The sequence below is a fragment of the Zea mays genome, chromosome 4, assembly GCF_902167145.1.
Source record: "Zea mays cultivar B73 chromosome 4, Zm-B73-REFERENCE-NAM-5.0, whole genome shotgun sequence".
NCBI lineage: Eukaryota > Viridiplantae > Streptophyta > Magnoliopsida > Poales > Poaceae > Zea > Zea mays.
This window is the reverse complement of record NC_050099.1, coordinates 137,518,597-137,590,685: the sequence shown is the minus strand read 5'-3', so window position 1 is coordinate 137,590,685 and position 72,089 is coordinate 137,518,597. Positions and strand designations below refer to the sequence as shown.

At 43.2% G+C, this 72,089-nt stretch overlaps 2 protein-coding genes and 1 long non-coding RNA gene across 3 annotated transcripts; 2 read left to right on the top strand and 1 right to left on the bottom strand.

Annotated features, from left to right (window-relative positions):
* The first annotated feature begins 18,367 nt into the window (after positions 1-18,367).
* Positions 18,368-18,840, top strand: LOC103653728 (uncharacterized). Its single transcript, XR_565674.1, has 3 exons — positions 18,368-18,404; positions 18,493-18,597; positions 18,682-18,840. It is a non-coding gene; the product is annotated as an uncharacterized lncRNA (long non-coding RNA).
* A 1,847-nt stretch (positions 18,841-20,687) lies between these two features.
* Positions 20,688-30,569, top strand: LOC103653725 (uncharacterized). Its single transcript, XM_020551876.2, has 5 exons — positions 20,688-20,817; positions 28,761-28,880; positions 28,970-29,186; positions 29,579-29,752; positions 29,835-30,569. The coding sequence occupies exons 3-5, from the start codon at positions 29,148-29,150 to the stop codon at positions 30,237-30,239; spliced, it is 618 nt and encodes a 205-aa protein (XP_020407465.1). The 5' UTR covers positions 20,688-20,817; positions 28,761-28,880; positions 28,970-29,147; the 3' UTR covers positions 30,240-30,569.
* An 18,090-nt stretch (positions 30,570-48,659) lies between these two features.
* Positions 48,660-50,281, bottom strand: LOC100501619 (Ubiquitin-like superfamily protein). The gene is made up of 2 exons (NM_001196302.1): positions 49,983-50,281; positions 48,660-49,301 (listed from the first exon to the last, which is right to left on the bottom strand). Exons 1-2 carry the CDS (start codon positions 50,230-50,232, stop codon positions 49,111-49,113), a joined length of 441 nt encoding a protein of 146 aa, NP_001183231.1. The 5' UTR covers positions 50,233-50,281; the 3' UTR covers positions 48,660-49,110.
* Between the last annotated feature and the right edge of the window lie 21,808 nt (positions 50,282-72,089).

Genomic DNA, 72,089 nt, shown 5'->3' with positions numbered 1-72,089 from the left:
AGACACTCCAAAGAGATCAAATCCTCTCCCAAGTCCGGAATCACTCCAAATCAAATAGTGACTAGAGAGAGTGACATTTGTGTTCATTTGAGCTCTTGCGCTTGGATCGCTTCTTTTCTTTCTCATTCTTCTTGTGACCAAACTCAATTGTAACCAAGGCAAGAGACACCAATTGTGTGGTGGTCCTTGTGGGAACTTTGTGTTCCGTTTGATTGAGTAGAGAATCTCACTCGGTCTAGGTGACCGTTTCAGAGAGGGAAAGGGTTGAAAGAGACCCAGTCTTTGTGACCACCTCAACGGGGAGTAGGTTTGCAAGAACCGAACCTCGGTAAAACAAATCCTCGTGTCTCACTCTTTATTTGCTTGCGATTTGTTTTCACCCTCTCTCACGGACTCGTTTATATTTCTAACGCTAACCCGGCTTGTAGTTGTGCTTAAGTTCATTAATTTCAGATTCGCCCTATTCACCCCCTCTAGACGACTTTAACTGGTATCAGAGTCCGGTGCTTCATTAGAGCTTAACCGCTCGAAGTGATGTCGGGAGCATCCGCCAAGAGGGAGTTCGGGACCGGCGAGAAGCCCGCCACAAGCCTGGGAAGGCTCCATCCGGGGAGTCCGCCAACAAGATGAAGGGATCCCCTTCACACGACAAGTCGCGTCAGAGCGGTGACAAGAAGAAGAAGATGAGGAAGGTGGTCTATTACGAGACCGATTCTTCATCGCCATCCACATCCGGCTCCGACACGCCGTCCATAACTTCTAAGCGCCATGAGCGCAAGAAGTTTAGTATGATTCCCCTACGCTATCCTCGCATTTCCAAACGTACTCCATTACTTTCTGTCCCATTAGGCAAACCACCTATGTTTGATGGTGAAGATTATAATATGTGGAGTGATAAAATGAGACATCACCTAACCTCACTCCACACTAGCATTTGGGATGTTGTTGAGATTGGAGTACAGGTACCATCGCCGGGGGATGAAGACTATGATTCGGACGAGGTCGCCCAAATCCGGCACTTCAACTCTCAAGCCACCAATATACTTCTCGCCTCTCTAAGTCGAGAGGAGTACAACAAGGTGCAAGGGTTAAAAAGCGCCAAGGAGATTTGGGACGTACTCAAGACCGCACACGAAGGAGATGAGGTGACCAAAATCACCAAGCGGGAGACGATCGAGGGGGAGCTCGGTCGCTTCCGGCTTCGCCAAGGGGAGGAGCCACAAGACATGTACAACCGCTTGAAGACCTTGGTGAACCAAGTGCGCAACCTCGGGAGCACCAAATGGGATGACCATGAGATGGTCAAGGTTATTCTAAGATCTCTCGTTTTCCTTAACCCTACGCAAGTTCAATTAATTCGAGGTAATCCTAGATATACACTAATGTCTCCCGAGGAAGTAATAGGAAATTTTGTGAGCTTTGAGTTGATGATCAAAGGCTCAAAGAAAATCATTGAGCTAGATGGACCCTTCACGCCCGAAGCACAACCGGTTGCATTCAAGGCAACAGAGGACAAAAAGGAGGAGTCTACATCAAGTAGACAACCCATCGACGCCTCTAAGCTCGACAATGAGGAGATGGCGCTCATCATCAAGAGTTTCCGCCAAATCCTCAAGCAAAGGAGGGGGAAGGATTACAAGCCCCGCTCCAAGAAAGTATGCTACAAGTGTAGTAAGCCCGGTCATTTTATTGCAAAATGTCCACTATCTAGTGACAGTGACAGGGGCGACGACAAGAAGGGAAAGAGGAGAGAAAAGAAGAGGTACCACAAGAAGAGAGGCGGCGATGCCCATGTGTGCCGCGAATGGGACTCCGACGAGAGCTCCAGCGGCTCCTCCTCCGACGAGGACGCCGCCAACATCGCCGTCACCAAGGGACTCCTCTTCCCCAACGTCGGCCACAAGTGCCTCATGGCAAAGAACGGCAAAAGGAAGAAGGTAAAATCAAAGTCCTCCACTAAATATGAAACCTCTAGTGATGAGGATAATTGTAGTGATGAGAAGGATAATTTACGTACCCTTTTTGCCAACCTAAACATGCAACAAAAGGAAAAATTAAATGAATTAATTAGTGCTATTCATGAGAAGGATGAACTCTTGGACTCCCAAGAGGACTTCCTAATTAAGGAAAATAAGAAGCATGTTAAGGTAAAAAATGCTTATGCTCTAGAAGTAGAAAAATGTGAAAAATTATCTAGTGAGCTAAGCACTTGCCATGATACTATGGCCAACCTTAGAAATGAAAATGCTAAACTAATTGCTAAGGTTGATTCTAATATTTGTGATGTTTCAATTCCCAATCTTAGAGATGATAATGTTAACTTGCTTGCTAAGATTGAAGAATTAAATGTTTCTCTTGCTAGCCTTAAAAATGAAAATAAAAATTTAATTGCTAAGGCTAAAGATTTAGATGTTTGCAATGTCACAATTTCCAATCTTAGAAGTGAGAATGACATATTACATGCTAAGATTGTTGAACTAAAATCTTGCAAACCCTCTACATCTACCATTGAGCATGTTTCCATTTGCACTAGATGTAGAGACATTAATATTGATGCTATTCATGATCACCTAGCTTTAATTAAGAAACAAAATGATCACATAGCTCAACTTAATGCTAAAATTAATGAGCATGACTTAGAAAATGAAAAATTTAAATTTGCTAGAAGCATGCTCTATAGTGGGAGACGCCCTGGCATCAAGGATGGCATTGGCTTCCAAAAGGGGGACAATTTCAAACTTAATGCCCCTCCTAAAAGATTGTCTAACTTTGTTAAGGGCAAGGCTCCCATGCCTCAGGATAACGAGGGTTACATTTTGTACCCTGCCGGTTATCCCGAGAGCAAAATTAGGAGAATTCATTCTAGGAAGTCTCACTCTGGCCCTAATCATGCTTTTATGTATAAGGGTGAGACACCTAGCTCTAGGCAATCAACCCGTGCAAAATTGCCTAAGAAGAAAACTCCTAATGCATCAAATTATCATAACATTTCATTTAACACTTTTGATGCATCTTATGTGCTAACCAACAAATCAGGCAAGGTAGTTGCCAAGTATGTTGGGGACAAACACAAGGGCACCAAGACTTGTGTTTGGGTACCCAAAGTTCTTGTATCTAATGCCAAAGGACCCAAAACCGTTTGGGTACCTAAAATCAAGAACTAAACTTGTTTTGTAGGTTTATGCATCCGAGGGCTCAAGTTGGATCATCAATAGCGGGTGCACAAACCATATGACACGGGAGAAGAAGATGTTCTCCTCCTACGAGAAAAACCAAGATCCCCAACGAGCTATCACATTCGGGGATGGGAATCAAGGTCTGGTCAAAGGATTGGGTAAAATTGCTATATCTCCTGACCATTCCATTTCCAATGTTTTTCTTGTAGACTCTTTAGATTACAACTTGGTTTCAGTTTCTCAATTATGCAAAATGGGTTACAACTGTCTTTTTACGGATACAGGTGTTACTGTCTTTAGAAGAAGTGATGATTCAATAGCATTTAAGGGAGTGTTAGAGGGTCAGCTATACTTAGTAGATTTTGATAGAGCTGAACTCGACACTTGCTTAATTGCTAAGACTAACATGGGCTGGCTCTGGCATCGCCGACTAGCACATGTTGGAATGAAGAATCTTCACAAACTTCTAAAGGGAGAACACATTTTGGGACTAACAAATGTTCATTTTGAGAAAGACAGGATTTGTAGCGCATGTCAGGCAGGGAAGCAAGTTGGTGTTCATCATCCACACAAGAACATCATGACGACTGATAGGCCACTCGAGCTCCTACACATGGACCTATTCGGCCCGATAGCTTACATAAGCATCGGTGGGAGTAAGTACTGTCTAGTTATTGTGGATGATTATTCTCGCTTCACTTGGGTGTTCTTTTTGCAGGAAAAATCTCATACCCAAGAGACCTTAAAGGGATTCTTGAGACGAGCTCAAAACGAGTTCGGCTTAAGGATCAAGAAAATAAGAAGCGACAACGGGACGGAGTTCAAGAACTCTCAAATTGAAGGCTTCCTTGAGGAGGAGGGCATCAAGCATGAGTTCTCTTCTCCCTACACACCACAACAAAATGGTGTAGTGGAGAGGAAGAATAGAACTCTATTGGACATGGCAAGGACCATGCTTGATGAGTACAAAACTTCGGATCGGTTTTGGGCGGAGGCGGTCAACACCGCTTGCTACGCCATCAACCGGTTGTATCTGCACCGAATCCTCAAGAAGACATCTTATGAGCTCCTTACCGGTAAAAAGCCCAATGTTTCATATTTTAGAGTCTTTGGTAGCAAATGCTTTATTCTTGTTAAAAGAGGTAGAAAATCCAAATTTGCTCCTAAGACTATAGAAGGCTTTTTACTAGGATATGATTCAAACACAAGGGCATATAGAGTCTTTAACAAGTCCTCTGGACAAGTTGAAGTTTCTTGTGACATTGTGTTTGATGAGACTAACGGTTCTCAAGTAGAGCAAGTTGATCTTGATGAGATAGGTGATGAAGAGGCTCCGTGCGTCGCACTAAGGAACATGTCCATTGGGGATGTGTGTCCTAAGGAATTCGAAGAGCCTCCTAATGCATAAGATCAACCATCTTCCTCCACACAAGCATCTCCACCAACTCAAGATGAGGGTCAGGCTCAAAATGATGAAGGAGAAGATCAAGAAGTTGAGCCACCTCAAGAGGAGAGCAATGATCAAGGGGGAGATGCCCATGATCAAGATGAGGAAGATGAACAAGTTCCAAGGCCGCCACACCCAAGAATCCACCAAGCAATCCAACGACATCACCCTATGAACACCATCCTCGGCGATATCCAAAAGGGGTAACTACTCGATCTCGTGTTGCTCATTTTTGTGAACATTACTCTTTTGTTTCCTCTATTGAGCCACACAGGGTAGAGGAAGCACTTCAAGATTCGGATTGGGTGGTGGCGATGCAAGAGGAGCTCAACAACTTCACTAGGAATGAGGTATGGCATTTAGTTCCATGTCCTAATCAAAATGTTGTAGGAACCAAGTGGGTCTTCCGCAACAAGCAAGATGAGCATGGTGTGGTGACAAGGAACAAAGCCCGACTTGTGGCCAAAGGATATTCACAAGTCGAAGGTTTGGATTTCGGAGAAACCTATGCACTCGTAGCTAGGCTAGAATCAATTCGCATATTACTTGCCTATGCTACTTACCATGGCTTTAAGCTTTATCAAATGGACGTGAAAAGTGCCTTCCTCAATGGACCAATCAAGGAGGAGGTCTATGTTGAGCAACCTCCCGGCTTTGAAGATAGTGAGTACCCTAACCATGTATATAAACTCTCTAAGGCGCTTTATGGGCTCAAGCAAGCCCCAAGAGCATGGTATGAATGCCTAAGAGATTTTCTTATCACTAATGGCTTCAAAGTCGGAAAGGTCGATCCTACTTTATTTACTAAAACTCTTGACAATGATTTGTTTGTATGCCAAATTTATGTTGATGATATTATATTTGGGTCTACTAACGAATCTACATGTGAGGAATTTAGTAGGATCATGACACAAAAATTCGAGATGTCGATGATGGGGGAGTTGAAGTACTCCTTAGGATTTCATGTGAAGCAACTCCAAGAGGGCACCTTCATTATCCAAACAAAGTATATTCAAGACATTCTAAACAAGTTTGGGATGAAGGATGCCAAGCCCATCAAGACACCCATGGGAACTAATGGGCATCTCGACCTCGACACAGGAGGTAAATCTGTAGATCAAAAGGTATATCGGTCGATGATAGGTTCTTTACTCTACTTACGTGCATCTCGACCGGACATTATGCTTTCTATATGCATGTGTGCAAGATTCCAAGTCGACCCTAAGGAAGCTCACCTTACGACCATAAAACGAATCTTGAGATATTTAGTTTATACTCCTAAGTTTGGGCTTTGGTACCCTCGAGGATCCACATTTGATTTAATTGGTTATTTGGATGCCGATTTGGCGGGGTGTAAAATTAATAGAAAGAGCACATTGGGGACTTGTCAGTTCTTGGGAAGGTCCCTGGTGTCTTGGGCTTCAAAGAAACAAAATTCCGTAGCTCTTTCTACCGCCGAAGCCAAGTATATTGCCGCAGGCCATTGTTGCGCACAACTACTTTGGATGAGGCAAACCCTTAGGGACTATGGTTACAAATTAACCAAAGTTCCTCTTCTATGTGATAATGAGAGTGCAATCCGCATGGCGAATAATCCTGTTGAGCATAGCCGCACTAAACACATAGCCATTCGGTATCATTTCTTAAGGGATCACCAACAAAAGGGAGATATCGAGATTGCATATATTAACACTAAGGAACAATTAGCCGATATCTTTACCAAGCCACTAGATGAACAAACCTTTAACAAACTTAGGCATGAGCTAAATATTCTTGATTCTAGAAACTTCTTTTGATGTTTTGCACACATAACTCATTAATATACCTTTGATCTTATCTCTTTTATATGCTATGACTAATGTGTTTTCAAGTGAATTTCAAACCAAGTCATAGATTGAAATGGATTTGGAGTCTTCGGCGAAGACAAAGGCTTCCACTCCACTCCATCAAATTACTCATCCTTCGCCGTCGCTCCGAGCAACTCTCCAGCTTTGGTATAATCTTCACTCATATTATGTTCACCAAAGGGGGAGAAATTAGTTAGAAGGGCTTATATTTCACTCAAGTATCTGTTTTTGGCGATTCATGCCAAAGGGGGAGAAAGTATTAGCCCAAAGCAAAAGGACCGCACCACCACCAATTTTCAAAATTTAAAGTTAAGAAAAGGTTTTGAAATGATGAATTTTTCAATTGGTATCTTATTTTTGATAGAATTTCAAATTGGTACACCCTCTTCAAAAACTAATATCTAAAACCCTCTTGAACACTAAGAGGAGAATTTTATTGAGGGGGAGTTTTGTATAGTCAAAGGAAAAGCATTTGAAACAGGGGGAGAAAATTTCAAATCTCGAAAATGCTTCTCAAAATCTTATTCATTTACCTTTGACTATTTGCAAAAGGACTTTGAAAAGAGTTTACAAAAGGATTTGCAAAAACAAAACATGTGGAGCAAGCATGGTCCAAAATGTTAAGAATATAAAGAAACAATCCATGCGTATCTTATGAGAACATATTGGTTTCATTCCAAGCAACCTTTGCACTTACAATTATGCAAACTAGTTCAAGTTTGCACTTCTATATTTGCTTTGGTTTGTGTTGGCATCAATCACCAAAAAGGGGGAGATTGAAAGGGAATTAGGCTCTGTTGGGGACCTTCGGCATCCGAAGGTCCTCAAAAACAGGATTTAATAGTATTTCTGGAGTATAATGTGTGAACAGGTATCTTCGGACTCAAGTCAGGCATCACAGTAGACCAGAATAATACGAAGGTTGGTGAAGCGCCGAAGGTGTAAGCAGGAAAGCTTCGGCGAGACAGCAGCAGTTGAAACCGACTTAAAGATGAAAAGGCTATTTAGACCTCGACAGATTACTATAGGATTATTATCAAGTGTAAAGGGCATTAATGTAATTTTGTACGGGCTGCGTCCCGTGCCTATAAATATGTGAACAGTACTCCCGTACTGTTCACGCTGACTTGGCATTCGCTTTTTGCGTCACGCTTGTACTGTCATCTCATTCCGATTGAAGGTACACTTGTAATCCAACGATATTTTTGTTTATACCTAATAATAATATATAATTGTTCATGTTGTCTTTTATATTCTTTATATTTCATCCTTCGTCATTGTTTAATGAATTTATGAAGGTACGTCCTTCATAACCTTCGTCCGTAAACCATTATATCCTAAGGGAAATAATGCTTCGGAGGACGAAGGACCTTAACGATTAATATTTTCTATGTTGCCTTGTTCTTAACTCATAGCACTTGAGAACAAGTCCCCAACATTGGCGCCCACCTCCGGTGAACTCACTTCCACTCTGAGTTTTTTGAACACCTTCGGCGATCATAAACCTTCGTTATGGCGCCGAAGAAGGCTTCAGCGACTGGGGCTGCAGCTCTGCAACCACTGGACCACAATCAGGAGACAGTCTCCCTGCGGGAGGCCCGAAGCCAGAAAAGGAAGGTTGTAAGCCCGACACCACCAGAGGACGAGATAGATCAAGAAATCAGAAATATGGAGATGCTTCATCAACAAGTACAGAGGAGGAAAGAAAAGATGGCCAGGCTAGCTGAACTGCAGAGACAGATAGACGAAGCCTCTGAAGAAGTTCGTCATCTTGCCCAGGATGAGCAACACCGAAGGCCTCAACACCAAGATCTTCATCAGGAGGGTTTTCCCAACGAAGATGACTGGTATGACAATTTCCATCATGGGAATTTCGTTTTTGATGATGCTTCTCCTCTGTCCGCTGAGCTGCAGGCTACACCTTGGCCTCCGTCCTACAAGCCGCCCCAGCTTCCCGTATTCGATGGCCACTCAGACCCGAAGTAGTTTTTGATGAGCTACGAAGCAACAGTATCTTCGTATGGTGGCAATGCTTCAGTCATGGCCAAATCTTTCGTTATGGCTGTCAGGAGTGTTGCTCAAACCTGGTATTCCTCCCTTCGACCAGGAACGATCACTTCATGGCAGAAGCTGAAGGATTTGTTGTTAACTAGCTTCCAAGGATTTCAGACGAAGCCGGTCACTGCTCAGGCTCTGTTCCAGTGCACCCAAGATCATGAAGAATACCTTCAGGCGTATGTCCGAAGGTTCTTGCGTTTGAGGGCACAGGCACCAACGGTGCCCAATGAAATTGTCATTGAGGCCATGATCAAGGGACTTCGACCAGGACCGTCAGCTCAGTACTTCGCTCGGAAGCCTCCTCAAACTTTGGAGAAGCTGCTCCAGAAGATGGACGAGTACATTCGGGCCGATAATGATTTTCGCCAAAGAAGGGAGGAGGCTTTCAGGTTTTCTGAAATGACCAGGGGCTTCGGAGGGAGGTTTTACCCGAGGCACGTGAGATCAATTCATAACTCTACACAAAATGATGATAGAGGAAGCCAACAGCAAAGGCCACAATGTTCCTCACAAGCTTCGGGGCAACAGCAAAGCTCCTTCCGACCACCAGCTCCAAGAGGCAGAGGCGCCAGGGGCTTTGGAGGAAGATTTGGCGATCAACCAAGAAGAATCTTTTGCTTATTCTGCGGTGAGAACAAAGGCCATACTACCAGGATGTGCCATGTTACTATTCAGAAGCAAAAGGAAATAGCTGAAGCAGCAGCACAACAAGCTCAGCCGAAGCAGGTCTTGCATACAGCTTCGTATCATTTGCCCTACATCCCAGAATATGTGGGCAATCATCCTGCAGTTTCTGTTGCTTCGGCAAGTCAGCCTCAAGCTTCCTGGCAACAGCCTCCGCCTCCACCTCCGTTGCAACAAGGCCAGCAGCCAGAAGGGAGCCAGTACGCTCCACACCAGAGGGACTTCAGAGAGCAGTCCGAAGCTCGTACAGTCAATAGCACTGTGCCAGAGTCAAAGCACATCTATTGACAAATATCCTACCTTAATAGCAATCTTTTTCATTCGGTTTTATTTTCTGTAATAAAGGACATTGTTTAGGTTTCATGTAATTAGTTTCGTTGATTCCTACAAGGAAAATATATTTTCTTCACAGGCATATATTGATTAAAATTCAAAGACTTGTGATGACAAAGACGACCTTCGAACTATCGAAAATTCTTCGAAGCAACAAAAAGTCGTTCTAGGGAACGCAGAGTAAGTTTACCAAAGTCACAAAAAAGTCGTTCCAAAGGGAGCGCAGTGTAAGTTTTCTGCTCCAAAGTCGTTCCAAAGGGAATGCAGAGCATACAGCGAAAAGTCAACGCTGATACCGCCTAAGTAAAGGGCGAAGCGCGAAAAGTCAACGCGAATACCGCTGAAAGTAAAAGGCGAAGAAGCTCCTAAGGGAGGCTTACAGCGAAAAATAAACGCTGATTCCGCTGAAGTAAAAGGCGAAGAAGCTCCTAAGGGAGGCTTATAAAAGATTGTGTTTTATTGCAGGGATGTGTATGTATCTTCGGAGTAAACATCATCTCACATAACATAACATCATCGCATCATTTCGCATAGCATAAGCATCATACATCATTTTGCACATGGCACAAGAGGTGGACACATTATCAATCTACAGAAGAACGCTTTGAAAAAAGAGAGAAATCAGTCACAAAAATATACATCATTGATCTTCGGAAGGGTAGCTTCGGAAAATATTTTTACGAAGCCTGGATATTATTCATCAGAACATTGGATATTGTTGTGACAATGAAAAATTCTTCTTCACGAAGCATGAAAAGAAGGGAAGGTGTTTTTTCGTCAAAGACTCAAAAGCGGTACGTGTAAAGTTTCATGCATCGTAAAGAATTGACTAACAAAAATAGGTATATTACATTTGCGGTTACAAAATGTTACAGTAGATTACATTTCAGAAGTTTTCACAAAAATATTTAATCTTCTCTCAAAACGACTTCTGCAGCCTCATTCAGGAGTCGATTGACGACTTCGTCCATAATATCTTCAGCCATCTTTTTAATTTCGTCGTCTCCTTTCGGCTGAGGGCCCGAAGACGTTTTAGCAGGATCTGAAGTAAGACAGGATACGGCTACATTGCTATTACAAATCGCAAACAAATTTTAAAGGCTAAAGATTACAACACAATAAAAACTATTAGTTAATACCTAATTGACCTTCGACCTCTGCGCTCTTTTCAGCAGCCTCAGCTACTTCTCTAGCATCGTGAATGCCCTTTTCACTTCTTCGAATAATTTCACCGGCCATTTCTCGGCCACCATTATCCCAGATATCGGTAAAAAATTTTCCACCAATTATACTAGCTTCGGCCGAGGGATCTCTTGCATCTTCAAAGGACAAAGCAGCCTCGGACTGTACTAAAATTTTTACATGTTTGCAGCCTTTCTTCTCTAAGATGGTGGCAATCCCTCTGGCACCAGAGAAGGCACATATATCTCCTCGACTATTTAAAATTTCTTCGAAGGCCTCAGCTTCGTGGTCGATCCACTCGATGGGACCTTCGGGATTGCCTCTCGTAAAGTTTTCTTCGCTTGAGAAGGCGCCAACCCTGGCGAAGCTAGCTTTTAACTTCTTAACACACTCTATAGATTTGTTATAGCATCTCTTTCTGGACGAACGAAGCTCTTCAACAGTTATTTCTAGGTGATCGGCCCATTGGTCGCTGAGTTCTCGCTTTGTTTCTTCAAGTATGCGTTCTTCCTTGGCTCTGGCCAGTTGTTTCCGAAGATCTTCAATTTCCCGCTTCTGAGCTTCAGCTTGACCTTTAAAAGCAGCTTCGTCTTCCTTTATTTTATTTATCAATGAGTGTAATATTTTATCTTTTTCAAGACCTTCGTTCCTCAGTTCAATAACTTCGGAACGAAGGTTGCTCAGGGCTATAGAACACCCTTCGTCTTTAGCATCTTTCTGCGCCCTAAGGGCATTGCTAAGTATCAGGCCCTGCAAAGAGAAATATGTGTGCGTCAATAGGTTTAAACAAACGAAAAATTTTGGACTCAACAAAAAATACAAGGATTTCATTTGTTGCACCTTTAAGCTATTGTAAGCTAGGCTGTCGGCCAGATCGTTCTTCGACAGCACCGAGAGCCCGTCTTCTAAAGTTGGGAATCCGAAGCTCCTGCTCATCTCCCGGCAGACAGAAATTTCCTTGCTGTCGGGGAGACAATACAAGAAGTCTTCTTCTCCACTGCCATTGAATATTAACGCCCCCTTTGGATATTTCAGTTTTTGGGCGTAGTGCTGGGCCTCTTGCTCTTCTTTTTCTGATAGTTTTTTCCCCGAAGCATGACGAACAATATAATCACGAACTTTGGGGGATGCTTCGGGGGCAATGACACCGGTTTCTTCAACAAAAGTTGGCTTTGTTATTTTTTCTGCCTCACTTTCCAAGGATTTTATCTTTGCAGGCTCTGAGGGCCCAGCTTCGGCTTCAGTCTCTTGCCCGGGAGCTTTAGAACCAGAAATTTCAGTTGTTGTTTCAGAAATGACAGCAACCCTCTTCGGAGGTGTGCTTGAAGATTTGATCGTTTCCAGTACATCTAGCACATTAGTCATTCTCTTTCTTTTTGGAGTCACTGCTGGCACTTTTTGATTTTTTACTGTCTCAATGTTTGCTGCAGGACTCAAAACTTCTGATGTTTTGGATCCCTCAGTTGCTTCTTTTACCTCTTCCATTTTTTCTGTGGACGGCGCTTCGGCCTTCTCTTTCGTTTCTGATAACAAAATCTTTGTTTGTTCCAATTCTATCTTTGTTGGCACTTCGGCCGTTTCTGCGATTTCTGGCAGCATAGTTGGTTCGGCTGGTTTTTCGGCTTCGGTGGCCGAAGAAGTTTCTCCGGTAAACTCAGGCACCGAAGCTGGTTCAATATAGCGCGGCCGATGTGTAAGGACCTTTAACTTCTTTCTTTTCGGTTCTGGCTCGCTAGGAGCAGTTGTAGCTTCTTCTTTTGCAGAGATTGTGTTTTTTCTCTTCTGCCTTCGAATGGGATAGCAATAGTCAGGGTAGACAAACCCGATTGCATCAAATACCCGATTCAGCCTCTTCTTTTTTCGGCCTCCGAAGGCTGCTGACATTGCAGTGTCTTCGGCCTTCGAATAAGCCCCAAGCAGTTCATCACTTAAATTTTCAATACTTTTTAACCAGTCATCATCTGGCTCAACAAACTTATCTCCAAATTTAAAAGTGTACTTCAACCTGATAAGTCCACCTTCGTCGGCCTCTTTTACGGTTTCTTGTGGCATTTCCCATTTCTCCGCGAGCGGCCATACCCTGAAGGCAATATGCTCTTGTACTAAGTCTCTCGTTCCAATGAAAGAGCAGACTGCGCCGAAGGCTCTCTGGCATTCTTCGGTAGCTTCATTCATTTCAACCTTCGGCCTCCGAAGGCCGAAGCTTTGCCAGATAGGGCGCATAATTACACCTTTGATATCTTCTCGTATTGTCAGATTATTCTTCACATAAAACCATTCTGTCATCCAGTCGCCGGGCCATCTCTTTCGAAAGGTTGGCACGGGGCAGCTTGACCCGGACCGAGAAACAAAACTGTAGCAACTAAAATTATTGTGATACTGTTCCTTACCCCAAGGTTTTGTCTCATATGATAATTCGTGTATATTACAGAAGCTTTTTGCATTAGGCTTCAGACCTTGGCTTCTCACGGCCCACACGAAGATATTCAGCTTTATAATTGCCTCGGGGGTAAGTTGATGGAGATAGATTTCGAATATTTTCAGCACCTCCACAACGAAGCTGCTCAAGGGAAATCGCAGTCCAGCTTTCAAAAAGCTTCGGTACACTACAACTTCATTCTCTTCGGGATGTGGGCAAGTTTTTTCCCCTTCGTCCGCCCTCACAATGGACAAATCCCGGAAATACCTTCCTCTCATATTAACAAGATGATTTTCTTTGATAGTTGATTTACCATAAACTGAATGGCTTGGTCGCCAGGGACGATCTTCGGAGTCTTCCCCACCACTGTCCACATCATAGCTGTCACTGTCACCAGTATCCTCAGACAAACCTTCCAGAATCTCCTTGGTGATTTTTTCTGTGTTGGTCTTTGACATCGCTATAAGAAACCCCAAATTTTTCTCTTCGTCGAGGCTCAGTTTCGTCTCAGCAGCAGTCTTCTTATCTTCGGACATCTTCGGAGACACTAAAAAACTATTTTCAAAGCCGAAGCTTCAAAACTAAAAGCTTAAGCAAATCGTAGTGCGCAAGAGCTAAAATTTGCGTGAGCGGAAGCAGTTGGCCAGAGAGCGTGTCAAATGCGTTTGCGGTATGGCCCTATTTATACGCCAAGTGCGTTGAAAATTGAAAAACCCCGCTTGTCAGTGAATGTTGCTATTCTAGCACAGGGAAGGTGTTTTTTCGGACCTTCGGCGTAAAGCCTTCGTCCAGATCGCAATCTAAATTTATTTTGAACAAATTAATATTGCGAGGGGCTACTGTTGGGGACCTTCGGCATCCGAAGGTCCTCAAAAACAGGATTTAATAGTATTTCTGGAGTATAATGTGTGAACAGGTATCTTCGGACTCAAGTCAGGCATCATAGTAGACCAGAATAATACGAAGGTTGGTGAAGCGCCGAAGGTGTAAGCAGGAAAGCTTCGGCGAGACAGCAGCAGTTGAAACCGACTTAAAGATGAAAAGGCTATTTAGACCTCGACAGATTACTATAGGATTATTATCAAGTGTAAAGGGCATTAATGTAATTTTGTACGGGCTGCGTCCCGTGCCTATAAATATGTGAACAGTACTCCCGTACTGTTCACGCTGACTTGGCATTCGCTTTTTGCGTCACGCTTGTACTGTCATCTCATTCCGATTGAAGGTACACTTGTAATCCAACGATATTTTTGTTTATACCTAATAATAATATATAATTGTTCATGTTGTCTTTTATATTCTTTATATTTCATCCTTCGTCATTGTTTAATGAATTTATGAAGGTACGTCCTTCATAACCTTCGTCCGTAAACCATTATATCCTAAGGGAAATAATGCTTCGGAGGACGAAGGACCTTAACGATTAATATTTTCTATGTTGCCTTGTTCTTAACTCATAGCACTTGAGAACAAGTCCCCAACCACCTTTTTCCTAATTGATTTTGGTGGTTGAATTGCCCAACACAAATAAATTGGACTAACTAGTTTGCTCTAGTCTATAAGTTCTACAGGTGCCAAAGGTTCACAATAAGCCAATAAAAAGACAAAGGAAGGGTTCAAATAAAGAGAGCAAAAGGCATCCCAAAAGGCACCCTGGTCTGGCGCACCAGACTGTCTGGTGTGCCACCTGACAGTGTCCGGTGCACCAGGGCACTCGACGCTGAACTCGCTACCTTCGGGAAAATGGGAGGCCGCTCCGCTATAATTCACCGGACTGTCCGGTGAAGCACCGGACAGTGTCTAGTGTCACACCGGACTGTCCGGTGTGCCAGCGGAGCAACGGCTACTTCGCACGCAACGTTCGACTGCAACACATTTAATGCGCGCCTGCGCGCGCAGAGGACAGAGCACGCGCAGTTGGCGCACCGGACAGTCTACAGGACCTGTCCGGTGCACCACCGGACAGCCTAGAGGCCTCACCTGCCAGAGCTCCAACGGTCGAACCCCAACGGTCTGCGGACGTGGCTGGCGCACCGGACTGTCCGGTGCGCCATGCGACAGCAGCCTTCCAACAGCCATATTTTGGTGGTTGGGGCTATAAATACCCCAACCACCCCACATTCAATGGCATCCAAGTTTTCCACCTTCAACACATTACAAGAGCTATAGCATTCAATTCTAGACACTCCAAAGAGATCAAATCCTCTCCCAAGTCCGGAATCACTCCAAATCAAATACTGACTAGAGAGAGTGACATTTGTGTTCATTTGAGCTCTTGCGCTTGGATCGCTTCTTTTCTTTCTCATTCTTCTTGTGACCAAACTCAATTGTAACCAAGGCAAGAAACACCAATTGTGTGGTGGTCCTTGCGGGAACTTTGTGTTCCGTTTGATTGAGAAGAGAAGCTCACTCGGTCTAGGTGACCGTTTGAGAGAGGGAAAGGGTTGAAAGAGACCCGGTCTTTGTGACCACCTCAACGGGGAGTAGGTTTGCAAGAACCAAACCTCGGTAAAACAAATCCTCGTGTCTCACTCTTTATTTGCTTGTGATTTGTTTTCACCCTCTCTCGCGGACTCGTTTATATTTCTAACGCTAACCCGGCTTGTAGTTGTGCTTAAGTTCATAAATTTCAGATTCGCCCTATTCACCCCCCCCCCTCTAGGCGACTTTCAGTGGTAAAATCAAACCTATGGGAGGATGTGTCAAAGAAATTTGTCATGCCAAGGGATGAAACCCATACCCTCAGTGTGAAGAAGGTCGCTTTGAAATCTATGAGTAAGGATTGACTTCTCGAGATTGTTTGATCCTGTTTGCATCATTTCTTGGGATTTATGATTTATTTTCCTTTTATTCGTACAGGCCATGCATGGAAGGATTTCAAGTGGAAACTAAATATAAATTATGTCAAGAAGGACAAAACTCCATTTGAGGACTATCCAGAACTCAAGAAAGAGTGGTGGCCAAACTTTGTGGAGTGGGTTACCTCTGATGAGTATATTGCTCTAGGAGAAAAGGGCAAGAAAAGCCAAAGCATGAATAAGTTCCGTCAAAAACTAGGTCGGCGAAGCTATACTGTACAAAAGAGAAAATGGGCAAAGGAAGATGCACAAGCATTAACTGAGGGTAAATCTATTCCATTTCAAGACATGCCAGATGGTCGTCATAAGGATTGGGCAAGGGCGAGGAATCCTTCTGGCGATGTGAACATAACAGAGTCGCATCCAATCATAAAGAAAATTGTAATGTTCCTCTCCACACATAACTTGTCCATTTAATTTTCTTACCCTATTTGATTCACACATAAAACTGTTTTTTCTGGTAGATCTAAATGAAAAGTCAGTAGCTGGTACCTTTACACCATTGGATAATATGGACATACTTGCAACAGCAATAGGGAGTAATCATCCAGGGAGGACAACAGGAGTGAGTGCTTATGTGGGTTTAGGGATGGGTCTTGCTCAAGGTGATGGCCCTCGTAAGAAGAAACGTAGAACAACGAAAGAATATGTCAAGAGGATTGTGGATGAGTACGAGGCCAAGTTTGAGAAACTGACAGCCCTGTGTCAGAGTATGGAGCGTCGATTAAACAATTATGAGAGTTGCTCATCTTCAAAATTTATTGATACACCAAACCATGCAACACATCATTCAGTTGACTCATTACAAGTAACTTCATCTACTTGCAGCACATATGACTTATTAGATAACAAAATCAATGTGCCACTAATATTCTGCATTTTCCCTTAATTCTTCCTATGTTTAACATTTCAGGAGGTGATGAAATGCAAGTTGGTGGTGCAGATAGGTCTGCAATCTGTTGTGGTCGCTAGAGGGCAGGCTTACCCTCCAAAGGATGTTGTAACCGTCCATGGGATTGAGCGGCGAGATGACCACACAAAAGTGCAGGTTGATTTTGTGTTTGACAACTTCTTGGAATTTCCACTCCCTATACCTATCGCTGGTGGTGATATGTTCACTCTTGGCGAAGCCAAAAATTCATTTGTGTTATGGCCTAAGTCAGGCATACAACTAGCAGAGGTACACTTTGCTAACTTCAACCTGATGAACTTATTAATGTTATTCAAAACTTGGTTAATGCCATGTACTTGTTTCTGAATTTTACATAGGAAACAACAGTTCATGCAAAGCCTCAACAAGTCCCACACACATCGCCTCAGGTACTCCATCACACACCTGAAAAGGATAAAATGCCAACACCAACAATGGGTACCGAGGATATAGATGTCACACATAGTGCCTCCAATGTCAGCAAGAAGAGGAAACATAAGCATAAAAAACATAACAAAAGCAAAGAGAAGGAGCAAAAAAATTCACAACAGAAAAACATAGAAGATGATGGTCTTGATCCCCTTTGGACTCCCCCCTTTCATCAACGATCTCCACCACCAGTTCCAAATAATAAACAATTTGTGCTAGGGAAGCCTTTAGTATCTAGTACATTGCTTAAGAGGATGGGTAAACAGAGCCAATGTTTCCACAAAAGGTATTTTGCTATGACCACACCAATATCTCGAAGGCAAAGTGCCACACACTTCATGGTACGATACGAAGAACATGATTTTCTTGAAAAATCTGGGGTCTATGCAGTAGAATTCAGTGATGTATTTCACATCTACAATGATCTTGCCCTTGACATATCCTTACATCGGAGTTGGATGCTGTGAGTGAGATCCACCATTTCCTATAAGTGTCTACTTTTTGTTCTTTATCTAACTATTCTTTTAATAGATGCATGAGGAAGATAGACAAATACAGAGTCATAGTTGTCTTTTTAGATCCAGAGATGATCATTTTAAAGAGAATCAATGAAGAGGCTGATGAAGTCGAAGCATACATTGTGAAAGCATTGCTTGCTCAGCAGGACAAAGAGTGCATATTTGTTGTTTGCCAGGAAGGGTAAGGCCTAGCACTAATAACACTCTATAGTTTTTTAATCTGTATCTTAATGTTCTATCTTCCTCATTTCAGTTACCATTGGGCCTTGTTAGTTATTTTCCCAAAATGGAATACAGTGTACAATATTGACTCCAAAGGTTACCAATCCCCTAGCTGCTATAGTATTAAAAAGCTATTCGATGAGTGGGTATTACCTTTATCATAATTCTATTTTGCTCTAAATTTCAATTGTTACTTACACCATTAGTCACCATTATTGTAGGGCTTTTGGTGCTTATGTCGACAAAAAAGGTCGCCATAACATGAATTTTGGTCGCACAGTTATATGGAAACATTTTCAGGTAATCATGTCCTTAACCTGAAATTATTAGCAAGACATATAATTAGACATTCCCGCTGGATATTTTCCTTATGAATCACATGTTTTAGGCACACATACAACCACCTGGCAGTATGCTTTGCGGACAATATGTGATGTACCACATGTTATCCTTTGCGGATAATCTTAGTTTGGACCGTGATCGATATCCTCAGGTTGTTTTTACAGTCTGAATTCTATTTTACTCAAACCTATGCAATATGATGTTATAAATATTTACATGCTTTATGTTTTTCAAGGGTCGTGCTGGTTTTGCAACATGTCCATTATTGCCTGATGAGATAGCAAATGTCCGAGAACGGTTGCTCGACTTCTTCATGAATGAGGTGATAGACATTGGTGGATCATGCAGGGTTGAAGGTGCTTCATATAACTAAATCTAGCATGGCTTCCTAGGTAAGATGTTACATTCATATAACCTTTTACATCATATGCCACATTGTGAGGTGTTCATCTGTGTCTAACTAATAATTATTGTGTTCTATTTATTGTACTGGAAAAGATGGAATGGCCGCACCAGTGTGCAGACTTGATTTCATATATATTTAGTTAGGCACGACGATAGCGCAAACAATTGATTACCAAGTTTGTCAATTAGTATTTTAGTTTGGACATAGAGTACGCTTATGCATGAGCTATTTGACAATGCTTATTTATGAGATATATAATGGTAATTTAGAATGATATCATCCTACTTTCATATATTTGATGGACATCACATATGCATCTAGTTTTTTCTCCAAGTTTCAGCATGTAGTACATAGGGCTAGGTGTCGATCCGGATTGTGGCGCCCGACGAGGTGGGGACATCGTTTGAGAGGGCCGATGAGGTGATCTTCGAGGAGGAGGAAGATGATGGACAGACAATGAGGACACGCCCCGAGGACCCCTCACCTATCAAATACATAGTGAGGTGAGCAGTGTTTTTGTTAAAGACTTGCAATCAACCATGAATTCTAATGAAAGAAATCTCACTAACTAGCTTTTCAGGATCTCATTTTCCTTTTTATATGGTGAAGCATTCGGAGTTAATAGTTTTGAAAATTGAGTTATGGCCCATGTACTAGATCAACTGGAGTTGGTTTACTACACTTTATTGTTCAGAGGGTGTTGTGGGAGTAGGAGTGGGAGTAGGACTAGCTAAACGAGTGAAGTAACAATAATATACTTCATCCCGTGCCTTGTTAGAGCAGAATATGGCTAAACGAGTGAACAATAATATACTCCATTCGATGCTTTGTTAATTGTTATAGCAGTATGTAATACATATAGATATAGCATACTCATAATTGGAGTAGCAAACCATCTTACTTATTGTTTAGAGTGAGAAAACTATAGACAGCAGAACATTTTGTCTACAAGATGACAATGTGCTCGTGGCTGTGCTCCTTTTTTGTGCTTTTTAGTTGAAATCTATTGCTACTTAAAGCTAACTAATTTCTCAGCAGACAACTTGCCTTCTGTTGCACTATTTTCTGAGCATATAATTGATTGTCTCTGCCTTTCTAATTCTAGGTCCTTAATGTTTTGTTCAACCTTTGCAAAATTAATAAAAGAAGACAGGAACAAGCAGCCAAAAATGGAATCATCCCTCACTTGATGAAATTTGTCATGTCAGACTCACCTCTGCGGTAGTATGCCCTGCCTTTGCTGTGTGATATGGCTCACGCTTCTCGCAATTCTAGAGAGTAGTTGAGGGTTCATGGAGGTTTGTCAGTATATCCAAACACCAGGAGGCAAGATGCAATGTAAGGTAATAGAGTATTACATTGAAACTGAGACAAAATGGGAATACTAACACTTTTTCAAAAATTGATATGTTGCTGCATTTGCTTACACTTTTTTTGGTTTCAAGGTCCACCAGTTGCATCTGCAGCATCAAAGCGTAAGAAAGGTGATAAAAATAAAGGGAAATCTGAAATGAGCTCAATTGGGGAGTTATTGGTCATCCCATTCCTGTCAAAGTTTCCTATACCTTCTCATGGTGAGGATGCATCATCAGTAGCAGTGCAAAAGTAAGAAAGGCTTAAAGACGATTAGACATACCACTATGTTTATTTACTATACTATTATCTTGATGTACTAAATGATTTCATTTCAGTTATTTCGGTGTTTTGATGGCATATGGAGGCCTCCAAGATGCAAGATATTCAAATTTTACCCTTCTAGTGTGTCTTATTTTATGAATTGGTTTTATAAGAAAATGCTGATTCATTTCAGTATCCATCTTGCAGTTTCTGACTGAAAAGAAAGATTTAACAATTACATTGATCAGGAACCGGATTCTCCCATTATATTCTTTGCATCCTTGCAGCCCATATTTGATTTCAACGGCTAATTGGGTTATTGGTCAGCTTGCGATATGCCTACCAGAGGTTACTGTTAGAAATATGCCCTAGAGATAATCATAGAGATGAGCATATTTCTTTGTATCCATGATATATATATTGCTTAATTGAATATCCATGGAAGGCACCTTGTATTGATTAGCAATTATGTGAATTGTTTGTGAGATTCTTTACTTATATGGTTATTCTAAATGATGTCCCTAGTCAGAGTCGATGACTAGCACATGTATTAGTTGATGACTACATTTCACAAGTCATGAACATGGAGATGTTAAACTAATAATGTGGGCGCATGTATGACATGAGGCTGGACCGACCCAACGTGAGATATTGTAATATAGTTCTCTTCTTGCAACATGAATACTGTATCCTTAGACCTGAGATTGTCGCATGTTCTCAAGATGTGAATTGACTTACTTAGGGACTATCAAACGCTATCCCGTAACTGGGTAGTTATAAAGGTAGTTTTGGGTTTGTCAGGAAGCATGCTATGAGGCATGGTCAGTCAAGATGGAATTTGTCCCTCTCTTTGTGAGAGAGATATCTCTGGGCCCCTCGAGTGATTGGATCAAGAAATGCATGGCCGTGCTAGGGTTAAGAGTTAACCATTGAAAGGATTCCAATTCACAGTATCGAGAAAGAGAGGTCAGCTTAGAGCCAGACCAAATATCGTGAGACAAAGGGAACAACATGTACTTAATGTCGCAATGGTTCGTCTGATATGATCTTTACGTACACATAGGAGTTGACATGTCTTGCTAGAGGCCGCTGTCAATTATTGGGCCAAGTAAGAGTACTCGGGCTATGTCTATTTGTACGTGAACCTATAGGGTCACACACTTAAGGGGAAGGAAGCCTAATTCGGATTAGATCCGAAATTAGACTGGGCTTTAGGGTTAATGATGGGCCTCGGTGTCAGAAGCCCACCATAACGCCTATATATTGAGGGGCGGGGGCGCGGTTAAGGATAACCTAATTCGCCACCAGCGAACTAACAGCCGCCGCCCACCTCTCGCCCTCGCCAAGCCGCCGTCGCGAACCTAGCAGTTCGGTACGCGGCGCTTCCTCCCTGTACGTGTGGATACCTCGGAGGTGCTACATCTGGAGCACTTGGGCGAACCGTGCGAGGACGTGAAGGACGCCGGCGACTGCACGGCACTGCTCGACGCGTTCGTCTACATCGAGACGTCTTCCGCTGCTCTGCGCGTCTAGTGGTAATTCCATGACCTATAACCGCAGTAGTTCTTGGTATTATGGGGATGAAAATTTTTGTTTTGCGCTAGCGTAGCCTCCCCGTAATCCTACAGTGGTATCAAAGCCAGGTTCTGCGTAAGTTTTAGGTCTGGATCTAGGTTCATGTGATGGATCTACTTGTTGCACGGTTTGATTAGATCAATTGGTAATAAAGGGTTGAAGTAGATTACATCGGATATGACTGGAGAGATCAGTTCGTCCTTCTCTGTTGTATGCGCGACTTGCCCCTACCGGCTGGAATCACCATCGAGGCTAACTGCGTACACAACCAGCAGATTGACGCAACAGATCGACGTCATGAGTGTAATCTTCTTCGGGTCGAAAGTCTCGGATTTGGGTTGATTTGATCAACCGCATGAGATTTCCAGTGGAATTTCCATACATACGATGCATGGAATTTGATCAACCGCCGTGGCTATCTGCTGTAGTGGCGAACGTATAGAAACGTGTTTGTCTAACCTGTTTTTGTAGGACATGTGATCGGTATGGCTATTATGTGTATGTGATGCATGTTAATAAATTATTCATGACCTGCGTGTCGTGACCAGGGCAATACGGCTGGAGCCAAATGTATTGTCCAAATTTAATGTAATGACCTGCGTGTCAACATGTGATGATCCAAAGCGTATATGTAATTTGTTTACCAGCATACGTTAGATAGGTCTTGAAGGACTCATCACCTGGAGGATGGCATACCTATATCATGGAGATGGAGATCATCGTGATGGACAGATTATTGGAGATGGGGATCACCATGTGAAAGCAAGCCATACCGAATCACAACTGTTGTGTGAATGCCATTCTTATTGTTCTACTTGTTTATATTGCATATATGTCCTTGCGTGCGATGTTATAAGTAGGACGATCCCTCATAAATGTTTAAGCTTTAATGCCTATCCAAACCTTGCACTATCATAAGTCTTGTACAATTGGTGGTGGGTCTATGAAATTAGGGTGCCACCAGTTTTCCTTGACTAGATAGGTTTGTATCGGATACGAACTGCAGAAAGGGTTGGTTAACTTAAACAAAGTCAGCTTAATGGTTAAGGACTTTGAGGCATAAGGTTGGGAGCCGAGACATAGAGATGTCACCCAACAACAGGAGTCATATATATGATATGATTAGCAAGGAGTTGCTTACCGATCTACCTTGTCTTCTAGCGGTGATGCTAAAGCTCACTAGTAGACTTGTTAGTTGTGGGTTCTGAATCACTAAGTATCAATCGAGGGATATTGATTTTAGTGGGAGTAGAATATTAAATGTTTAATATGATTTACTCTGTCATGGATATTTTTGTCTTAGTATTTTGCATTATTTTGTTGTAGATGGCACCTAGCACACCAACATTTACTTTGCGATCAATTCTTGAAAAGGATAAGTTAAATGGAACAAACTATACGGATTGGATCCGTAACCTGAGAATTGTTCTCAGGGCTGAAAAAAAGGAAGACGTTCTAGACACCCCACTGCCAGAGGATCCTGGTGAAAATGCAACTGCTGCAGCTAAAACCGCTTACAAGAAAGCAATGGATGCTAATCTTGAAGTGAGTTGCCTAATGCTTGCTTGCATGGAGCCTGAGCTCCAGATGCAGTTTGAGTCAAACCATGAGGTGTACGATATGATCGTGGCGCTCAAGGATATGTTCCAGACTCAGGCTAGGACTGAAAGGTTCAATGTGTCCAAAGCCTTTCTGGAATGCAAGCTAGCAGAAGGCGCAGCAGTTGGGCCACATGTAATCAAAATGGTTGGTTACAGTCAGAGGTTGGAGAAGCTAGGCTTCCCAATAAGCCAAGAGTTGGCCACTGACTTCATTTTGGCATCTCTTCCGCCCAGCTATGGAAACTTCATCACGAACTACCATATGCATGGGGCGGAGAGGGGCCTCAATGAACTATGTGGCATGCTGAAAACAGCAGAGGGGGACATAAAGAAAAGCGCTGGCAGCAGCGGCCATGTGATGGCGGTCCAAAACAAACCCAACTTTAAGAAGAAGGGTAAATCTCAAAAGAAGAAGGGCAAGGCAAAGGATACAGTATCCAAGCCAAATCAAAAGCCCAAGGCTGGACCAGCTGCAGATGCAGAGTGCTTTTATTGCAAAGAACTTGGTCACTGGAAAAGGAATTGCAAGCAGTACTTGGCCTCTATTAAGGATCGCGGCGGTAAGGGTACAGCCGCAGCAGGTACACTTGCTATTCACATTACAGAAATTTTTCTTGCTGATTCTTATATTAATTCTTGGGTATTTGATACCGGATCGGTTGCCCATATTTGCAATTCGATGCAGGGAATGATAAGAAGTAGAAGCGTGAAAAGAGGAGAAGTTGATTTCCGGGTAGGCAATAATGCAAGAGTTGCTGCGTTGATCGTCGGGACGATGCAACTCCACCTCCCATCAGGATTTATTTTGGAGTTAAATAATTGTTATCTAGTTCCTAGTATGAGTCGAAACATTATGTCTCCTTCATGTTTGATGAAGGATGGTTATTCATTTGCGAGTGAAAACAATGGTTGTGTGATCTCTAAGAATGGCATGTTTGTGGCTTTTGCATCCATTATGAATGGGTTATTCATTTTAAATCTTGATGATGCACCTATCTGTAATATTAGTGCTAAAAGGCCTCGGCCTAATGATTTAAGTCCTACCTACATGTGGCACTGTCGTTTGGGTCATATAAGTGAGAATCGCATGAAGAAGCTTCATTCTGATGGGCTTTTAACTTCGTTTGATTTTGAATCATACGAGACATGTGAAGCTTGCTTACTTGGTAAGATGACCAAGGCGCCCTTCACGGGTTTACCGGAGAGGACGTTAGATTTATTGGAACTCATACATACTGATGTGTGCGGACCAATGAGTACGACAGCTAGGGGAGGATTCCAATACTTCATAACCTTCACTGATGATTTTAGTAGATATGGGTATGTCTACTTAATGAAACACAAGTCTGAATCCTTAGAAAAGTTCAAAGAGTTTCAGAATGAAGTAGAAAATCAGCGTGGCAAGAAAATTAAAGCACTGCGATCAGATCGTGGTGGTGAATATTTGAGTCATGAGTTTAGCAATCATCTAAAGAGTTGTGGAATTGTTCCACAGCTTACGCCGCCTGGAACGCCTCAGAGGAATGGCGTGTCTGAGCGACGTAATCGGACTTTATTGGATATGGTTCGATCAATGATGAGCCAGTCGGACCTACCTTTGTCGTTTTGGGGATACGCTCTAGAAACAGCAGCTTTCACACTAAATAGGGTACCGTCTAAGTCCGTAGTTAAGACACCATATGAGATGTGGACTGGGAAGACTCCCAGCTTGTCTTTTCTGAAGATTTGGGGTTGTGAGGTTTACGTCAAGCGACTACAGTCGGATAAACTCACTCCAAAATCGGACAAGTGCATGTTCGTGGGATATCCAAAGGAAACTTTAGGATATTACTTTTACCACCGGTCAGAGGGCAAAGTGTTTGTCGCCCGGAACGGTGTGTTCTTAGAGAAAGAGTTTCTCAAAAGAGAGAAAAGTAAACAAAAGGTGTATCTTGAAGAAGTTCAGGATGAGCCAGTGGGACAAGATTCAACAAGTGATGCTAATGTAGCAGAACAAGTTGAGACGTCTATGGCAAGAGAATCACCACCACAACCACGAAGGTCAGCAAGGCTTCGCGAGGCACGAGGAGAAGTGCTATTGTTGGGCAATGGGGAAGTGTTGTTGTTAGACAACGACGAACCTGCAACATATTCAGAAGCGATGATGGACCCAGATTCCGAGAAATGGCATGTCGCCATGAGATCCGAGATAGATTCCATGGGAGAAAATCAAGTTTGGAACTTGGTTGACCCGCCTGATGGTGTTAGACCTATAGAATGCAAATGGATCTATAAGAAGAAGAAAGACATGGATGGAAATGTTCACATCTATAAGGCTCGACTTGTTGCAAAGGGTTTTCGACAAGTTCAAGGAGTTGACTATGACGAGACATTCTCGCCAGTAGCGATGCTTAAATCTATTCGGATCATTCTAGCTATTGCCGCATATTTCGATTATGAGATTTGGCAGATGGATGTCAAAACAGCTTTCCTTAATGGAAACCTAGATGAGGACGTGTATATGATACAGCCCGAGGGTTTTGTCGATCCGATCAATGCTGGAAAGATATGCAAACTTCAGAAATCCATTTATGGGTTGAAGCAAGCATCTCGGAGTTGGAACATTCGTTTTGATGAAGTGATCAAAGGGCTTGGTTTTCATCAGAATGAAGAAGAAGCATGTGTTTACAAGAAGGAAAGTGGGAGCGCTGTTGTATTTCTGATCTTGTATGTGGATGACATATTATTGATTGGGAATGACATTCCTATGCTGGAGTCCGTCAAGGCTTCACTGAAAAAGAGTTTTTCTATGAAGGACTTAGGGGAAGCAGCATATATTTTGGGCATAAGGATCTATAGAGATAGGTCGAAGAGGCTTATAGGATTAAGTCAAGATACGTACATTGACAAGGTTTTGAAACGGTTCAACATGGAACAGTCCAAGAAAGGTTTCATACCTATGTCACATGGTAAACACCTTAGCCAGATGCAATGTCCTGCGACGGCTAATGAGCGAGAGCGCATGAGTAAGGTACCATACGCCTCAGCGATTGGATCAATCATGTATGCCATGATAAGTACACGCCCAGATGTTTCATACGCTATAAGTGCTACGAGTAGATACCAGGCTGATCCAGGTGAGGATCACTGGACAGCGGTAAAAGGCATTCTTAAGTACTTAAGAAGGACTAAAGATATGTTCCTGGTATATGGGGGTAAGGAGGAGCTCGTTGTAACTGGTTACACTGATGCTAGCTTCCAAACTGACCCAGACGAGTTAAAATCGCAATCAGGTTTTGTGTTCACAATAAATGGTGGTGCTGTTAGTTGGAAGAGTTCCACACAGGAGACTGTGACTGATTCTACAACAGAAGCCGAGTACATTGCAGCTTCTGAATCTGCGAAAGAAGGTGTTTGGATAAGGAAGTTCCTCATCGAGCTTGGTGTGTTTCCTAATGCATCTAGCCCATTGAACCTCTACTGTGACAACAATGGGGCTATTGCGCAAGCTAAGGAGCCAAGGAACCACCAGAAAAACAAACACGTACTGCGGAAGTTTCACCTCATACGGGAATTCATTAGGCGGGGTGAGATAAAGATATGCAAAATACATACGGATTTGAATGTTGCTGATCCTTTGACAAAACCTCTTCCACAACCTAAGCATGAGGCACACGTGAGATTATGGGTATTAGATATCTTCTAGATTAACTCTAGTGCAAGTGGGAGACTGTTAGAAATATGCCCTAGAGATAATCATAGAGATGAGCATATTTCTTTGTATCCATGATATATATATTGCTTAATTGAATATCCATGGAAGGCACCTTGTATTGATTAGCAATTATGTGAATTGTTTGTGAGATTCTTTACTTATATGGTTATTCTAAATGATGTCCCTAGTCAGAGTCGATGACTAGCACATGTATTAGTTGATGACTACATTTCACAAGTCATGAACATGGAGATGTTAAACTAATAATGTGGGCGCATGTATGACATGAGGCTGGACCGACCCAACGTGAGATATTGTAATATAGTTCTCTTCTTGCAACATGAATACTGTATCCTTAGACCTGAGATTGTCGCATGTTCTCAAGATGTGAATTGACTTACTTAGGGACTATCAAACGCTATCCCGTAACTGGGTAGTTATAAAGGTAGTTTTGGGTTTGTCAGGAAGCATGCTATGAGGCATGGTCAGTCAAGATGGAATTTGTCCCTCTCTTTGTGAGAGAGATATCTCTGGGCCCCTCGAGTGATTGGATCAAGAAATGCATGGCCGTGCTAGGGTTAAGAGTTAACCATTGAAAGGATTCCAATTCACAGTATCGAGAAAGAGAGGTCAGCTTAGAGCCAGACCAAATATCGTGAGACAAAGGGAACAGCATGTACTTAATGTCGCAATGGTTCGTCTGATATGATCTTTACGTACACATAGGAGTTGACATGTCTTGCTAGAGGCCGCTGTCAATTATTGGGCCAAGTAAGAGTACTCGGGCTATGTCTATTTGTACGTGAACCTATAGGGTCACACACTTAAGGGGAAGGAAGCCTAATTCAGATTAGATCCGAAATTAGACTGGGCTTTAGGGTTAATGATGGGCCTCGGCGTCAGAAGCCCACCATAACGCCTATATATTGAGGGGCGGGGGCGCGGTTAAGGATAACCTAATTCGCCACCAGCGAACTAACAGCCGCCGCCCACCTCTCGCCCTCGCCAAGCCGCCGTCGCGAACCTAGCAGTTCGGTACGCGGCGCTTCCTCCCTGTACGTGTGGATACCTCGGAGGTGCTACATCTGAAGCACTTGGGCGAACCGTGCGAGGACGTGAAGGACGCCGGCGACTGCACGGCACTGCTCGACGCGTTCGTCTACATCGAGACGTCTTCCGCTGCTCTGCGCGTCTAGTGGTAATTCCATGACCTATAACCGCAGTAGTTCTTGGTATTATGGGGATGAAAATTTTTGTTTTGCGCTAGCGTAGCCTCCCCGTAATCCTACAGTTACATGTTTTTCTTGTTTTTAAATTCCATCATCTCATAGGACATGCTAGATCAAAGTAGAGGCTTAATGTAATATGTACATCCCTCTACATTATACATTTCACTTTATTTCTTGTTTGCTTACCTGTAGGACATGAGTTCTAGTATTTATCAGTCCTTAATGAAGGCATTGACCATGGAGTATGTGGAGGACATAACTTGTTATCCGGTTTGTGCCTCTGCTTCTGGTGCTATTGCAGAACTCATCGAGGTAAGACTGAGTCAATGCAGTATTTTGCATTGTTGTCTACTTGCACCTGGAAATATGAACTGATATATTTTGTCTCTGTTTTTTTTCAGAATAGTTATGTTCCACCTGACTGGCTCATTCTTCTGCAAGTGGTTCTGAAAAGAATAAGTACTGAAGATGAAAATGAGTCTGCTCTTCTGTTCAAGCTTCTAGGCACAATAGTTGAGGGTGGACAGGAAAAAGTTGTCTCATATTCCTGAAATTGTATCCAACATTGCGAGTATTGTAATGGAGCTCCTGCCCCCTGTCCCAGATCCTTGGCCTCAGGTAGTAGTGCATCTTTCTTCTGTGTGGTCAATATTTTGGTACTTTGTGCATGGAGTACAATCACCATGCCTGCTTTTAATCTTATGATCAGTTATTACTTTCATGTTAACAATATCGTTTCCATCCATTGACAATTTATGGATTAGCTGATTCCTATACACATTGGTACTAAAAATTGGACATAAAAATATTAACCTAACTTGTAAACCTATTTGAATAGAATAATACCATACAATACATTTGGAAGTACTGACTGTTTACTTTTTTATATACAAATGCATGTTTCCCCAGTCATGCCTAAACGATCACCTTTCATCATATCCCAGTATTCCTGGTGTATCGGATTCCTTGAGGAAATCCCAACCACAGTATTTAATATATCTGCCATGTAGGTTGTTGAACAGGGTTTCGCAGTCCTCGTAGCAATGGTGCAAGCTTGGGAGAGCTCTGCACCAGATGAAAACAAGACACCTGAAAAGAGGTTTTGGCAGTCAGGCCAGTCTGCTATTGCCCAAACAATTTCATTACTGTTACAAAAAGCTTGGTTGTTTCAAGCTGACAATATGGTATGTTAGTTTGTCGTTGACCTGTTGTCTTGAGGTATTCAAGTGGTGAAACTTGCTTGATTGTTTTCAACATTCATTTCAGGAGGGCTCTGCATTACCACCTCTGTCATGCGTAAATGATGCTTCTGTGTTACTTGAGTTTGTCATGAGTTCTGTCACTTGCATGGAAGAAACTGAAAGTCTGAAGGTCTTTGAGCTGGTAGCTACATGGGCTGACGCTATTGCCAACTGGGACTCCTGGGAGGAGATGGAGGATCAGGGTGTTTTCAACACAATTAAAGAAGTTGTCAATTTCCACCAGAGATTTGACCTCGACGGTCTCTTCCTGAAAACACACTTTGTGAGATGTCATTCCACTAGGTATTCATTCTGTCATGGTTCTGTTTTAATACACGCAGGTCACTCAAGCAGATCTGAAGTTATTCTTAGTCCATATGTGGTGAGGTTGGTCGTTCTTTACTCCAAACACAATCTCCCTTCTGTATAGCTAAAAGTTTGCAGAAATGGCACCATCAAGATCGGTCTGGAGACCAACAAGATCATGGACTTCATCAAGTTTGACGTCGGCAACGTGGTCATGATGACCGGTGGGAGGAACACCAGGCGTGTAGGAGTGATCAAGAACAGGGAGAAGCACAAGGGCAGCTTCGAGACCATCCACGTGCTGCTTAGAGATTTTTCTATGTCTAGTTTTCTCCTATTTGTTGTATAGGAAAACATAGAATGGAATTCAAATTTGGTGGCCGCAAAATGTGGAGACTTGAATTCATATAAAGTTAGGCTTAACATTAGTGCAAACAGTTGTATTTTTGTTTAGATTTAGAGTACACTTATGTATGTGTTGTTTGACAATGCTTATTTATGATATATTGAATGGTACTTATTTATATTATATTAATTATAATGTTGTTCAATATATGTGTATGTATATTTCTCTTTCAAATTATTATAATGTGACATCTAAAAATGATTATAAATTGAAGAATATACTGCCGTGTAAGTCATTTCATTTAACTTAATAAGACGGTCACCAAAATGTCTAATATCAGTCTCCTAAATACGATGGTTTCTAAAACGTCCATTATTAGTCACCTAAATAAGATGGTTTTCCTATTGTAATCGTCTATTATTGTAGGATATTCGAGGCGGTTTGATAAATACTTTATGACTTTTAATGTTTGTATTCTCTACGATTCTTTAGAAGCAGTGTCTTAAAAAAAACCTAATTCAAGACGGTTTATCGGACGAAATGACTTAAACAAATACCTTTTTCAGACGGTTTATCGGAGAAAAAACTTAAACAAATACCTTTTTCAGATGGTTATAAATTAATAATTGTCTTATATAATATCTCTTAAGACGGTTTATAACCATCTTAAATGTGGGACATCTTTTGCGACTCCATCAAAATTGGACACTTCATAAGCGTCTTAATAACTGAAAATTAACCGTCTCATATAGCTTGATCTGTAGTAGTGAAAGCACGTATGAGCATATAAGCTAGTTCTTAGCACACCTAGGAGAATTGACTGATAGAGAAGCCTACCATGTCCATTTATTCTCGCTATCTCTGATTGGTACCGCATTTGCATGGTACGCAACCCTGCCACCTAACTCTATTAACTCTTGGGAGCAGTTAGAATAGAAACTTCATGAACACTTCTCGGGAGAGCATGAGTTAGAATTAGCTGATTTAGCTTCAGTCTGACAACGGCCCAAAGAATCAGTTAATGACTATGTCTGAAGGTTCTAGGACATTAGAAACTGATGCTTTCAGATCCATGTCACAGAAAAACAGCTAGCAAGGGTTGACTTTCAATGGGTTGCGATCTTACTTAAAAGAGAAATTAGATGGCACCCAGCTCTTTTCGTTAGTGCACTAGCACCACCGAGCTTTGGCTTGTGGAAGCCGATGTAAAGAGGCATCAAAATCGGCTAGCCACAAGATGCATCTAGTGGGGCACGATAGTTCGGATGATGAATCCACAGATATATATATCACCGAACTTGTTTGGCCAACACGGGCTAAACCTTCTGCATGTTCTTCTTTACAACTGGTTCAAAAGAATCAGCAAGAGGAAGTTAAATTTACTTTTAATGTTGTCAAATGTGATAAAATATTTGACGAGCTAGTATAAAGCGGCAACGTTAAATTAACACATATTATTCCTTCTATGGATGAATTAAAAATACGTGCTTATTGAAAGTGGCATAATTCTTTTTTCCATGCCACCAAAGATTGTAAAGTTTTCCGCAGACAGATACAATCGAACATAAATGAGGGCTGGTTGATCTTTCAAGAGATGCAATTGGACACAACCATTTTCTGTCAATATAGTGGAACTAGAAAGTAAAAAAGTCTTGGTTCAGCCTTAAGTGGCCGATAAAGGCAAAGGCAAAAACATCGTTATTGGTGATTCTCGCACGTCAAATGGTTCACGAGGAGTGGTTGCTCAGAAGACTCCGGACAAGAAGACGCTCAGAAGGCTCCGGACAAGAAGACGAATAAGACCGGAGGCGCTAGGGGGCAAGAGCGATTGGGCAGCCGATCAAACCCTCTCTGTCTTGCGCATCGCGGATGGTCCGACATTTGTGTCCGGACAGTCCGGAGCCAATGCGAAAAGTCCGGCTAACTCAGCCGGATAATCCGGCAACAACCAGAGGCCACAACGTCCACACGCCTTCAAGCATCGATAACCAGAAACAGGTACGTTGAAGCAAAAAACATCTAAAGCTTCTAGTCGGCTAGTTAAAGTCGTCTCTGCTATTGAAAAGGTCGTACCATGCAATCGGTCAACGAAGCAACCCCAACCACCCGCGAAGGCAACACGGCCGAATAAAATGGCCCAAAAGACGACGCAACAAGTGTCGTCTGTTCATCCAATGATGCCATGGTACTTTCCACCAGCTTATTCACCGTTGACATGTTTTCCTGTTCAAGCATGGGGTAGTGATGTGATGAACCCAATTCAGATTAGGGGGCACCATAGTTTTGTACTTATTGATCCATTGATCAAATAGTCATGGTTGAGAAAGATGCATTCCTAAACAGCCTTTATGCTCTAAATTATCACCCTACTAGATTGAAAAGCCGATGACTCACATCAAACTTAATTCGTACTTTTGGAACAAAGTAACTCGCAAAGTTTATTGTTTCCCGAAGGATGATGCTAGAACATGTGATTTTGGTTCGTTAACCTCCACCAAAAGGCATTGGATCATATGTTGAGCACAAAAAAAGACCGGACGAACCATCCACGAATTCGCAGAGAGCACCGCCAGATAGTTTGGTTCAGTGTTTGGCATCTAGATCATCGCCAACACTACCTAAATATCTAACATAATTCAGGCAAAACCTTTAGGTTACCTTTTGGTCGCTACCCTCTTCCTCAGTTCCTCTCAAACTTTGAGAACCTCAAATGCATATGTTGGGGACTTGTTCTCAAATGCTAAGAGTTAAGAACAAGGCAACATAAAAAGTGTTAAATGTTAAAGTCCTTCGTCCTTATAAACATTATATCCCTTCGGATATAATGAATTCTGGATGAAGGTTACGAGGAAAAAGACCTTTGTAAGTTCGATAGATGATGAAGAACACATATAAGAAATACAAATAATAATACAGATATTTTCATTAACTTCTTTTTATTATCAAATCTATAGAAACAAATTATAAATGTACCTTCGGATTGATGAAAAGTAAAGGTACAGGCGTGATGCAAAAAGCGAATGCCAAGTCAGCGTGAACAGTACGGGAGTACTGTTCATCTATTTATAGGCACGGGACGCAGCCCGTGTAAAATTACATTAATGCCCTTTACATTTATCAATAACTCTATAGTAATTCTTCGAGGTCTAATTTGGTTTTTCATCTTTAAGTCGGTTCCCCTTTTCTGCTGTCATGCCGAAGCTTTTCTGCACATAGCTTCGTGATCGTCTTATCCTTCGTCATGATCGCCTTCCACCCCAGTCAAGCTTCGTCTTGACCATGCTCTTGTATACCCGTAACCTGATTTCGAAGATACCTGCTCGCATACTTGGAAAACATTGTCAAATCATGTTTTTGAGGACCTTCGGAAACCGAAGACCCCCAACAGTAGCCCCTCGCAATATTAATTTGCTAGAATGATAAATTCATATTGCGACATGGACGAAGGCCTTAAGCCGAAGGTCCGAAAAAACACCTTCTCTTTGCTAGAATAGCAACAGTCTTTGACAAGCGGGACCCTCCAGTTTTCAACGCACTAGGTGTATAAATAAGGGCTCATCACGAGTTTATTTGGCACGCTCTCTTGCCATCTGCTTTTACTCACCCAACTTTTAGCCTGCGCGCAACAACACTTGCTTGGCTTTTTAGATTTTTAAGCTTCGGTTTCGAGAGCACCTTCTCAGCGTTTGCAAGGATGTCTTAAGATAAAAAAGTTGTTGGTGATTCGAAGCTAAGTCTTTCTGAGGAGATGCATCTGGGCTTTCTTCAATCAATGTCAAAGACTAATACAGAGAAGATTACTAAAGAGATTTTGGAGGGTTTATCTGAAGATACTGGTGACAATGACAGTTATGATGTGGATAGTGGTGGTGAAGACTCCGAAGATCGACCTTGGCGACCAAGCCATGCGGTTTTTGGTAAATCAAGTATTAAAGAAAATCATCTTGTCAATATGAGGGGCAGATATTTTCGGGACTTGTCCGTTGTGAGGGCTGACGAAGGAGAGAAGACTTGTCTGACTCCTGAGGAAAATGAAGTCATGGTATTCTGAAGCTTCTTGAAAGATGGACTACGATTTCCCTTAAGCAGTTTTGTTGTGGAAATACTGAAGATATTTGAAATCTACCTTCACCAACTTACCCCCGAAGCAATCATAAGGATGAGCATCTTTGTGTGGGCCGTGAGAAGCCAAGGTTTGGAACCTAATGCGAAAAGTTTCTGCAACATACATGAGTTATTGTACGAGACAAAACCCTAGGGTAAAGAACAGTATCACAACAATTTTGGCTGCTACAGCTTCGGCTCCCGGTCTGGGTCAAGCTGCCCCGTGCCAACCTTTCGAAAGAGGTGGCCCGGCGACTGGATGACGGAATGGTTTTACGTGAAGAATGACTTGAAATCACGAGAAGATATTAAAAGTATCATTATGCGTCCCATCTGGCAACGCTTCGGCCTGCGGAGGCCGAAGGTGGAAATGAATGAAGCAGCCGAAGAATGCCAGAGAGCCTTCGGTGTTGTTTGCTCTTTTATTGGGACAAGGGATTTGGTCCAAGAACACATTGCCTTCAGAGTATGGCCACTTGTGGTAAAATGGGAAATGCCGAAGGAGACCATTAAAGAAACTGACGAAGGTGGATTAGTCAGGCTGAAATACACATTTAAATACGGAGATAAATTCGTTGAGCCAGATGATGACTGGTTGAAAAGTATTGAGGCCATCAGTGATGAATTGCTTGGTGTATACTCAAAGGCCGAAGATACTGCATTATCGGCGGCCTTCGGAGGCCGAAAGAGGAAGAGGCTCAACCGAGTATTTGATGCAATTGGGTTTGTCTACCCCGACTACCGTTATCCATCGCGGGGTCAAAAAAGAAAGAATACATCTTCTGCGAAGGAAACTGCTTCAGCCGCTCCTAGTGAGCCGGCGCCGAAGAGGAAAAGGGTAAAGGTTCTCACACACCGGCCACGTTATATTGAACTGGCCATAGTACCTGAATTTGCCAGTGAGACCTCTTCGGCCACCGAAGCTAAAGAGCCAACTCCCCTGCCAAATATTAAAGTATTGGCCGAAGTGCCAGCGACTGGAAAAATAGAAGAACCAAGAGCTGAAGAAATAAAGACATCAGAAGTCTTGAGTCCTTCGGCAAAAACTGAGACGACAAAAAGCCATAAGGGTCCAGTAGTGACCCCTAAAAGAAAAAGGATGGTTAATGTGCTAGATGTTTTAGAGACAATCAAATCTTCAAGCACACCTCCAAAGAAAATTGTTAAAACTTCCGAAGTACACACTGAAGCCTTTGTCGTCGAAGCTTCAAAGCAACAGTCTAAAATTGAAATAGGGCCTTCAGAGCCCGCCAAGGTGAAATCCTTGGATGCCGAAAAAACAGAAATAGCAGAACAAATTTTGGCTGAAGAAACTGGCACTGCTGCCCCCGAAGCATCTTCCAAAGTACTTGATTATATTGTACGACATGCTTCGGGGAAGAAATTATCTGAAGAAGAGATTTTTGAAGCTAATCACTATGCCCGAGAACTGAAGTATCCGAAAGGGGCCTTAGTATTCAATGGCACAGACGAAGATGACTTCTTATACTGCCTCCCAGACAACAAAGAATTATCTGTCTGCCGGGAGATGGCTAGAAGTATGGGGTTTCCGAAGCTTGAAGCTGGACTCTGCGCTATGACGAAGGACGATCTTGCAGATAGCCTTGCATATAATAGTCTGAAGGTATGAGAATTGTATATTTGGAAATTTATAATTTTTGAATCATTCTTTTATTCTTATACTAATTCTTTTTCATATAGGGTTTAATACTGAGCAACGCTTTGAGAGCGCAAAAGAATGCCGAAGACGAGAGCTATAATATTGCTTTCAACAACCTACCAATAGAGGTTATTAAGCTGAGGAACGAAGCTTTGGAAAAAGATAAAATTCTGCTTACATTGGTGGATAAAATAAAGGAAGACGAAGCTACCTCTAGGGCTCAAGCTGAAGCCCAAAAACGCGAAATTGAGGATCTTCGGAAACAGCTAGCCAGAGCTAAAGAAGAACACATACTTGAAGAGACAAAACGAGAACTTAGTGATCAATGGGCAAATCATTTGGAAATAAATGTTGAAGAGCTTCGTGCATCCAAAAAAAGGTGCTATGACAAATCCATAGAATGTGCTAAGAAAATAAAATCCAGCTTCGCTAGCGTTGGCGCATTCTCTAGCGAAGAAAATTTCACAAGGGGTAATCCAGAAGGCCCGATTGAATGGATCAGTCACGAAGCTGAGGCCTTCGAGGAAATCTTGAATAGCCACGGAGACATATGTGCTTTTTCGGGCGCCAGGGAGATTGCTACTGTTTTGGAAAGAAAAGGCTGTGAGCATGTGAAATCTTTAGCACAATCCGAAACTGCCTTGTCTTCCGAAGATATAAAAGACCCCTCGGCCGAAGCAAGCCTGGTCGGTGGAAAATTTTTCACCGACATCTGGGACAATGGCGGCCTAGAAATGGCCCAAGAAATTATTCAAAAAAGCGAAAAAGGCATCCATGATGCTAGAAAGGTAGCAGAGGCTGCTGAGAAAAGCGCAGAGCCTGAAGGGCAAATAGGTATTAATTAGTGACAACTGGCTCTTCGTTGTAACTTTTTGATTTCGAACTTGTTCATGGTTTGTAATAGTAATATATCTTTATCTTCTCTTCCCTCAGAACCTGCTGAGCTATCTCCAGGCCCCCACACGAAGGGGGATGACGAAATTAGACAAATGGCCGAAGCCATCATGGATAGAGTTGTTGATCAGCTTCTAAACGAAGCTGCAGAAGTAGTCTTAAAGGAAGATTAAATGCTGCTGTAAAAACATTTAGATTGTAATGCTTGTTGAGAATCATGTGTAACATTGTGTAACTTTGGATATAGCATATTAGCTGTTTATAATTCTATTTTTGACGATGCATGAAACATCATATACATACCATTTTTGAGCCTTCGGCGAAAAAACACCTTCCCTTCTTTTCATGCTTCGTAAAAATCAATAATCAATCCTTGTAAAATCAATAATCAATAGATCCTTCCATTTCAGAGTTTGACGATGGTATAACTTTTCAACGGCTATTTTTGTGCCTTGTCACTATTTCTTCAAAACAATCTTCGAATATCAATATCGAGACCCCCCTTCTTGCGTTGTTGATGCACTATGATGTATGATGTTATGCTATGCAAATGATGTAATGATGTAATGTTGTGCAAAATGATATTTGCCCAAGGTTGTCATTTATTTTTCACTGTAAGCCTCCCTTAGGAGCTTCTTCGCCTTTTACTTCAGCGGAATCAGCGTTTATTTTTCGTTATAAGCCTCCCTTAGGAGCTTCTTCGCCTTTTACTTTCAGCGGAATCAGCGTTTATTTTTCGCTGTAAGCCTCCCTTAGGAGCTTCTTTGCCTTTTACTTTCAGCAGAATCAGTGTTTATTTTTCGCTGTAAGCTCTGCATTCCCTTCGGAACGACTTTTGAGCAGAAAACTTACACTGCGCTCCCTTAGGAACGACTTTTTACTACTTCGAAGAAGTTGCACTGCGTTCCTTAGAACAAATTTTTGATAATTCGAAGGTCCTTCGTGCCACCATAAATTCTTATGCTTCGGCAACTCAAGCCTATGGAGAAGATATATTTTCATTATGATAAAAAGCGAAACTGTTACAAGAGATTGAAAAAACGATAAAAGACACTTAAACTTCACATAATTGTTCCTTACTAAAAAGAAAGTAATATTGAATGCGAAAATGCGAAAAGCTGCTGTCGAGGTAGGATATTAGTCAGTAAATGTGCTTCGACTCTGGCACAGTGTTATTGACTGTGCGAGCTTCGGACTCCTCTCTGAAGTCCCGCTGGAGGTGAGTGTGCTGACTCCCTTCTGGCTGCTGAGCTCGTTGTGTTGGTGGTGGCGGTGGAGGCTGCTGCCAAGATGCTTGGGGTGTTAGAAATATGCCCTAGAGATAATCATAGAGATGAGCATATTTCTTTGTATCCATGATATATATATTGCTTAATTGAATATCCATGGAAGGCACCTTGTATTGATTAGCAATTATGTGAATTGTTTGTGAGATTCTTTACTTATATGGTTATTCTAAATGGTGTCCCTAGTCAGAGTCGATGACTAGCACATGTATTAGTTGATGACTACATTTCACAAGTCATGAACATGGAGATGTTAAACTAATAATGTGGGCGCATGTATGACATGAGGCTGGACCGACCCAACGTGAGATATTGTAATATAGTTCTCTTCTTGCAACATGAATATTGTATCCTTAGACCTGAGATTGTCGCATGTTCTCAAGATGTGAATTGACTTACTTAGGGACTATCAAACGCTATCCCGTAACTGGGTAGTTATAAAGGTAGTTTTGGGTTTGTCAGGAAGCATGCTATGAGGCATGGTCAGTCAAGATGGAATTTGTCCCTCTCTTTGTGAGAGAGATATCTCTGGGCCCCTCGAGTGATTGGATCAAGAAATGCATGGCCGTGCTAGGGTTAAGAGTTAACCATTGAAAGGATTCCAATTCACAGTATCGAGAAAGAGAGGTCAGCTTAGAGCCAGACCAAATATCGTGAGACAAAGGGAACAGCATGTACGTAATGTCGCAATGGTTCGTCTGATATGATCTTTACGTGCACATAGGAGTTGACATGTCTTGCTAGAGGCCGCTGTCAATTATTGGGCCAAGTAAGAGTACTCGGGCTATGTCTATTTGTACGTGAACCTATAGGGTCACACACTTAAGGGGAAGGAAGCCTAATTCGGATTAGATTCGAAATTAGACTGAGCTTTAGGGTTAATGATGGGCCTCGGTGTCAGAAGCCCACCATAGCGCCTATATAATGAGGGGCGGGGGCGCGGTTAGGCTGAACCTAATCGGCAATCAGCAAACAAGCAGCCACCGCTCACCTCTCGCCCTTGCCAAGCCGCCGTCGCGAACCTAGCAGTTCGGTACGCGGCGCTTCCTCCCTGTACGTGTGGATACCTCGGAGGTGCTGCACCTGGAGCACTAGGACGAACCGTGCGAGGACGTGAAGGACGCCGACGACTACACGGCACTGCTCGACGCGTTCGTCTACATCGAGACGTCTTCCGCTGCTCTGCGCGTCTAGTGGTAACTCCATGACCTATAACCGCAGTAGTTCTTGGTATTATGGGGTTGAAAATTTTGTTTTGCGCTAGCGTAGCCTCCCCGTAATCCTTCAGTGGTATCGGAGCCAGGTTTAGTGGTAACTCCATGACCTATAACCGCCGTGGCTATCTGCTGAAGTGGCGAACGTATAGAAACGTGTTTGTCTAACCTGTTTTTGCAGGACATCTTGTGATCGGTATGGCTATTGTGTGTATATGATGCATGTTAATAAATTATTCATGACCTGCGTGTCGTGACCAGGGCAATACGGCTGGAGCCACATGTATTGTCCAAATTTAATGTAATGACCTGCGTGTCAACATGTGATGATCCAAAGCGTATATGTAATTTGTTTACCAGCATACGTTAGATAGGTCTTGAAGGACTCATCCCCTGGAGGATGGCATACCTATATCATGGAGATGGAGATCATCGTGATGGACAGATTATTGGAGATGGGGATCACCATGTGAAAACAAGCCATACCGAATCACAACTGTTGTGTGAATGCCATTCTTAATGTTCTACTTGTTCATATTGCATATATGTCCTTGCGTGCGATGATATAAGTAGGACGATCCCTCATAAATGTTTAAGCTTTAATGCCTCTCCAAACCTTGCACTATCATAAGTCTTGTACAATTGGTGGTGGGTCTATGAAATTAGGGTGCCACCAGTTTTCCTTGACTAGATAGGTTTGTATCGGATACGAACTGCAGAAAGGGTTGGTTAACTTAAACAAAGTCAGCTTAATGGTTAAGGACTTTGGGGCATAAGGTTGGGAGCCGAGACATAGAGATGTCACCCAACAACAGAAGTCATATATATGATATGATTAGCAAGGAGTTGCTTACCGATCTACCATGTCTTCTAGCGGTGATGCTAAAGCTCACTAGTAGACTTGTTAGTTGTGGGTTCTGAATCACTAAGTATCAATAGAGGGATATTGATTTTAGTGGGAGTAGACTATTAAATGTTTAATATGACTTACTCTGTCATGGATATTTTTGTCTTAGTATTTTGCATTATTTTGTTGTAGATAAATGGCACCTAGCTCACCAACATTTACTTTGCGATCAATTCTTGAAAAGGATAAGTTAAATGGAACAAACTATACGGATTGGATCCGTAACTTGAGAATTGTTCTCAGGGCTGAAAAAAAGGAAGACGTTCTAGACACCCCACTGCCAGAGGATCCTGGTGAAAATGCAACTGCTGCAGCTAAAACCGCTTACAAGAAAGCAATGGATGCTAATCTTGAAGTGAGTTGCCTAATGCTTGCTTGCATGGAGCCTGAGCTCCAGATGCAGTTTGAGACAAACCATGAGGTGCACGATATGATCGTGGCACTCAAGGATATGTTCCAGACTCAGGCTAGGACTGAAAGGTTCAATGTGTCCAAAGCCTTTCTGGAATGCAAGCTAGCAGAAGGCGCTGCAGTTGGGCCACACGTAATCAAAATGATTGGTTACAGTCAGAGGTTGGAGAAGCTTGGCTTCCCAATAAGCCAAGAGTTGGCCATTGACTTCATTTTGGCATCTCTTCCGCCCAGCTATGCAAACTTCATCACGAACTACCATATGCATGGGGCGGAGAGGGGCCTCAATGAACTATGTGGCATGCTGAAAATAGCAGAGGGGGACATAAATAAAAGCGCTGGCAGCAGCGGCCATGTGATGGCGGTCCAAAACAAACCCAACTTTAAGAAGAAGGGTAAGTCTCAAAAGAAGAAGGGCAAGGCAAAGGATATAGTATCCAAGCCAAATCAAAAGCCCAAGGCTGGACCAGCTGCAGATGCAGAGTGCTTTTATTGCAAAGAACTTGGTCACTGGAAAAGGAATTGCAAGCAGTACTAGGCCTCTATTAAGGATCACGGCGGTAAGGGTACAGCCGCAGCAGGTACACTTGCTATTCACATTACAGAAATTTTTCTTGCTGATTCTTATATTAATTCTTGGGTATTTGATACCGGATCGGTTGCCCATATTTGCAATTCGATGCAGGGAATGATAAGAAGTAGAAGCGTGAAAAGAGGAGAAGTTGATTTCCGGGTAGGCAATAATGCAAGAGTTGCTGCGTTGATCGTCGGGACGATGCAACTCCACCTCCCATCAGGATTTATTTTGGAGTTAAATAATTGTTATCTAGTTCCTAGTATGAGTCGAAACATTATGTCTCCTTCATGTTTGATGAAGGATGGTTATTCATTTGCGAGTGAAAACAATGGTTGTGTGATCTCTAAGAATGGCATGTTTGTGGCTTTTGCATCCATTATGAATGGGTTATTCATTTTAAATCTTGATGATGCACCTATCTGTAATATTAGTGCTAAAAGGCCTCGGCCTAATGATTTAAGTCCTACCTACATGTGGCACTGTCGTTTGGGTCATATAAGTGAGAATCGCATGAAGAAGCTTCATTCTGATGGGCTTTTAACTTCGTTTGATTTTGAATCATACGAGACATGTGAAGCTTGCTTACTTGGTAAGATGACCAAGGCGCCTTTCACGGGTTTACCGGAGAGGACGTTAGATTTATTGGAACTCATACATAGTGATGTGTGCGGACCAATGAGTACGACAGCTAGGGGAGGATTCCAATACTTCATAACCTTCACTGATGATTTTAGTAGATATGGGTATGTCTACTTAATGAAACATGAGTCTGAATCCTTAGAAAAGTTCAAAGAGTTTCAGAATGAAGTAGAAAATCAGCGTGGCAAGAAAATTAAAGCACTGCGATCATATCGTGGAGGTGAATATTTGAGTCATGAGTTTAGCAATCATCTAAAGAGTTGTGGAATTGTTCCACAGCTTACGCCGCCTGGAACGCCTCAGAGGAATGGCGTGTCTTAGCGACATAATCGGACTTTATTGGATATGGTTCGATCAATGATGAGCCAGTCGGACCTACCTTTGTCGTTTTGGGGATACGCTCTAGAAACGGCAGCTTTCACACTAAATAGGGTACCGTCTAAGTCCGTAGTTAAGACACCATATGAGATGTGGACTGGGAAGACTCCCAGTTTGTCTTTTCTGAAGATTTGGGGTTGTGAGGTTTACGTCAAGCGACTTCAGTCGGATAAACTCACTCCAAAATCGGACAAGTGCAGGTTCGTGGGATATCCAAAGGAAACTTTAGGATATTACTTTTACCACCGGTCAGAGGGCAAAGTGTTTGTCGCCCGGAACGGTGTATTCTTAGAGAAAGAGTTTCTCAAAAGAGAGAAAAGTAAACAAAAGGTGTATCTTGAAGAAGTTCAGGATAAGCCAGTGGGACAAGATTCAACAAGTGATGCTAATGTAGCAGAACAAGTTGAGACGTCTATGGCAAGAGAATCACCACCACAACCACGAAGGTCAGCAAGGCTTCGCGAGGCACGAGGAGAAGTGCTATTGTTGGGCAATGGGGAAGTGTTGTTGTTAGACAACGACGAACCTGCAACATATTCAGAAGCGATGATGGACCCAGATTCCGAGAAATGGCATGTCGCCATGAGATCCGAGATAGATTCCATGGGAGAAAATCAAGTTTGGAACTTGGTTGACCCGCCTGATGGTGTTAGACCCATAGAATGCAAATGGATCTATAAGAAGAAGAAAGACATGGATGGAAATGTTCACATCTATAAGGCTCGACTTGTTGCAAAGGGTTTTCGACAAGTTCAAGGAGTTGACTATGACGAGACATTCTCGCCAGTAGCGATGCTTAAATCTATTCGGATCATTCTAGCTAGTGCCGCATATTTCGATTATGAGATTTGGCAGATGGATGTCAAAACAGCTTTCCTTAATGGAAACCTAGATGAGGACGTGTATATGATACAGCCCGAGGGTTTTGTCGATTCGATCAATGCTGGAAAGATATGCAAACTTCAGAAATCCATTTATGGGTTGAAGCAAGCATCTCGGAGTTGGAACATTCGTTTTGATGAAAAGTGATCAAAGGGCTTGGTTTTCATCAGAATGAAGAAGAAGCTTGTGTTTACAAGAAGGAAAGTGGGAGCGCTGTTGTATTTCTGATCTTGTATGTGGATGACATATTATTGATTGGGAATGACATTCCTATGCTGGAGTCCGTCAAGGCTTCACTGAAAAAGAGTTTTTCTATGAAGGACTTAGGGGAAGCAGCATATATTTTGGGCATAAGGATCTATAGAGATAGGTCGAAGAGGCTTATAGGATTAAGTCAAGATACGTACATTGACAAGGTTTTGAAACGGTTCAACATGAAACAGTCCAAGAAAGGGTTCATACCTATGTCACATGGTAAACACCTTAGCCAGATGCAATGTCCAGCAACGGCTAATGAGCGGGAGCGCATGAGTAAGGTACCATACGCCTCATCAATTGGTTCAATCATGTATGCCATGATAAGTACACGCCCAGATATTTCATACGCTATAAGTGCTACGAGTAGATACCAGGCTGATCCAGGTGAGGATCACTGGACAGCGGTAAAAGGCATTCTTAAGTACATAAGAAGGACTAAAGATATGTTCCTGGTATATGGGGGTAAGGAGGAGCTCGTTGTAACTGGTTACACCGATGCTAGCTTCCAAACTGACCCAGACGAGTTAAAATCGTAATCAGGTTTTGTGTTCACAATAAATGGTGGTGCTGTTAGTTGGAAGAGTTCCAAACAGGAGACTGTGACTAATTCTACAACAGAAGCCGAGTACATTGTAGCTTCTGAATCTGCGAAGGAAGGTGTTTGGATAAGAAAGTTCCTCATCGAGCTTGGTGTGTTTCCTAATGCATCTAGCCCATTGAACCTCTACTGTGACAACAATGGGGCTATTGCGCAAGCTAAGGAGCCAAGGAACCACCAGAAAAACAAACACGTACTGCGGAAGTTTCACCTCATACGGGAATTCATTAGGCGGGGTGAGATAAAGATATGCAAAATACATACGGATTTGAATGTTGCTGATCCTTTGACAAAACCTCTTCCACAACCTAAGCATGAGGCACACGTGAGATCTATGGGTATTAGATATCTTCTAGATTAACTCTAGTGCAAGTGGGAGACTGTTAGAAATATGCCCTAGAGATAATCATAGAGATGAGCATATTTCTTTGTATCCATGATATATATATTGCTTAATTGAATATCCATGGAAGGCACCTTGTATTGATTAGCAATTATGTGAATTGTTTGTGAGATTCTTTACTTATATGGTTATTCTAAATGGTGTCCCTAGTCAGAGTCGATGACTAGCACATGTATTAGTTGATGACTACATTTCACAAGTCATGAACATGGAGATGTTAAACTAATAATGTGGGTGCATGTATGACATGAGGCTGGACCGACCCAACGTGAGATATTGTAATATAGTTCTCTTCTTGCAACATGAATACTGTATCCTTAGACCTGAGATTGTCGCATGTTCTCAAGATGTGAATTGACTTACTTAGGGACTATCAAACGCTATCCCGTAACTGGGTAGTTATAAAGGTAGTTTTGGGTTTGTCAGGAAGCATGCTATGAGGCATGGTCAGTCAAGATGGAATTTGTCCCTCTCTTTGTGAGAGAGATATCTCTGGGCCCCTCGAGTGATTGGATCAAGAAATGCATGGCCGTGCTAGGGTTAAGAGTTAACCATTGAAAGGATTCCAATTCACAGTATCGAGAAAGAGAGGTCAGCTTAGAGCCAGACCAAATATTGTGAGACAAAGGGAATAGCATGTACGTAATGTCGCAATGGTTCGTCTGATATGATCTTTACGTGCACATAGGAGTTGACATGTCTTGCTAGAGGCCGCTGTCAATTATTGGGCCAAGTAAGAGTACTCGGGCTATGTCTATTTGTACGTGAACCTATAGGGTCACACACTTAAGGGGAAGGAAGCCTAATTCGGATTAGATCCGAAATTAGACTGGGCTTTAGGGTTAATGATGGGCCTCGGTGTCAGAAGCCCACCATAACGCCTATATAATGAGGGGCGGGGGCGCGGTTAGGCTGAACCTAATCGGCGATCAGCAAACAAGCAGCCACCGCTCACCTCTCGCCCTTGCCAAGCCGCCGTCGCGAACCTAGCAGTTCGGTACGCGGCGCTTCCTCCCTGTACGTGTGGATACCTCGGAGGTGCTGCACCTGGAGCACTAGGACGAACCGTGCGAGGACGTGAAGGACGCCGACGACTACACGGCACTGCTCGACGCGTTCGTCTACATCGAGACGTCTTCCGCTGCTCTGCGCGTCTAGTGGTAACTCCATGACCTATAACTGCAGTAGTTCTTGGTATTATGGGGTTGAAAATTTTGTTTTGCGCTAGCGTAGCCTCCCCGTAATCCTTCATGGGGTTGGCTTGCCGAAGCAACAGAAGCTGCAGGGCGATTGCCTACATATTCTGGAATGTAAGGCGAATGGTACGAAGCAGTATGCATGACCTGCTTCGGCTGACTCTGTTGTGCTGCAGCTTCTGCTATCTCCTTTTGCTTCTGGATGGTAACATGGCACATCCTGGTGGTATGGCCCTTGTCTTCACCACAAAATAGGCAGTAAATTTTTCTTGGCTGATCCCCAAATCTTCCCCCGAAGCCCGTGGCGCCTCTGCCCCTTGGCGCCGGCGACCGGAAAGAGCTTTGTTGTTGCCCCGAAGCTTGTGAGGAGTATTGTGGTCTTTGCTGTTGACTCCCTCTATCATCAGTTTGAGTAGAATTGTGAATTGACCTGATGTGCCTCGGATGGAATCTTCCTCCGAAGCCCCTGGTCATTTCAGAGAACCTGAATGCTTCCTCCCTTCTTTTGCGAAAGTCATTGTCAGCTCGAATATACTCGTCCATCTTCTGGAGCAGCTTCTCCAAAGTTTGGGGAGGCTTCCTAGCAAAATATTGAGCTGAAGGTCCCGGCCGAAGTCCCTTAATCATGGCCTCAATGACAATTTCATTGGGCACTGTTGGTGCCTGTGCCCTTAGACGTAGGAACCTTCGGACATACGCCTGAAGGTACTCTTCGTGGTCCTGGGTGCACTGGAATAAGGCTTGAGCAGTGACCGGCTTGGTTTGAAACCCTTGGAAGCTGGTTATCAACATGTCTTTCAGCTTCTGCCATGAAGTGATTGTTCCTGGCCGAAGGAAGAGTATCAGGTTTGTGCAACACTCTTGATGGCCATGACGAAGGACTTTGCCATGACTGCAGTATTGCCACCATACGAAGATATGGTTGCTTCATAGCTCATCAAGAATTGCTTCGAGTCTGAATGACCATCGTACATGGGGAGCTGGGGGGCTTGTAAGACTGGGGCTATGGTGTAGCCTGCAGTTCTGTTGACAGGGGAGAAGCATCATCAAAAGCAAAATTTTCATGATGGAAATCTTCATACCAGTCATCCTCGTTGTAGAAGCCCTCCTGATGAAGCTCTCTGCGCGGAGGCCTTCGGTTCTGGTCATCTTGAGCAAGATGACGAACTTCTTCCGAAGCTTCATCTATCTGCCTCTGTATATCAGCTAGATGAGCCATCTTCTCCTTCTTTCATTGAACCTGTTGGAGGAGCATTTCCAAGTTTTGGATTTCCTGATCCAAATCATCCTCCAGAGGCGTCGGACTGGTGGCCTTCCTCTTCTGGCTTCGGGCCTCCCTAAGAGAAAGGACATCGTGATTGGGATCCAGCGGCTGCAGAGTGGCAACCCCTATGGCTGAAGCTTTCTTCGGCGGCATGACGAAGGTGATGCTTGCCGAAGGTGTTCAAAACTCAAGAAATGGACGTGAGTTCACCGGAGGTGGGCGCCAATGTTGGAGACTTGTTCTCAAATGCTAAGAGTTAAGAACAAGGCAACATAAAAAGTGTTAAATGTTAAAATCCTTCGTCCTTATAAACATTATATCCCTTCGGATATAATGAATTCTGGACGAAGGTTACGAGGAAAAAGACCTTCGTAAGTTCGATAGATGATGAAGAAGAACACATATAAGAAATACAAATAATAATACAGATATTTTCATTAACTTCTTTTTATTATCAAATCCATAGAAACAAATTATAAATGTACCTTCGGATTGATGAAAAGTAAAGGTACAGGCGTGATGCAAAAAGCGAATGTCAAGTCAGCGTGAACAGTACGGGAGTACTGTTCATCTATTTATAGGCACGGAACGCAGCCCGTGTAAAATTACATTAATGCCCTTTACATTTATCAATAACTCTATAGTAATTCTTCGAGGTCTAATTTGGATTTTCATCTTTAAGTCGGTTCCCCTTTTCTGCTGTCATGCCGAAGCTTTTCTGCACATAGCTTCGTGATCGTTTTATCCTTCGTCATGATCGCCTTCCACCCCAGTCAAGCTTCGTCTTGACCATGCTCTTTATACCCGTAACCTGATTCCGAAGATACCTGCTCGCATACTTGAAAAACATTGTCAAATCATGTTTTTGAGAACCTTTGGAAACCGAAGGCCCCCCACACATCTCCTAATAGTTTCTTCGTGCGTGTGGGACACCAAACTCTACGGGCTTGTTTGGGATCAAAGGTAATGGAGTGGATTGATAGGGCTAGAATCCCCTACTACTTAATTTTGAATAGTGAGGGATTATAGCCCCTCAATCCCCTCCATTACTCTTTGTCCCAAACAAGCCCTACATATTAACATCTTCCATCTTGTGAAACTATGATGGAACACCTACCTCCATCTGCGGTTAGCTTTATACTAATCTGCAATCCCTTCGTTCCGAAGCCACGCACTCTTCTTTTCTACTACTACGTCCTATGCATTGATGCTGACAAGCATGCGGCTGAAGGTTGCTGCTGTCTGTTAACGGGGAACAGATGAGTTACCAATCTGTACTCTGGGCTCACCTTCGCTGCAGTCCAAAGGACTTCGATCTGCAAATCTCAAGCTCCATAGCACATCACTTGCAGAGTCACAAAAGGAATGGATCACACTACTGTCCACCCTTATTCGCTAAGATCTTTCACATCTTTAGGTTCCTTTTCTTGAACCTGAAGCATCGCCATGATTCGCTCTCCACCGTGCACACGTCGCAATCACAGCCCCAAAGATCAGCAAAAGGGAGCAAGTTCCATCATGGAAAGTGACACACGTTTGATTCCATCCATTCATTGGGGAACAGGAACACAAGATACGTACGTACAATCTTTTCTCATGCCTATCCATGACCCACGCATGAATGTAGAGGAATGAGAGAGAAATGGCCATAAAAGAAACCCCAGCGCACTAGGCTTCAAATCACACTTGCAACAAGCTAAGCTAGAACATGATCAAAAGGCTCTCTCACTCTCATCTTCAGGGACCCTTAGCCCCTTCCATGGAGTGGCACTAAGAGTACGAGTGGACTAAGTAAGAGGGCTTCATAGAACAAAACCCTCGGATTCCGGATTATAAAAAATCTTCCAGGAACTAGAAGTACCTTCGAGATACTAAGTAGTAGTACGATCTTGTACTCTGTAACTAATAAGCAGTGGTAATAGTTAGCACGATAGCAAGCTGCGGTGCGGGTTACAATTGAATAAAAGAAGAAGGTCGTTTAGGGGGCTGAGAGAGCCCGGAGCTTCATGTCCTTGAGCGCCGGGTCCTCTAGAAGAAGGACCTTGTCCTTGTCCCTCACCCCAACCATGTGGAGGTGGTCGGTGTCATCCCTCTCTTTACCCCTGAACAACAGCCTCTGCTCCCGGGTCTTCAGTCCTGTCACCATGGACAGCATCACCTTCAGCTCCCCTACATTTTTTAGAGACAAGCTTGTTAATTACAACAGAGCTAAGAAGGACACTCTTTTAAATGGAGCTCAAACTGTCAAATAAACACGTCATTTAGACAACGATGGGAAAAACAGGATGAACCAAGGGTTCCAACATATGTGCAATTAATTTTGGCTGGTTCTAAGGCATCTGGCATATTGGCAGTCACTGCATTGCATGTATCAGCAGAAACATGACTGTTCGCTTGACTTTAATCTATATCAGCTTCTACTACTTCTGTAATATTTTTGTTTTTATAAATTACAGCTGCATAAATCTAAGCAGGCTGCTTTAATTCGAAGCGAACAGTCCGGACCCTGAGTGCATCCAGCAACTACCAAACACCTACTCCCATAGTCCCATTCACTGATGAGGAGGAACATAGCTGGATCTTTTTCTATTACTCCTACCCTTTTTTTCTCTCCTCATATAATAAGGATTCGATTCAGGAGGAAAGCTAAACAATTTCAATGGAAACTTGCAAGGAGGAACTAGCTATATGTGTGAAATCAAGTTCCAAGAACAAACGTGCTGCTGCCAATGTATCAGCACTTCAGCAGCGCCAGAAAATATGTACTACGTGTAAAGGGAATCCACCCATCGATCGAGCGAGAACGAGACGGAGAGAGAACCGAAAGACTGGCCGGAGCAGTGTACTCACCAAAAGTGGAGGTGGCTCCAATGGACACGTGATGCCAGGAGAAGCCGGTGGACACCCTGACCGTGACCGTCTCCTGGCCGCCCCTCCCCTCCTCCCTCTTCTGCACCAGCATCCCGCCGGGCCTCACCTCCCACTCGATCTCCCCTGCGCCGCCGCCGCCATTGTCGCCCCCACGAGGGGCCGCCTGCTGCTTGGACGAGGAGGAGCTCCTCTTGAAGAGCCTCTTGGAGTACCTCAGCTTGATCATCATGGCTGCTGGTTCCTGCTTGTGTGTCCCGCAACCGGTTTGAGGCTCTGTGGTGACTCTGGTGCCAGTGCCAAGGCTGTGTGCGCGTGTGGATATATATATAGGGCGGCGATCGAGGACCGGCGAGGGGGGGCGCGGCGGTTGCAACTTGCACAGGGGGGCTGGCAGGATGGCTTTAGAAGCGTGCCGTGCGTGTTGTTTAAAGTCCAGGGCCGGCGAGTCCAACAACGCCGCGGCATGCAATCTCTGCACAAGTCCAGAGTTAGCGCGGGGCCCAAAATGAATTCTTTTTAAGAAAAAAACAGACGAGGGCAAGCATGTTGCCCTTATAGACCTCGAAATGCTTCGAAACTTGCCTTGCGTGGAGGTCTATTTGTTGGTCTGCACATGGGAGGGTGACCAGGAATGATGAGAGGGCCTCGGATTGCGGCGAAGGACTGGATGATTGGCGGGATGGTCGGTTGCGTTTCTCTTTACGTTGTTTAAGGACCGCTATATAATAATGAAATGAAAGTACAGATAAAACGTTGTTGTTAGGGCATGTACAGTGGAGAGACACCAAAACGGTTCTCCAAGCACAGGAAACAAGTAAGAGACTCTATTGTACAATGGAGTGTCTATAAACGTAGTCTATTAATAAATACAGAATTAAATGTATTTGTATAGCATCAGATCGATAGAACAGACGACAAATTCGTACAGTGGGAAGTGAGGCGTCTGTTGCTACTTGGTTTACGAGCCAGAGGCGTCTCTTCACGGAGAGACGACTCTAAGATTTTTTTAAAAATAACCCCCTTAAACACCTTAATAGCCTCCACATTAAACACCATTGTACATGCCCTTAAGGGCATGTTTAGGATAGCTTTACTTCAAAAACTTCAACTTTAGTTTTCTAGCTTTACTATAAAATAACTCCAGCAAATTGTTAAGGTGGGTTCTAATAGCATTTGGCTTGCATATGGACTCTATCTTTTATAGTATAATTGATTTGTCTGAGTTTTCTTGATTACCCTTCATAATTAGTGGGTTGTCGCGAGAGAGAACGCAAGTTGTATGTTGTATAATCAGTGGGATGGTGGATAATTTTCGTATAGCTTTATGAAGAGATATAAAAATAGTATTTTTGAATCACCTTTTAAGGAGCTTCATGAATTTGATGAAACTTACTTCTAATTTCGATTTTTAAAAAGCTAGAGCTCGTGAAGCTGGACCTGTTTAAATGGAATAAGTTGGAACCAAGTTGAAATTCTTAAAGTGAAGCTCTCCCGAACAAGGTCGGCTTAACGAAGAGTTTCGTATGGCCGACCTGACGATGATGCCAATCACAATGAGCCTGATTGGATGACCGCGCGCGCGTCCATGCGCAGGCTGGCACTGTCCCGACCAGATAGATACGATAATTTTGAGTGTATAAGTGGATGCAAGTTAATAATATCAAAATAGCTTATTTTGTATCATCGTCAGGTCGGTCATACATAAACTTAAATGAAGTTAATACATACGGTGATTCAAGATAAGATGGTGTGGATAACGGATCAGGTGGAATAATACTCGCGATCCGGCCAGAGAACCTTCGTGCGGCCAGCCATGGGTGCAGCGCCGTGCATTAAGGTTGCGGACGAGATGATGTTTGCAGAGGCATCGTCGCGATTGCATGCGTCGGCGTCGCCCATGTTCCTGCAATCCGGCGGCCGGACATGGTACAATCGCACAACCACCTGGCCACATGGCGTCTACGACGATTCCCCGGCGATTTAGGCCGTTCGGTGGATCGCGGTTTTTGGATCCATGCTTCCACGGTCTCCAAACATGTTAGGGATAGGGGCCGGCGGATCGTGTGGTACATGGCCACTTGGCCACACCGTATCTGCGTGGATCAGGCCGTTAGCGGCAGCTTTGCTCACGGTAACGTGCTTCGTTCGTCATTCGCATGGTTTGAGTCCCAACTAGTGCTGAAAATATGGATCGGTTTTTTTTTGGCTAGCATGAGCACGACACAAAAACAGGAGCCCAATTACCCAAAACATAGTCCGGCACGAAATAATATATGACAGGCTAGTATAGCCCGAAGGTAATTCTGGGTCGGACCGCAAATTCTGGCCCGTCAGACCCTGGCACGGTCCAATGAAGCCTAAGTTATCTAATTTCCTTAATTTAGTAAGCTACCGACTTTATATTGTTATGATATTTGAAGTTTATGTGGTCAAATGATGCTTGGATTGTTTAATATCTTTAATTTATTAAGCTATGGATTTTATGTGATTGTAATATTTTGATTTGATGTGGTCAAAAATATGGGCCGGCACGGCCCAACGAAGGCACGATGTGGTTTAGGGCTAGACTAGACAACTGTTTTTACACTTCGGACTGTCACGACACGGCCCAAAAGTTTTTTGGGCTTTTCTGACCCAAACTCGTTTGATACGAAGCACGATGTGCTTGACCCAACCTGGCTCGGCCCAATTCCCATCACTTCCCTGACTATATTGTTCTTGTTTTTTTCCAAAAGAAAAGAAAAATAAAAGATTGTCAGTTTTCTGCAAGATTCTCCACTATTGCTGAGCTCAAGAAATCTGCTTGCTTCCTCAAGAGCACGATAATGAGCAGTGCGGACAAGAGTAATGATGTCCTGATTAGAAGTTGTGGGCCACCATCAGCACCACAACCCATCTGAGTTACTTGGTAGGCTGTACTGAGCCTTTTCGGTGTTTTCTAAGCCCGTAGCCCAATGGGTCGCCGGTATCGTATGAATTGGAGTGGTGGAGAAGGGTCGGACAACCCATCTTAGCTCTTATGATAAATTTCTATTACAGAGCGTTTGAATCCCTTCATTATAGAGGAATTAGAATTCACTCAATAAATTAACTTATTTAGTTTGGAATTTGACATTCCACCACTTTCCAAAGTTGAGATATAAGCCTATCTCAAATTCATGAGTTTCAGGATGGGAAATGATTTTATGCATTAGTAGAATTTGTTTCTACTCTGTAACTTACATGACACTCTTCGTCTCACTCCTCTATAGTAAAAATGTAGCACATAAATATCTTCAACATCTTGCTAGTAATAGTATACAAATATATTTTGCATAAAATCAAATTAGCTTAATTGATATATGCCTAAATTATTATTATTAGAATGTAATTCAATTTCAATGATCCAAACGGGGTGTTAGAGATTTTTATAGGCTATCCACTCTCTATCTTGTCATCTAAATCTGATTAGCCATCTAAATCCTATCAGTTCACTGAGTCCCTATCGCTCAGGTCATCAAGCTCAATGGCAGGTTTAGGAGCCAGCTATTAGGAGCCTTACTCTTTCAAAGGTCCTCAAAAACACGACTAACCATTTGCTTCTAGCATAATGTTGATTATTACAGGGGCTTCGTCACAAACAAAGGTTCATGATGGGAGTTTACTCCTCTGACGAAGGTATTAAAGATGAAGATATAGCCCGAAAATGACAACAATGAATGCCGAAGCTATAATAAAAAAGTGACAACTTCGTCTTAAACTGATGCCGAAGATCAAGTATAATGCTGAACCGAAGAGGAAAAGACTGGTTTGACCCTAGTGATTTAGGCTACAATTATGAACAAATGTCAAGGTCATAAATGTATTTTTACCTGGGCTGCATCCCGTGCTTATAAATAGGTGAATAGTACCACCGTGTTGTTCACACTGGATTGTAATCATTCTCGCGTCAACACCTTCGAGCAAGCCGAAGGTATCAATGTAACAGGAATCTTATTCATACGTTTATCATGAAATAAATATTTGAATTGATATATGAATGTATAATGTTTATGATATATACATCAATTGTTATTCTCGTGAATGATGAAGGCGTGTCCTTCAAGACCTTCGTCCGAGAACCATTATATCTGAAAGGAAATGGTGTTTCGGAGGACGAAGGTCCCTAATCTCTAACAATTGTATTGTCTTGTTCTTGATTCACAGTATTTGAGAACGAGTAAACAACATTGGCGCCCACCTCTAGTGAACAAAAACGACCACCTTCGGTAACATCTCAAGCTTTCACCTTCGTCATGCCACCGAAGAAGACAATAGCGCCAGGGGCTGCCCTTGCGTCGCTGGACATCAACCAAGAGGGGCTCTCTCTGAGAGAAGCCTGAAACCAGAAAAGGAAGGCCACCAGCCCAACACCGCAGGAGGAGGAGCTAGACCAAGAGATCGACTAGAGGCCATACACCAACAAGTGCAGAGAAAGAGAGAGAAAATGCTTCGGCTAGCTAAACTTCAGAGGAAGATTGATGAAGCTGCCGAAGAAATGCGCCATATCACTCAAGACGACCAAGGACGAAGGCCACAACAGAGAGAGCTTCGACAAGAAAGCCCAAGCAATGATGACGAATGGTATGATGATTTTCATCATGGTACCTTTGCTTTTGATGATGCTTCTCCTCTAGCATCAGAGTTGCAGGCTACTCCATGTCCACCATCCTATAAACCACCACAACTCCCCATGTATGATGGCATTCTGATCCTAAGCAGTTCCTTATGAGCTACGAGGCGACCATATCATCATATGGTGGCAACACGACTGTTATGGTGAAATCCTTCGTCATAGCATTCAGGAGCGTGGCTCAGACGTGGTATTCCTCCCTTCGCTCGGGAACGATTATGTCATGGCAGAAGCTCAAGGACATGCTGGTAACCAGTTTCTAGGGTTTCCAGACAAAGCCAGTAACTGCCCAAGCCTTATTCCAGTGCACATAGGACCATGAGGAATTCCTACAAGCGTATGTTCGAAGGTTTTTGCGTCTCAGAGCTCAAGCGCCAATGGTGCCAAATGAGATTGTCATTGAGGCCATGATCAAGGGCTTCGAGCAGGACCAACAACACAGTATTTTGCTAGAAAACCTCCGCAAACTTTGGAAAAGCTTTTGCAAAAGATGGACGAATATATTAGGGCTGACAACGACTTTCGGCAGAGAAGAGAAGAGGCTTACAGATACTCCGAGATGACTAGGGGCTTTGGAGGAAGACTCCACCCTAGGCATGTCAGAATGATTCATAACCCCAGCTCATGTAATGACAAGGGTAATCATGCTCAAGGGCATCAGCACAACTCTCAGTCGTCAGGGACACAACAAAGCTCCTTCAGGTCACCATCTCCAAGAGGCAGAGGAGGAAGAAGCTTTGGTGGAAGGTTCAGCTCTCAACCGAGAAGGTTGTTTTGTTTATTCTATGGAGAAGATAAGGGACATACAACAAGGATGTGCCAAGTCACGATCCAGAAGCAAAAAGAAATAGCTAAAGCCGAAGCACGGCAGAATCAGCCGAAGCACGGCAGAATCAGCCGAAGCAAGTCTTGCATACTGCTTCGTGCTATTCTCCATATATTCCCGAGTATGTGGGCAACCAGCTGTCCATAGCATCAGTTGCTTCGGCAAGCCACTCATAAGCTGCATGTGCCCCGCTACCACCACCACCACCCATGGCTTCAACCTTGCCTCACAATAAGCAGCCAGAAGGGCACCACCAAGCGCAACAACACCATGATGCACATGAAGAGTCCGAAGCTCGCACAGTCAACAACATTGTGCATGAATCGAGACACATTTACTAAAACAATGCAGGAGCTCAATCATAAAATTTTCATACTTGATGTAATCTTTACTTTTCTCCCCTTATGTTTTTTCGAATACAATATAAGAAGGTTTAACCATCGGCCTATTGTAATGAATCTGGGGTTACACCATCAAGTGTAACAAAAAAGCGAAGAAGCTCCAAAGTCATTCCTAAGGGGATGCAGAGCTAAAATACTACCTAAGTAAAAGGTGAAGAAGCTTCAAAGTCATTCCTAAGGGGATGCAGAGCTTAGCTCCCATGTCGTTCCTAATGGGATGCAGAGCTAAAATACCACCTAAGTAAAAGGTGAAGAGACTCCAAAGTTGTTCCTAAGGGAATGCAGGGTCTTATGTTTTATGATTCATGCATCAACATCATTTGCATCATATCATCACATCATATTGCATAACATCGCATCATACATCATTTTGCATCGACAGAAACAGAGGAAAAAATAAGGAAAATTGCTCCTTCAAACATACCGGCTATCTTCGGAAAAGAGTCCCAAAAGAACGTATCAACAATACAAGACCCATGCCTTTGATGGAGGTGTTGTTATACGGGGTTTATACCTTCGACAACGATATTCTTATGCAACATCTATGACGAGATCTTCAGAATCGCTTCAGCAAAGAAGGGGGATTTATTTCTTTCTTTATGAAGCATGAAAAGAAGGGAAGTTGTTTTTCTCCTGTGGCTCAAAAACGGTAGGTACAAAGATTTCACGCCTCACAAAGAAATATATTACATCATACAAATACTTGATAATTGTTTCTTACAAAAACGAAGCTGTATACAAAAATTCTAAAGTCTCAATAGACAAGCTCTAGTCATCTTATTTCAAAACTTTGTCAGCAGCTTTGTTTAGTAGTCTGTTGACAACTTTGTCAATGGCTTCGTTAGCTATTCTAATTACGTCAAGCGCCCCTTCAGAGATGGATCAACTTCAGGGTCATATGGCTCCGGAGGGGGAGAGAGGCCGTGTTACCGGCGCGGTCGAGGACTGGCAGGACACGTGTCCAGGACGTGGGGGATGCACACGCGGTGCGATACTCGTGGTAGTTTGGTGGTTGATCCTCGAAAAACCACCCAACGCTACAGATGATGGATTTTCAACTGAGTTTGACCTCAAAACTCGGCGGTGGTGGTTTTGGTGGGAATCGAGGGCAGTTCGTGGTGCCATCATGAAGGGTGTGTCATGGCAAAGCAACTTGTGTGGAGCATGTGGCCGTCATATCAAAATCCTAGGAGTTGGTCCATTTCATCGCTGACTAAGTGGATAGGCTCTATGTATCTAGGGGAGTTTAGGATGTAGTAATAACCCTCTATAAATGGAAGGGTGGGATGATTGTTTCATCATCTCTTTGGCTATTTGTTTTAGGCTTCCGCTTTGAAACTATAGTCTCCATTCCCTAGTGTAGCCGAAAGCCACAAATGTTTTGAACTTGTGTATATGTCTGTGATCTTCACTCGTTGATCCAAAGGAAGGGTGGCCAGATCCATCCATAGGGTCAGTTTGACTCATTTGCACAACTTTGTCTTCACTGCGTTTTTGGGTCAATTTTGTTCTCTACTTCTTCCCTCTCCTTCTCTTTGGATTTGTGGAAGAACCATCGAGTTCTTGTGTTGTGGGTGTTGTTGGGAATTGATTGGTGTTGAAGTACAGTCTTTGGATCACTACATATGCCCTGTTAGTGCAGTTCTTGGTCGTGATCCGAGTTAATCTCGATTTGAGTTCGTTTGAGAAAACCCCATGCTTCTCAGGATTTTACATCTGCACATGGTTTTTTGAGTTGATCGTGTTAATACTTCAGAAATCATCTTCTTTCCCTCTACACAAACTGTAACACCCTGAATTTGGGGGTACAAAATTTCTTTCTAATTACCTACCAAATTCAGGTGTTATTCTTCTCTCTCTAGTTTCTCTCTCTCTTCTTCTTTTTGGTAGAATTAGCTTAATTAGTGAGGGATTAATCATTTTATTTTGTCAAAACAATATGAGTCATGAAATGTTGCATCATGCGGAGCTCCAAATATTCTTTGAATTGTGCACATGTTTGATTTGGTTTGAATTTGAAATTTGAATTGAATTTGAATTGAAAACCCTAGAGAAAATAAATAGAAAATCATTAGAAATTACCTAGAAAATGGAAAAACCCATTTCATCCCAAGTCGGCCCAACAGACCCAGCCCCGTGCCCGCGCGCCCTCACCCCATGACAGGCGGACCTCGCCTGTCGGCGCCCGCTCGCGCGCCCCTTCTCCCTATATCCCTCTCGCTGCTCTGTGGGGCCGGCCTGTCGGCGCCGATTCCCTCGCGCACGTGCTCATCCTCTCTCTGTGTCCCGTGGACCCCACCCGTCAGTCCTCGTCCCTAACCTCCCGCCCATGCCCCCGCCGTGGACGTGCCCACGTCCGCGCAATCCTCGGCCACCTCCACACGCCCTCGCCTGTTTAGAGCCCGCGCCCCGCTCGCCCACTTCCCCCTGCTCATTTGCGCCCTCAGCCGAGCACTCTCGCCCTCTCACTCGCCCTGCATGCGCACCCAGGCAGTTCTGCTGCCGCTCACCGACGTCCACCGTTTGTTCTACGATCGCCGTGGGACTCCCCGCCACGTCTGTTGCCCCGGTAAGCTCCGCCCTATCACCCGCCACCTGGAACACCCCTCGGTTCGCCCCCATCCCCTCTGGTCCGCCCGGTCCACCCTCATCAGAGTTCTTCATGTGCAGCCGGAGCTCCGCCACCATCGCCCTGAGGCGTCCCTGCGCCTCCGCCGTTGCTCTAGGACTCCGGTGTTTCCTCTCGAGGTAAGCAACCCAGACCCGCCCCCTATTTTTCCCTTGATCGCCCTCGGTCATGCGCGATTGCTCGCCGGAGTAGTGTTGTGCCACCGCCGAGCCGCCTCGCTGTGAACCTGATAGTCGCCTAGAGGGGGGGCTGAATAGGCGAAACCTAAAATTTATATACTTAAACACACACTAAGGTCTGGGGTTAGTGTTAGAATTAAATTCAAGTCCAAAAGAATATCTCTCTTGCTAGGAGTTGCTCAAGGATTGCGGATGACGTATGGGAGCCAACTCAAATTCACACTAGCAAGGAAATGTTAGATAGGGGAAACAAATCAAACAAGAATCAAGGTGAGTGAACACGATGATTTGTTTTACTGAGGTTCGGTTCCAAAGAACCTAATCCCCGTTGAGGAGGTCACAAAGACCGGGTCTATGTCAACCCTTTCCCTCTCTCAAACGGTCACTTAGACCGAGTGAGCCTTTTCCTTAATCTCTCGGATCACTTAGACCCTGCAAGGACCACCACACACTTAGGTGTCTCTTTCTTTGATTACAAGTCACTTGAGAAATAGAAGGGAAAAGAAAAAGGCCAAACCAGGCGAAAGAGCAACAAAGAACACAAGTGATCCTCTCACAAGCCCTAATGCACTAGAGTTGATTTTGGGGCTTTGAGTGGATTGATTGCTTTGATTGTGTCTTGGAGTGTAGTACTTTGCTCTTGCAATGAATGAGAACTCAGAAATGCTTGGATGGAAGTGAATGAGGTGGTTGGGGTATTTATAGCCTCCCAACCACTTCTAGCTGTTGGCTGAATTCTGCTGGTGATGGGGTCAGGTGCGCCACCGGACAGTCAATGTGCACTGTCCCGTGCGCGCAACGTCAGCGCCACCGTTAGGGTTCGGAGCTGGACGACCATTGGAGCCTTTGTCGTCTTTCTGCACCGGACAGTCCGGTGGCGTACCGAACAGTCCGGTGCCCTCTGACTTCTGCATTTGCACCGTTCATGCAGAGTACTTTCTACAGTCGACCGTTGGCGCTAGTTAGCCATTGCTCTGTTGGCTCACCGGACAGTCCGGTGGCACACCAGACAGTCCGGTGAATTATAGCGGAGCGAGCCCTGGAGTTTCCCGAGAGTGGCTGGTTCGAGGGAGGTGCTGGCTGGCGCACCATACAGTGTCCGGTGCACCATTTTCCAGCACACTCAAGTCCTTTAGCTCCAATTAAATTGTGTCCCTAACTTGATTTCTTTCTTGGTTTCTGTTGAACCTTTTGCACATGTAATACATGTTGGGTCTATGCTTCGTCGCCGAAGGTCTTATAGAAAGAAGTGATCCTCGGATGAAGTTGTTCGCACAAGATAGCCGAAGGTGCCTTTTCGCAGAGCTTCGGCATTACAAACCGACTTAAAGATAGAATGACCTTTTAGTCCATAAAGGTCTGAGTCAACGTTGTAAGTTCTTATAAGGGGCATACTTGTAATTCCTCACAGGCTGCGTCCTGTGCCTATAAATAGTGAACAGTATTCCGTTACTGTTCACGCATTTTCTGACATTTGCAATCGCATTTCTCGGAATACAACCTTTGTCAAGGCATAGGTATCATTGTATTTTATGATTCAATATATTAAGTGAATATTATATAATGCATCTGTGAATCATTTATTCATTCTTACCTTTTATTTTGCATTATTCTACAACGTTTATTGAAAGTTTATTACGAAGGTCCAACTTCGTAATAAGACGCTTATCAACCTTCGTCTAAGATCCATTATCCTCAAAGGAATAATGCTTCGCGGACGAAGGACAGTATCATTTAACATTCTATGTTGCCTTGTTCTTAATTCATAGCATTTGAGAACAAGTCCCCAACATTGGCGCCCACCTCCGGTGAACTCACTTCCACTTTTCTGAGCTGATGGCTTCGTTCAACAATCAAGCTGGAGTTGCTTCGGACCCGAAGCTAGTGCTCCCGATCACAGGTGGCTCGTCCTCAGAGCCAGCTAACAAGAAGCAGAAGAAGGAAGCGCAGAGAAGAGTACAGCATGTTGGGGTGCAAGGACCCTTCATCAAATCAAGATGGTCTCACATTCCTATTACCTTCTCTCAAGAGGACCTTCAGCTCAAAGATTACCCACACAACGATGCCATGGTTATCTCTTGTGTTATCAAAGGATTTCTGGTTCACAATGTCTTGGTCGATACAGGCAGTGCAGCTGACATCATATTTGCTAAAGCCTTCAGACAAATGCAAGAGCCAGAAGATAAGATTCATGATGCTACACATCCTCTTTGTGGCTTCGGAGGAAGACAGATTGTAGCACTGGGCAAGATCACCATGTCAGTAACCTTCGGATTCATCAACAACACTAGAACTGAGCAAGTTGTGTTTGACATTGTTGACATGGAATATCCTTACAATGCAATTATTGGTCGTGGTACTCTTAATGCCTTCGAAGCAATCCTTCATCCTGCCTATCTTTGCATGAAGATACCTTCGGACCAAGGGCCTATTGCTATCCATGGAAGCCAGGAAGCTGCTAGAAGGGCCGAAGGAAGCTGGACCGACTCCAAGGCAATCCATAATATAGATGGAACTGAAGCTTGTGAACAGTACAAATTCAGAAGGGAGAAGGCAGCTTCAGCAGATCAGCCGAAGCCCATGCTATTGTGTGAGGACATAGCAGAGCAGAAGGTGCTGTTGGGCTCGCAATTATCTGAAGACCAGGAGAAAACCTTGATAAGGTTTTTATTCAACAACAAAGATGTTTTTGCATGGTCGGCTAATGATCTCTGTGGAGTAAATCGGGATGTTATTGAACATTCGCTCAATGTTGACCCATCCTTCAGACCCCGAAAGCAGAGGCTTCGGAAAATGTCTGATGACAAGGCCGAAGGGGCTCGCAATGAACTAAAAAGACTCCTCAGTGCAGGAGTTATCAGAGAAGTGAAGTATCCAGAGTGGCTAGCTAACACTGTTATGGTGAAGAAGGCCAATGGCAAGTGGAGAATGTGTATCGATTTCACAGATCTCAACAAGGCTTGTCCGAAGGACGAATTCCCGTTGCCAAGGATAGACTCTCTAGTCGATGCAGCAGCTTCTTCAGAGCTCATGAGTCTCTTGGACTGTTAGTCAGGATATCATCAAATCTGGATGAAAAAGGAAGATGAGCCGAAAACTAGCTTCATAACTCCAAGTGGCACGTATTGCTATCTTCGGATGCCTGAGGGGCTCAAAAACGCTGGAGGAAGTTTCAGCAGAATGACTGCGAAGGTTCTTCAGTCTCAAGTAGGCAGAAATGTGTTGACCTATGTTGATGACATTATCGTCAAAAGCACGAAGCAGGAAAATCATATTGTTGATCTGCAGGAGACCTTCGCCAGCTTCAGACAAGCTGGTTTGAAGCTGAATCCAGAGAAATGTGTCTTCGGAGTAAAGAAGGGTAAATTTCTTGGATGCTTGGTTTCAACAAAGGGAATCGAAGCTAATCCAAATAAAATCGAAGCTATACTTCGAATGGAGCCACCAACTACAAGAAAAGGGGCCCAAAGATTGACAGGAAGGCTGGCATCTCTCAACAGATTTATATCCAGATCAGCAGAAAGAAACTTACCATTTTTCGAGGTGCTGAAGTCAGCCGAAGTCTTTCAATGGGGCCCAAGTCAACAAAAAGCCTTCGAAGAGTTGAAGCAATACTTGATAGATCTCACAACATTAACTCCGCCAACGCCAGGGGCTCCTCTGTTGTTATATGTGGCAGCTTCGCACTCAGCAGTAAGTGCGGCACTTGTCCAGGAGAAGCTTTATGGCCAGCTCAAGAAGCAAGTTCCAGTGTATTTTGTATCTGAGGTCCTTAGTGTCTCAAAGAAAAATTATACAGAGCTGGAGAAGGTATTATATGCCGTTTTAATGGCATCCAGGAAGCTTCGGCATTATTTTCAGGCATACAATATCATTGTTCCTTCTTCGCAGCCGTTGAAGGATATAATGAGAAATAGAGAAGCTACTGGACGGATTGGGAAATGGGCTGCAGAGCTCAACGAATTTTACATTGATTATGTGCATAGATCTTCGATCCAGTCTCAAGCATTGGCAGATTTCATTGCCGACTGGACGCCAGGGGCTCAGGATGAAGAAGCAAATAAAGATGCCGAAGTGTGGACAGTGTTTTGTGATGGCTCTTGGGGAATCTTCGGAGCAGGTGCAGCTGCTGTGTTGGTTTCACCATCCAAGGTCAAAACTTGTTATGCAGCAAGACTTGATTTCAGCTGCACGAACAATATTGCTGAGTACGAAGCCCTGCTTCTGGGCCTTCAGAAATTAAAGGCAATGGGAATCAGAAGGGCAATTCTTAAAACTGATTCCCAGGTGGTTTCGGGTCATGTTGACAAAAGTTGCAAGGCTAAAGATCCGAAGCTTGAAAAATATCTAGATACGGTCCGAAGGATCGAAGCATCCTTCGAAGGATTCTCTGTCAAGAATATTCCTCGAGGACAAAATGAGCATGCTGATTTGCTAGCTAAGTCTGCGGCACAGGGGCTGCTGTTACCTTCGGATGTGTTCTTCGAAACAATAAAGGCACCTTCAGTGGAGCTCCTTGAAAGAGCAGTCCTCAACATATCTCCTGTTTACAGCGAAGATTGGAGAACTGAAATAATCTCTTACCTTCAGGGTAAGTTCCTTTCAGATGACGAAGCTTACAATAAAAGAATAGAGGCAAGAGCTCGTCCGTATGTCATGATAGAAGGGGAATTATACAAACATGGAGTTTGCGCTCCGCTGCTCAAGTGCTTATCTAGAGCCGAAGGTATAGAGTTGATGAAAGAGATACATGCAGGCCTGTGTGGATCCCACATCGGATCCAGGCCATTACTTGGAAAAGTGTTCCGCCAAGGTTTTTATTGGCCGAAGGCAGCTTCGGATGCAGCGGAGTTAGTCCAAAAGTGCGAAGGTTGTCAAAAATGTGCAAGAGATCAAAAGCAACCTTCGTCTTTGACACAGCTGATACAACCCATCTGGCCATTGCAAAGATGGGGCCTTGACTTGTTGGGTCCATTACCACCGGCCCAAGGGAATCTAAAATATGTTGTAGTAGCTGTGGAGTATTTTTCCAAATGGATTGAGGCGAAGCCATTAGCTACAATAACTTCGGCCACTGTCCAAAAGTTTTTCTGGCAGAACATTGTCTGTCGCTTCGGAGTACCGAAGGCCATCACTGTAGACAATGGAACGCAGTTCGACTCCGAAGCTTTCAGAAACTTTTGTGATCAAATTGGAACGAAGATCCATTTTGCATCAGTCAGGCATCCGGAGTCGAATGGGCTTGTTGAAAGGGCCAACGGCATTATAATGACAGGAATAATGAAGTTAATCTTCAATCAACCCAGGGGAAAGTGGCCAGACCAGTTAACCAAAGTGGTGTGGAGCCACAATACAACAGCATCAAGGTCTACAGGCTTTACCCCATTCAAGTTATTATTCGGTGACGAAGCAATAACTCCGGAGGAAGCAAAAGCTGGATCAATAAGAGTAGTAGCTTCGGCAGAATCAGGTCCCGAAGATGCTTGCCTTGTGGAAAAGGATGCTTTAGAAGGGATCAGGCTTCAGGCCGTGGAGAATATCAATAAATATCAGGCTGAAACAGTTAAATGGCGAGATAGAAAAGTCCGGCTAAAAAATATTGAGCCGGGACACTTGGTGCTTCGGAGAGTGGCTAACCCAGATACAGTGGGTAAGCTACAGTTGAAATGGGAAGGACCATTCTTAGTAGTATCTTCGTCAAGGCCTGGATCGTACAGATTGAAGGACATGGATGGCAACGAAATTCCAAGGTCTTGGAATGCGGATGAGCTTCGGCGATACTATGTATAACATGATGTAATTTTTTATGTTTTTTCTTTTCTTTTTCATGGCACCCTTTTCCTTTCCGAAGGGGGAGAAAGGTTTTTAATGGGGCCATCATGTGTAATTTCCTTTTTTAGTCTTATAAGAGCAAAATCCCCCAAAAAATGTAAATGTAACAGCTGAGAACGCACCATCGAGTGCAGAAACTGAAAAAGAAAAAAGAGAAGAAGCTCCAAAGACGTCCCTAAGGGGATGCAGAGCTCTCAGCGAAAAGTCAACGCTGGTACCGTCTAAGTAAAAGACGAAGAAGCTCCAAAGACGTTCCTAAGGGAATGCAGAGCTTATACCGCCTAAGTAAAAGGCGAAGAAACTCCAAAGACGTTCCTAAGGGAATGCAGAGTTTATACCGTCTAAGTAAAAGACGAAGAAGCTCCAAAGACGTTCCTAAGGGAATGCAGAGCTTATACCGCCTAAGTAAAAGGCGAAGAAACTCCAAAGACGTTCCTAAGGGAATGCAGAGTTTATACCGTCTAAGTAAAAGACGAGGAAGCTCCAAAGTCGTTCCTAAGGGAATGCAGAGCTGATGTGTGGTTGATTCCAAGGAAATAATGGTTGAGTGTGGCTTCGGTTATATGCTTTGGACATTCATTCGCACATTACATCATAGCATTTGCATTCATAAGCATTCATTCATAGCATTTGTGTTCCTAAGTGGTTGCTTCGGCAAAAGGAAGAAGTGGTCTTTTATGTTCCGTTATGTACAAAAAAGAAAAAGCTTCGGCAAGAGGAAGAAGCGGTCTTTTATGTTTCGTCATGTACAAAAAAGAAAAGCTTTGGCAAAAAGAAGAAATGGTCTTTTATGCTTCGTTGTGTACGAAAAGAAGGGAAGGTGTTTTTTCGCCTTCGGCTCAAAATACTGATTTCGTCCACATCAAAGCGTCTCAATAAAAGGGTAAGAATATATTACAAGGTATGAACAAAGTTCCTTGAGAATAGATTAATTGTATTTACAAAAAGTTGTTACAAATTCTCCTGAGTTTTTTCTAGTCTACTCCTATTAATCTTCGTCAGGTTTCTGCTTCGGCGGCATATCCTTTAAGTATCACCTTCAGCTTCGTCATCCTACATGAATCAAGGTATCCCGAGTAAAAATCAAGTGTGAAGGAGAAGGTAAGTACAAAGTATGATTTCTTACTGGTTCAAGATGACTTCGAGCTTCGTCCCCAGCCTTCTCTCGCCCGCCTTTTGTCCATATCATTTTTATGAATCTATTTGAGATGCTCCGGGCGAGGTCAGGAATGTCGTCGAGAATTGATGGAGACAGGGCGAAGTTGGGCCTGTTGACAATCTTTCCATGCTCGCAGCCAGCCTTCAGGAATGCTGCAGCAGTACCCCGAGAAGCTACCCAGGCACAGAAGTCACCGTGCCCAGCTATAACTTCGTCAAGTTCTTCAATTTCAGCTTCGATATGATCGAAGGCTTTTGGTAAATCTTCATCCGAAGGGGTAAATTTCCCGCTGCTGGCTCCAACTGAGTAAAAGATCTTCTTTAGTTGTTGGATACAATTGTTGCTAAAATTCAAACATTTATCCTGAAGGCTTGTTAATGATTTCTTCAAATTTGAGTTGGCTTGGACTTCGGCTTCAAGTTTCGAATCAAGTTCTAGCTTCTCTTGTTCAAATTGTTTTGATTGGCAGAGAAGCTTCGAATTCAATTCTGCTACTTTGGCTTCAGTCTCTGCCAGCAAGCCTTCGGTTGATTGAAGTTCGAAGTCTTTCTTTTCAATAATAGCTGATTGTTCTTTTATCTTGCTCTCTAAATTTTCAATTATAGCTTCGTGCTTCTTATCTTCTAGATCTTGCTGCATCCTCAAAGCTTTGCTTAGAAGCATGCTCTGCAAATAAACAACCTTCGTTAAAGAATATTGCCATTATTAAAAAACAATAGAAGTTAGAGAGAAGGATGTTTACCTTGAAATTTGAATAAAATAAGCTGCCGACGATATGTTGTCGTCGGTAGCGGCTGATGTCTGTCTCTAGTTTCGGAAAACCGATACTCTTTGATAGAGTACCGATGACCTTAGCCCCAGCTGAGTCCCGGATGCAGCCCAGTTTTTCATCATCAATGCCTCCAAATAGAAGAGCTCCTGGCCTGTATCCGCAAGATTTGGCATAGTCTTTTAGCTCTTCTATTTCGTCCTCCGAAAGTTTTTGCCCAATTAAATTTTGAAATGTGTAGGCTTCGTCGTCCGAAGCGACTTCGGCTATTTCTTTCCCCTTCTCAGGCACTGCGGCCATGACTTTTTTAGCAGCAGCGGCAGCTTCTTCTGCAGCCATGTCTTCTAAAATTTTGTCGATATTCTCAATAGTAGATTCTAAGTTTACATCTTCGGCTGTAGCGGCTTCGGTAGCCGCGACCTCCGAAGGTGCGACTTCGACATTTTCTGTGCCCTCAACAGCTGGTGTTTTCTGAATTGACGCCCTCGGTGGCGTCTTGTCAATAACTTCTGTTATGGCAATAATTCTTTGCCTTTTCGCTTTGGCTATCTTCGTTTTTTCCGGCTCCGCCACCTTTTGAAAAAGCTTCGTCAGTCGAGGCCCTAATGGACTTAGCTTCGTGGGCATGGGTTCAGTCATTACCTTTAGAATTTCCTCCACGTCGCTAGTAGAAGGTGGTGTGGGGGTCCCCTCTTCTTCGGATAGTTTTCGCTTTGGAGTTGATATTTTTCTCTTGACAATTTTCTTCTTTTTTGGTGGTTGTTCTTCATCCTTGTTTAAAGCTTCGGCCGCTCTTTTTCTTCTCTGGCCCTCAGCACCCTTGTTCAGCTGCGCATAATCAGGATATTCGAAACCCAGTGCATCAAGCACTCGGTTCAGCCTTCGCTTCGGACGGGTGCCGAAGGCTGCTGTCATCAGTTGATCTTCTTTTTTCGAATAATTTCCAAGAATTTCATTACACATCACCTCAACTGTATCCAGCCACTCTTGGCAGGGCTTCTTAAAATATTTCTTGAATTTGAAGTGGTAAGGAAGCCGGACAAGATCCCCTTCCTTCTTCTCCCCCTTTAACTTTGGCATTTCCCATTTTTTCAGAGTAGGGAAGACTTTGAATGCTAAGAATTCTTGAACCAGATCCCTGGTACCAATATGCTCTGCAATGATTCTGAATTCATCCATTGCCCGTTGAGTTTGACCCTCTGGTGTCATGTTGCAGTGGGGTCGGGTTTCTCCGAAAGTTAGCTCGAGTGGACTTTGCACAAGCTTCTCCTTGTCCTCATCAACCTTGACATAGAACCATTCTGATTTCCAGCCTGCCGGCCATTTGCTTCGGTAGCTGATTACAGGAAACTTTGCGGTTTTCCGGTAGGCAAAATTGTAGCAACCGAAGTTTTCATGAAGCCCATCTTTTCTGGCCTTTGTTTGATAATGCAATTCATGAACTCGACAGAAACTGTCAGCAAAAGGCTCCACTGCTTGGCTTCGGAGGGCCCAAATATAAACGCTAAGCCTAACGATAGCGTTAGGAGTTAACTGGTGAAGGTAGATGCCAAACCTCTTCAATATCTCCGCAACAATCTCGTGAACAGGGAATCTTAGCCCAGCCTTTAAAAAGCTTTTGAAGATGACAACCTCGTCCTTCTCTGGCTTCGGGGTGGTCTCTTCTCCCCCGAAGCGAAGTAGCTTCTTCTGATCTTCACTGAAAAAACCTGCTTTCACCATCTTGGCGAGATCAACCTTTGAAACAGTCGATTTTCCGAAGTCTAGGTGGCTGGGTTTGCTGGGCATGGCAATACGGTAGTCATCTTCGGAGTCGGTTTCTTCAATGTTCCCTTCTCCTTCGGCAGCTGTCGGGTTTGCTTCGGCAGCAGGCATTTCTTCTGCAGTCACCAGTCCGGAGCGCTGCATCGCTTCGGAGATGGGCACAGTCTCCGAAGCTTCAGTTTCGTCCCCCTCACGCTCAACCCTAGCTGTAGAGCGAACTCTGGCCATTTAATTATGAACTTGTGAAACTTTGATACTTTTTTCTCCGAAGCAGGCTTCAAGATGGAGCTTCGTTCAAATCTGACAAACAAGCTTCGGCGATGGTTAAAAATTTTGGCAGCAAAACAGTGCAAATAACAGTAAATGCTGTGGTAACTTCACACCTACTCGTCTGTTTATATAGTGCCGCAGGTAAGAAGGTGAAGCGCCAGGAGTTTTACACCAGGCGGACACCCGCTCGCACTCGCTGTACGGTGGACCGCAGTGACCGAACAGTAACTCTGCAAGGTGGGGCCGCTGCGCGCAGGGAAATCCAATCGTTTCTCGACAACGAGCTCAGGGAAGGTGTTTTTTGAGACCTTCGGCGCTCTGAAGCTTAAGAAACTTTTTTCACGGATCAAGCTCGTTACGAAAAACGATCTAGCACCGCGAAAGGGGCTACTGTTGGGTCTATGCTTCGTCGCCGAAGGTCTTATAGAAAGAAGTGATCCTCGGATGAAGCTGTTCGCACAAGATAGCCGAAGGTGCCTTTTCGCAGAGCTTCGGCATTACAAACCGACTTAAAGATAGAATGACCTTTTAGTCCATAAAGGTCTGAGTCAACGTTGTAAGTTCTTATAAGGGGCATACTTGTAATTCCTCACAGGCTGCGTCCTGTGCCTATAAATAGTGAACAGTATTCCGTTACTGTTCACGCATTTTCTGACATTTGCAATCGCATTTCTCGGAATACAACCTTTGTCAAGGCATAGGTATCATTGTATTTTATGATTCAATATATTAAGTGAATATTATATAATGCATCTGTGAATCATTTATTCATTCTTACCTTTTATTTTGCATTATTCTACAACGTTTATTGAAAGTTTATTACGAAGGTCCAACTTCGTAATAAGACGCTTATCAACCTTCGTCTAAGATCCATTATCCTCAAAGGAATAATGCTTCGCGGACGAAGGACAGTATCATTTAACATTCTATGTTGCCTTGTTCTTAATTCATAGCATTTGAGAACAAGTCCCCAACAATACATGAATTCTAGACAAACTAGTTAGTCCACGTGTTTGCGTTGGTCATCAACGACCAAAATTAATTATAGGAAATGGTTAACCCTATTTCCCTTTCAATCTCCCCCTTTTTGGTGCTTGATGCCAACACAAACCAAAGCAAATATGAAATGCAGAAATGCAACTAGTTTGCAATTTAGAAGATTGTGCATAGGTTACTTAGAATTAAACCAATGAAAGGTTTTAAACATATGAATAAGAGTGAATGGTTTGGCTTTCTTTATTTGACATTTTGGACCACATTTGCACCACAAGTTTGTTTTTGCAAATCTTTTGGTAATCTATTCAAAAACTTTTGCAAATAGTCAAAGGTATAGAAATATGATTGCAAGAAGCATTTTTATGATTTGAAATTCATCCCCCTGTTTCAAATGCTTTTTCTTTGACTAAAAAAAACTCCCCCTAAATGAAATTCTCCCCTTAGCTTTCAAGAGGGTTTTGAAATAGATATGAAGTGAAATTATACCAATTGAAATTCCTTCATACTTGATGTGAAGTTTTGAAATATCAAGTGAGATACCAATTTAGAAATTTACTTCACATACCAATTGAAAAATATACTAATTAAAAATTCATTTCGAAAATTTTGAAATGGTGGTGCGGTCCTTTTGCTTTTGGCATAATACTTTTCTCCCCCTTTGGCATGAATCGCCAAAAACGAAGAACTTGAGAGCCCTTATTACATTTTCTCCCAAATGGTAACGTAAATATGAGTGAAAGTTCATTCCATTGAGAGTTGTAGGAGTAATGGCAAAGGGTAAATGATACCGTCAGAGTTGGAGTGGAAGCCTTGTCTTTGCCGAAAACTCCATTTCCCTTTCAATCTATGACTAAGTATAGAAATACACATGAAAGCACATTAGTCGTAGCCTTGGCACAAGAAGAATAAGAAATATGCATTTGCACCAAATGAAAGAGACATGATCAAAGGTATATAAATAAGCTATGTGTGCAATGTTTCAATCAAAGTTTAGAGAATCAAGTATATTTAGCTCATTCCTAAGTTTGCTAAAGGTTTTCTCATCTAGTGGCTTGGTAAAGATATCGGCTAATTGGTTGTGGGTGCTCACATAAGCTATTTCGATATCCACCTTTTGTTAGTGATCTCTCAAAAGTGATTCCGTCAGAGAATCAAGTGCGGCTATGTTCAATGGGATTATCCGTCATGCGGATTGCACTCTCATTATCACATAGGAGAGGGACTTGCTCAATTTGTAGCCATAGTCCCTAAGGGTTTGCCTCATCCAAAGTAATTGCGCACAACAATGGCCTGCGGCAATGTACTCAGCTTCGGCGGTGGAAGGAGCTACTGAATTTTGTTTCTTTGAAGCCCATGACACCAGGGATATCCCCAGAAACTGACAAGTCCCTGATGTGCTCTTTCTATCAATTTTACAACTGGCATAATCGGCATCGGAATACCCAATTAGATCAAAGGTAGATCCTTTAGGGTACCAAAGCCTAAACTTAGGAGTGTAAACTAAATATCGCATGATTCTTTTCATGGCCCTAAGGTGAACTTCCTTAGGATTTGCCTATAATCTTGCACACATGCATACAGAAAGCATAATATTCGGTCGAGATGCACATAAGTAGAGTAAAGAACCTATCATCGACCGCTATACCTTTTGATCTACGAATTTACGTCCTGTGTCGAGGTCTAGATGCCCATTAGTTCCCATGGGTGTCTTGATGGGTTTGCCATTCTTCATCCCAAATTTCTTAAGTATGTCTTGAGTGTACTTTGTTTGGCTGATGAAGGTGCCCTCTTGGAGTTGCTTGATTTGAAACCCTAGGAAATACTTCAACTCCCCAATCATTGACATCTCGAATTTCTGTATCATGATCCTACTAAACTCTTCATAAGTTGACTTGTTAGTAGACCCAAATATAATGTCATCAACTGGCCTATAAACAAGTCTTTTGCAACAGTTTTAGTGAAGAGAGTATGATCGGCTTTACCGACTTTGAAGCCATTAGTGATAAGGAAATCTCTCAGGCATTCATACCATGCTCTTGGGGCTTGCTTGAGCCCATAAAGTGCCTTTGAGAGTTTGTAAACATGGTTAGGGTACTCACTATCTTCAAAGTCGGGAGGTTGCTCAACATAAACTTCTTCCTTAATAGGTCCATTGAGGAAGGCACTTTTCACATCCATTTGGTAAAGCTTAAAGCCATGGTAAGTAGCATAGGCAAGTAATATGTGTATAGACTCAAGCCTAGCTACGGGTGCATAAGTTTCATCAAAGTCCAAACCTTCGACTTGTGAATAACCTTTGGCCACAAGTCAGCCTTTGTTCCTTGTCACCACACCATGCTCATCTTGTTTGTTGCGGAATACCCACTTGGTACCTACAACATTTTGATTAGGACGTGGAACTAAATGACATACCTCATTCCTCGTGAAGTTGTTGAGCTCCTCTTGCATTGCCACCACCCAGTCTGGATCTCTTAGTGCATCCTCTATCCTATATGGCTCAATAGAGGAAACAAAAGAGTAATGTTCACAGAAATGATCAAGTCTAGATCTAGTGGATACCCCCTATGAATGTCACCAAGGATGGAGTTGACGGGGTGATCTCGTTGAATT

What these genes read in the sequence shown, in the direction of transcription:
- LOC103653725 (XM_020551876.2), top strand. Translation starts at nt 29,148, where the DNA reads ATGGAGCTCCTGCCCCCTGTCCCAGATCCTTGGCCTCAG. An exon ending in TCCCAGATCCTTGGCCTCAG is followed by an intron (nt 29,187 to 29,578) that starts GTAGTAGTGCAT and finishes TCTGCCATGTAG; the next exon opens with GTTGTTGAACAGGGTTTCGC. An exon ending in TGTTTCAAGCTGACAATATG is followed by an intron (nt 29,753 to 29,834) that starts GTATGTTAGTTT and finishes CATTCATTTCAG; the next exon opens with GAGGGCTCTGCATTACCACC.
- LOC100501619 (NM_001196302.1), bottom strand. Translation starts at nt 50,232, where the DNA reads ATGATGATCAAGCTGAGGTACTCCAAGAGGCTCTTCAAGAGGAGCTCC. An exon ending in TGGAGCCACCTCCACTTTTG is followed by an intron (nt 49,302 to 49,982) that starts GTGAGTACACTG and finishes TAAAAAATGTAG; the next exon opens with GGGAGCTGAAGGTGATGCTG.